The sequence below is a fragment of the Pinus tabuliformis genome, chromosome 1_2 (assembly GCF_031772625.1).
Source record: "Pinus tabuliformis cultivar Carrire ecotype Pingquan chromosome 1_2, CPIR1, whole genome shotgun sequence".
NCBI lineage: Eukaryota > Viridiplantae > Streptophyta > Pinopsida > Pinales > Pinaceae > Pinus > Pinus tabuliformis.
The window spans coordinates 1,078,292,521-1,078,364,609 of record NC_142298.1 but is presented as its reverse complement, the minus strand read 5'-3'; the positions used below and the strand labels follow the sequence as shown (position 1 = coordinate 1,078,364,609).

The window sequence follows — 72,089 nt, the reverse complement described above, 5'->3', positions numbered from 1 at the left end:
CCATATAGCAAGTTTCTAGTATCATTATTGTACATAATATTATTCGGGAAGAAATGTTGTAAAATTATGTTATGTTATCTAAACATTTAGATTTCACCAAATTACATAAAATTAAAATTGAAAAATATATATTAATTGAAATATTTTGACTTCATCAAATTACATAAAAATAAAAATAAAATAAATAAATTATTAATTATTAATTTAATTAAACAAGTTTTCTTATCTATCAAGTGCCTCTCAAGGTGAAAACCTCTTTTTTGAGTGAAAATGTGAGAAAAGGTTTGTATCTCAAAATTTTATCCCTATCGGTGATTGATAGATCAGAGTTAAGATGAATCTAGGTTGACTCGCAATAAAACCAATCATTACTTGAAAATGTCAACTTAACGCTCCAATTAAATCATTTTTCATCTTGAGAGTGGAAATTTCCACAATTATTCATATTGTCTGAATATTTCAGAGATCAACTGTGTAGATGTTTTCCCTATCCAATGTTTCAGGTGGACACTCCACCAATCATCATGGACTAGAAAGCAAAGAGATAGTAAGGTGAGTGTTAATCACACCTTTAAGTAGTAAGGTGAGTGTTAATCACACCTTTAAGTAGTGAGAAGAATAGATTATTGGTCATAAAGATTTAAAAGATTAAAATAAAGTTGTGAATGGTCAAATGATATTAAAAAATGAAATGAATGATAAAAAAAGAGGTAATAAACTATTAAATGCGACCAAAAGTTAATGTTGTAATATATATTCATTTTTATTAATTCATTTATCTCACAGTATATTTATATTTTAAAAAATCACATGGTTATCAAAATATTATAAAAAATTAATCATTAACCATTTTTGGTCACATTTAGTAGTTTATTACTTATTTTATTATTATTTATCTTATTTTTAATATCATTTGATCGTTCACAGATTTATTTTAATATTTTAAATGTTTATGACCATTAATCTATTCTTGAGGTTCTCACTATTTAAAGGTCTGATAAGCACTCACCTTACTATCTCTTTGTTTTCTAGTCCCTGATGATAGGTGGAGTGTCAACCCAAAATGTCAGATAAAGAAAACATCTATACGGTTATCTCCAAAATATTCAAACAACATTGATGGGCCAATAAATTAGACATAAATTAAAGCTCGTCTAGCCTTTCTTAGGCACTTGAAGGTTATATTAAACTTCTCCTTCTACACTTAATAATGTTTTTTAGCTTTAATGTGTTCATTGTGAAGGTTTAGAGATAATTGTGTGTTTGTGCCTAATATTATTTATTTTTAAAGAATATTGTGAGAATATTGAGAAAATTATGAATAGGGACTCGCTGCCTACTATAGGAGGATCAATATTGGATAATAAATCAACAAGATATTATAAAATTATTGCACAAATTCTGGAGCTCTAATGATTGAGAAAATCTTGGAATGTGTTCCCTGTCATTTAAAGCAGATTCCTAGTGTTGGGAACTAGATCCACTATTTAAAGGGTTTTGGAGTGGAAAGCTTCATCATTTCAAGGAGAATGCTTCTACATCATTTTGTATAAGTGCCAATTCGAATTTTCCTCTAGGGGTTGGTTTTTCTTAGTCTTCTTGTGGAGAGAACTTGTATTTTTGCATCTTCACTTTTATTTCTAGCATGGATGTACTTATATTGATTCAAATAATGAAGATTGGTGTCATTTTTAGCTTCTAAATCTTGGTCCCCGTCATAGAATCTACTTATCCTTGGGCTTGGTCATCCCAGGAGCCTCATAGCCCTTTCGTATAGTTTATTTTTCTTCTTTTCACTGCTTATTTGCATGCATCTCTTCTTCTTGTTTTTCCTATGTCTGCAATTAGTATTGATGATTTCTTATTATAGGATTGGGTTAAATGGTTGAGGTGTGTTCTTTTGTAGGATTACAATCATGATTTCATCCTTAGAATATCTTTGGAATGTCATATTAATCATTGAGCTACTTGGATTAGTTTGCTTATTCACAAATCTAAAATATTATGGAAGTCCCTTATAGCAAATAGTAGTAATTTTATGTTATTTTTTAGAACATGCTAATAAGATTCATTTGAATATATTCCACTTGCATTAGAACATAAAATCATTTAAGTTAATAAAAAAATTTACTCCGTTGCATTTTCATTTGATTAGGTTAGTCATTTGATAGGTTAACTAGCTCTCTAGTTCTCGAATTTCCATATTTTAGACTAGTAATTTTTTGTTATTTTTTAACGCGTGTTAGCAGGGGTGTTTCTGAGTGATTCCACTTGGAATGGAAACCTAAGGCATCTTATTCAATAAAAAAATTGTCCCATCCCAATTGGATTTGATTTATTTTGTCATTCGGGGAATTATATCTTCTTGTAGCAAACCTTTAACTTCCTCTAGCAAACATTGTAATTTCTTGTAGCACTCCTCTAGCACATGTAAACTTGACCATATTGGCTCAAAACACTTGGTTTTTTTCTCTTAGGGTTGAATCATAACCCCTAGGTTCTAAATCCGTGATTGACAAAGAATAAAACACCAATTAGGACATGCATTGTTAAAATAGGTTAGGCCTATTTATTTGAATTCATGCTCTTAGGATTTCAATTATAGATTGTTGTTCTTGCCTAATATTAATTTATTTTCAAAGTAAAATTTTAATTTATGAAATCAATTTAGGATTTTATTCCATTACATCATGACAGCGAAAGAAGGACACATTGTATGTTACACATAGTTCTGATACCTCTTCAGTTTGTACGAACCCCGGGTTGATAATTAAAGTTGGTAGCCCTGGGAGTTGCAGTAGTCTTGTTCCAATACTGAGGCTCGTCACTTTTTCGCACTATTTCCAGGGAGATGTCAAAGTATGCATCGTTTTCTTCCCTAGTTGATGCATTTTTGCAAATACAAAAAATATTTGCATTAGGCATATTTCATTTCAAAAACAGAAAATTGCATTGCATTAACATTCTTATTAAAACAAAATACTTCTCCAACACCAACCCGCCCATTTGATCACATGGTGTAGTAAGAGAAACATCACCTTCCACTTTTGCAGGCAGAAGAAGAGGAGGTGACAGAGAAGGTAGAATAAATGAATGGAGATGATGACAATGAAAAAGACCCTATTGGATTTCACATTCAAGATATTGATATCAATGTGCATATGAAGAACATCCCTCCCTCTTTCCTTCCAAACTTCTGTGGTATGAGGTCAGAGAATCCGGAAACCTTTCTCTTTGAATTTTAAATTGTTTGTAGATCTTATGGTTACTTATTAAACACTCAAAATAAAGATTGTTTCCAGCAACATTGAAGGATAGAGATCTTAAATGGTTCATGTGTTTAGGGACTATTTCAATAAGATCATGGAATTATATGCAAAAGATATTTCTACAAAAATATAAAGATCATGATTTTAAATAATAAATCTTTAGAATGAATCAAAAAGAATATGAGAGCCTTGAGGATCTAATAGATAGGTTCATGTATAATGTTAAGAGGGAAAAATTACATCATTTAGGATCTGACACACTAAAAACCCTCTTACTTAGAACAATTAGGGATGAGTGGATTGATCTCCTTGATCTCATGAGTAAAGGTGATGTATACCAATTATCATTTGAAGAAATTTGTGAAACATGCAAACACATATCAAGAGGAAGGGCAAGAGTAAGTAAATCAGCATCAAGATCGATAAGTCAAGCTAAACTTGGAAATTTGTTTGATGACTTTAAAACAAAAATTCTTAGGAATCTAAGCGAACAAGTAGAAATGATAAGAATGCAAGATGAGGAAAAAGAACATGTTGATATTTTTGTTGTCCATGCATAATCGCATGTTATTAAATATTTTCCATCATTACCATGGTTGAATGAATTTTACCAAGAGGACAATGGAGCAAGTCAATCATTAAAGTAGTTATGTTATGTAGCTCCAAGAAGACTACGGTGGCCTAGTCAACCTAATATGATCCAAGAACCTAAAATTTCAAGATTATGCACATCCATCTCAATGTAATTGAAACACACCCTTTCCTTGGAAACCTTGGCCATCTCAACCCCAAAACCAATCTTGGCAACAAGGTTGGCAAGAACTTTATGGGAGAAATCCACAATATCCTCAATATCCTCCATATTCAACTCTATGTTATCTCTACCATCCACCTCCACCACAACCACAACCCCAACCACATCCATCTCAAATATCCACTCCCACTCAACTACCTGTACCACCATTTCCAAACCCACACAAGGAAGTAGCTCAGCCCACTTACAATGTTGAGGTATAACACTTCCGAATATCTCCTCTTGATATAAATGGTATTCATCGTAGCTCAGGAAGAGTATTGCAAAAAAAAAATATTGATGCCATTGAAGGACAACATTCAGAAGAAAAAAAAATAAGATTAAAATGAGAAGACCAAAGAATTTTTGGTCTGCACTTGATGAAGAGTAGACATCGTAATCAAAGATTGAGAAAGTTACATCATGTTCACCATTAAATCCTCTATGTATTCAAGAGAATAATCAGCAAAAAGAAGAAGATCTTAATTTCATGGAAGAATAAGGAATCCAAGATGATCCAAATCAGCAAATGGACCAGGGGCATCACAACTATATAATTGAAATATGGTTCCAAAAAATTGTTAAGTTGCAGTAACACACTCTTCTTCAACAATTTTTTATCTCATCTTATTCAAAGCAGTTGGTATCTCACACTCAGGTACATGTCAAAGCATATGTTTCGAGCCTACATATGATTTTATTTGTCCTCCTGCTATACAAGTGGCTCCATTGGAAGTATTCCTACACTTGAAAATGATTTTTTTTTTTTCAAGTAGAGTAGGATAGAAACAAAAATAAAAAAAATGGAAAATAATAATAATAATAAGAGAAAAAATAAAATCTCAGGTGAAAACCTCCTCTGAGGTGCTTGAGATTGACTCATTGATTGAAAACCTCCATGAAGCAGTCAATGGGTTGGAGAAAAAAAAGGATACTAGGTGAAAACCTCCTTTGAGGCGCCTAGGCAGACTTACTAGTTGAGAACCTCATTGAGACAACTAGTAAGCCTAAAAGAAAAAAATGAAAAGAAAAAATTATATGCTTCATGTATCTCTCTCTCATGAATGCAGGTGCTCTCTAACCTTTGCAAGCAACAAGGATGTAGGTTTTAACCCCATACAGAAATTACCTACATACGAATTCTAAAACACAGAAAATAAAAAATGCGAGAGCATAACACATAAAACACATATACACAGAGATTTTCCCCTGGATCCCAAAACGGGACTACCAACTTGATTTTTCATTATTTCTTTCAATGTTACAATACATCTTTATACATGTCGAAGCATCCAATACCATGGACCGAAAACCATTACGTCCAAAACCATGGACCAAAAACCATAGCGTCAAAAAACATGTGCAAAAATCATGCACAAAACCATAGGTGGGTCCGCCCAACCTAACATAGGGTCCAAAACCAAAATTTTCCAGGGCGTTGCTCCAGACCCCATCGAGTGGGGTTACCTGCACCCCTCAAACCCCCTGTGACTCCCCCCGCTACGCAATCGGCACAACAAGGAGGGGACTCCACCCCCCTCCTAACCCCCCAGTTAACTACGTGGGCTAGTTGTGGAAAGAATATAACACAACCCAACATTCTCCCACTTGTTGTTTTCTTTCCACAGGGGGCCACAAGAGAGCTTAGCCATTTATCTAACCCTGCAATGCCCATTACTTCTCTACACCAAGAGAACTTCTCAGAGCTCACAAATTTTGTCAATGCATCTGCAATATGCTTCAAAGCGTCCACTTTTACCAGCAACACCTTTTTGTTTTCTACCATATCCCTCACAAAGTGATATTGAACATCGATGTGCTTTGTATTTGAATGATATACAGGGTTCTTTGCCAAGAAAATTGCACTTTGGCTGTCACAGTCTATACTTATAGCTTTCTATACTAACCTCATACTTGAACACAATCTCTGCAACCAAACTACTTCCTTGCTTGCATGAGTGGCTGCCATGTATTCTGCCTCTGTAGTTGATAGTGCCACTAGAGATTGTTTCTTACTCATCCAAATGACTGCACCTCCAAATAGGTTAAACATATACCCACTTGTAGATCTTCTCTGATCCAGATCTCCATCCTAGTCTACATCAACAAAGCCACAAATATCCAACATTCTATCCAATCCTGGTCTTCCTTGGTAGCACAAACCATAATCACTAGTGCCACGCAAATAACTGAAAACCTGCTTCATTGTTTTCCAGTGCTCCTTCCCTGGTTTTGACATAAACCTACTCAATACTCCCACTGCATGTGCAATGTCTGTTCTAGTACAGACCATTGCATACATCAGGCTACCAACTGCACTTGCATATGGAACATGGGACATGTCCTCTTCCTCTTCTTGTGTCTTGGGACATTGTTCAGCAGGTAACTTTACACCTACAAGAATAGGAACCTTCACCAGTTTACTATCCTGCATATTATATCTCTGCAATATTGTCTCGACATACTTCCTCTGGTTTAATCAGAGCTTCCTCTTTTCCCGATCTCTTTTCATTTCCATGCCCAAAATATAGTTTGCAGCACCAAGATCTTTCATGTCTAATTTGGAGGAAAATTGGGTCTTCAAATCCTGGATATTGTCATTTCCAACCAGCAATATATCATCCACATACAAGACCAGATAAATAACACGGTCACCAATTAATTTAAAATACACACAGTGATCTTCTTTGCTTCTGGTGAAACCAAGTCCCCATATAAATGTATCAAATTTCTGATACCACATCCTTGGTGACTGTTTTAACCCATACAGAGACTTCTTTAACTTGCATACCAGTTCTTACTTACCCTTCACCGCAAAGCCTTCAGGTTGCTTCATGTAGATCTCCTCTTCTGATCCCTGTGAAGAAATGTTGTCTTCACATCCATCTGTTCTACCTCAAAATCAAAAGCAGCAGCAACAAATAAAAGTAATATAATAGAAGTTACCTTGGCAACAGGAGAAAAAATATCACCAAAATCTATTCCCGACACCTGGGAATAACCTTTTGCTACCAACCGAGCTTTATATTTATCTACCTTTCCTTTTGCATTTGTCTACTTCTTGAACACCCGTTTGTTGTCAATGGTTTCCTTCCAGTTGGAAACTCCACCAGATCCCAAGCCTCATTTTTGTGCAAAGATGCCATTTCGTCAACCATGGCCTCTTTCCAGAGTTTTCCATCCTCTAAATCTACTGCTTCCTTCACAGTTCTGGGATCATCATCAGTAATAGATAAATAAAAATTTGAACAAAAAGCAGATGGACCATACCTTTCTGGTTGTCTTCTTTTTCGAACCGATCTTCTCACAGCCATAGTTTATGGCTCTTCATCTTCTGATTCCTCCTCTGCTATAGAGTCTGATTCTTCCTCCTTTAGCTCAAACTCTATCTTCTCAGGTTCCTTTGATTGGACTTCATGTTTAATAACATCTTTCACCTCTCTGAACACCACATCTCGGCTGTACACAACCTTCCTTATTACTGGGTTCCAAAGCTTATAACCCTTTAAACCATCCTTATACCCAATAAAGATGCACTTTTCAGATTTACTATCCAACTTGGTTCTTTTCTCCTTTGGAACATGTACAATTGCATCACATCCAAATACCCTTAGATGTGAAAGAGAGGGTTTCTTACTAGTCCATAGCTCTTGTGGAGTCTTATCCTCCAACGCTGATGAAGGTGACCTGTTGACCAGGTAACATGCAGTATACACCACCTCTGCCCAAAATTCATGTCCTAACCCGGCACCACTGAGCATGCTTCTTGCCCTTTCCATCAACGTCTTATTCATTCTTTCTGCAACTCTATTTTGCTGAGGTGTATATGGAGTAGTCTTCTGTCATGCTATACCACACTTCTTACAGAATTCTTCAAATTCCTTGCTGCAAAACTCTCCACCATTGTCTGTCCTCGGCACCTTTATCTTCTTCTCTGTCTAATTTTCCACGAGAGCCTTAAATTCTTTAAACATGTCAAAGACTTCAAATTTATTCTTAAGGAAATATATCGATGTATTCCTTGAGAAGTCATCTATAAATGATACATAGTACACAAACTTACCCAGTGATGGAACCTTCACAGGTCCAAACAAATCACTGTGCACAAGCTCTAATATATGTTTCGCCCTCTTACCACCATAGGGGAAACTCACCCGATTCTGCTTCCCGTATACACAATTTTCATAGAAATCAAAATCCAGAGAGCTATTACTCATACCTTCTACCATACTTTTATCGTGAAGTATTCAAAGGCCCTTCTCTCCAATATGTCCAAGCCTTTGATGCCACAACATGGTCTTCTCTCTAGAGACCACTAGATTTTCTACTCCACTTTTAGGAACCACGAAATTGTTGCACCCATCAATAACAGCACTACCTTGCAACTTGTACAGAGTTCCAATCCGAACTCCCCAAGTCAATACCAGTGCTACCCGAACCATCTTACAGGTATCCTTCTCAAACACTATTTTTACACTTGCATCATCCAACTTACTAATAGAAATCAGATTTCTGGCTAATGCAGGAATATGCAGAACACCCCGAAGTTTTCTAACCCTTCCACCTTGCAACTTCAACTTTACTTTTCCGCGAACAACGATTCTAGCCTTCCTGTCATCCCCCAAGAAGACATCACTACCATCATATTTCTCATACTCGTAGAACCACTCTCTATGGGGAGTGAAGTGAAAAGATGCACCTTAGTCAATCAACCATGCCTCATGATCTACATGTGTACTTGAAGAAGCCAAGTACACATGCCCACCTTTATCTGAGGTGGTTTTCGCCTCTATAGAAGGAGCATCATCAGATCCCTTTCCTTTATCAGGAGCTTTAGATTTACAGTCCCTTTTGTAGTGCCCTTCCTTTCCACATTTCCAGCACACCACCTTTATAGGTTTTCCTGGAGATTTAGATCTCCATCTAGATTTAGATCTCCCACTCGATGACTTATTTTTGTTTCTAATTTTGGGACCGTCCTCGTATAGACAAGGCATCACCATTCTGGCTGTCCATATTTTTCCATCTCATCTCCTCCGTCAGCAAGGATGAGACTATTTCATCAAACTGCAAGGCAGTTGCATTGCTACCTATTGCAATAACCAAACTATCCCATGAATTTGGTAGAGAACACAACAAATTGATGCACTTATCTTCATCTGAAATTTTAATATCAATATATGCTAACTAACTTACCACAGTTTTAAATGCATTGAGATGCTCTGTTAGCGAGTCTCCATCTTTCATCCTCAGGTTATACAGCTTTTTCTGCAGAGATAGGTTCTTCTTCAGAGACTTAGATTGGTAAAAATTCCCTAACTTGTCCCACAAAGCCTTCGCCGTAGATTCCCCTGATACATTCAGCAATACTGAATCTGAGACACACAATCGTATTGTGCTCTTTGCCTTCCGATCCAACTTCTTCCATTCTTCATCAGACACTCTCGTTGGTTTAGTACCCGGATCTATCGCGATGCATTGATCTTTATCCACCAACAGATCCTCCATCTTGAGTTTCCACAACTCAAAACTCTGACCATTAAATTTCTCGATCTCTATCTTTCCACTGCTCTCCATCTTCTTTCACCACTAAAATCGATCTCGTAGATCTCCCACTGAACAGGGTCTACCACAAGCCCGAATGAAACCCCTCAGCAACAAAGGCGTCCCCTTGAAGCCAAAATCGCTTTGATACCAAATGTAGGTTTTAACACCATATAGAAATTACCTGCATACGAATTCTAAAACACATAAAATAAACAATGCGAGAGCATAACACATATACACAGATATTTTCCCCTGGATCCCAAAACCGAGACTACCAGCTTGATTTTTCATTATTTCTTTCAATGTTACAATACATATTTATACATGCCGAAGCATCCAATACCATGGACCGAAAACCATTGCGTCCAAAACCATGGACCGAAAACCATCGCGTCCAAAAAACATGTGTGAAAATCATACAGCAAACCATAGGTGGGTCCGCCCAACCTAACATAGGGTCCAAAACCAAAATTTTCTGGGGCATTGCCCCGGACCCCATAGAGTGGGGTTACCTGCACCTGTCAAACCCCTTGTGACTCCCCCCCACTATGCAATCAACGCAACAAGGGGGGGCTCTGCCCCCCCTCCTAACCCCCCAGTTAACTACGTGGGCTAGTCGTGGAAAGAATATAACCAACCCAACAAAGGACACTTTAGCACCAAAAGGAAAAAAAATTGATCAAAAATCTAGTCAAAGGAAGTCAAACTTGGGCTTTCTCCTCCTTTTCTCAAATGCTTCAAAAGGACCAAAGTCATGTAAATCCATCACCCTCATCCATTTCCAACATCCAACTATCATTTCCAATTCTTTCTCATTCATTTTCCTCGCTGTCCTAAAATGCTACAGGAGGACTCTGTTTTGCTAAAGGAAGCCAAAATACACAAAGCAAAACATTGTTTTAATCATTTCTTGAAAAACATGGATCCATTTAATGAGATGTTTCATGGGGAGATGAATATGGATGATGCTAACATGCACAAACAATTTCAGAAAATTCCAATGCACACTTTTCGAGAAATCAACCTCCATCACCTACAACTATTTTTGAATTTTTCTCAAGATTAGTGCATCCACTGGAAAAGATTTTTTATGGGGAGGTGCATAAAGATGATGGAAACATGCTCAAAAACTTCAGGTCAATCTAGTCTACCATTTGAGAGATATACATAAAACAATTTTTCTACAGGAGGTTGTCTTGTAATGCTACAGGAAGGTCTAAATTGCTACAGGTTAGCCAAGAAGAAGCTACAAGAGGCAGATCTAATTGGAAAAAGGGGTCAAAAGGTCATGTATTCTTTAGGGAAGGTTGAGAGAGGTCCCCCAACACCACTTTCATCACTCATCCGCTCCATTTCACCTAAACTTGCTCAAAATGTTCACTCTGTCCCGCCTAAAAAAACACACAGAGAACATTGTTCTCCATTTTTTCATTCTTCATATTACCTCCTCATGACTCCAACCTTTTTTACATGGCTTTTCATCACTCCCTTAAACACCAACATGCCCAACTAAATACTATAAGAAAGGATCAAAAGGCTGCTACAGGAAGAAACTCCTCCTAAAGTAACTTGTGCAATCAAAATAAATCTATGATATTTTTTTCTCCCCACCATCAGGAAGCATGAGGGAGAAATGTCTACACCCATGAAGGGACTCATCACCCTCAGAAAATCACTCCATCAACATATGCATCCCATTCATGAGAGAAACACCTGCACACACATGAGAACATCATCAGTCAAGGTGCAATCAAGTTCAGAAGACATGCACACCAATCTTACCTCTGTTTAGAAATAATATATGATTAGCTACAACACTCACATCAATAGCATATCAAGAGTAGAGCAACAGTGGTAGCAAGATAACTTAGAGGGCCTCTAGAAAATTATCACATGCAACTTCAAGATCATTAGTAACAGTTGGAGGACCACCAATTGAAACTTCAACATTCATATCGGCAGCCTTAATATCACCTGCAAAAACACATCAAGGGTAAGGCTCAGGTATGAAATATTTTAAACCTTTCCTATGAGCTTATTTTAGCTTGAAAAACATTGCAATTGTATGAAGGAAAAGTTTTGTATAGCCAAGATTAGTAAAAGAGCAACCTCCACCTTATCTAGCAATTAACTTCAACCAAGACACCTGCACATGGGGGAGAGGATAAGACAAAAGTGAAGAGGACTTTAGAAAGTAGGATGTAATTATTTATTCATGATGGAAGACAAGGAGGGCAAAGGGGTAGGTGAGGACCAACTCAAAGCACTTTGAGTTTATTTTGCATGCAATGAAACAAATAGAGAAAATTTGAAAAAAATATATATATATATATTTATATATATAATAATGGAAAAAATCTACAAAAAAAATAAAAATAAAATAACTAAAAGGTGGACCCACCACCTCTTGGCATGCAAATATTAGTTTCCACAGGATTCAGGTTGTGTGCAGCTCATGTACTCACCACTCTCGATCATCCTAGTAGCTCAAATATCAAATTTTAGGCCCTCTGTAGATTGCTACCGGAAGATTGTAATTGCTACCAGAAGATCATGTAGCACTATAGGAGGGATCCGAAAAGCTACAAGAAGCTATAGGAAGCCTGCAAAATCTACAGGAAGGCTGAGAAACTATTACAGGAATTTAATAAGAGTGTTATAGGATTGAAAATTTCACCCTAAAGCCTTGGGTAGCAAGCAAATATTCAAAAGAAATGGCAAGGGTGCAAACGAAGATGCTAAAGGAGAAAAATAGAGTTTCTACAGGAAGTAACAGAGTTTCTACAGGAAAGAACATAAGTGTTACAAGAGTACCAGTTGTGTTGCAAGAGTACCAACAGTACTATAGGAGATCTCCTTGATAAAAAAATTATTATTGGGGTGTTGAACAATGATTAATTAATTTCCAAAAAGTACAAATAAACACAATAGAGCTACGGGAATTTTGGGCTACATAATAGTAAATTATCCAAGGGTAAAAGGTATCCAATTTAGTAGATTGGTAATCACATCATTCCTTTTTTTGCTTTAAGTTATTCACCATCATTTTTACCTAACAATGCAAACTTTGAAACGGGAACTGATATTGTTACCCGTTTCGTAGAGATAGCAAAAAAGTGACCTGACTTTGAAAAGGGGTGATGCATAACGAACATGTTTTTTTTAGAGCATAGTTTTTGGAAGGAATGTCATGGGAAGGATAGTTTTATGTACATTACGTTTTAGAATGGTAGTGATTTTCATGCTGATTTTAAAAAGTGAGTATTCTATATCACCCCCCTTTTTTTAAAAGACCTATTTTTTGGCTTTAAATTTTCTAATGTATAAAATGTAAATAATTATTTTGTAAATTTGATCATTTTTGAAGTGGTCGTTTTCTTCACATTTTCTTGTTTTTTATTTTAATTTTAACTTCTTTTTTTAGTGAGGTTTTTATTGTTTTGCATTTTTAAATTAGGAGGTCGATATTTAGAATTTTCGATATTCTACATATTTATACATCCTTAATTAATTTTTCAATCTACATGAAATAATTGTTTCTAAAAAACAATATTTTTTAACAATGGACATAAAAATAACCATTTTTAACATAAATATAATTAAAAAACTACACATTTTGATAGTTTTTTGCTAGAATTGACATGTCAAAATCACAATTTTTATAAGATAATTTTAACTAAAAATTGTTAAATAATAGCTTTTTTTATGAATTTCATGTCAAAAAAATAATAATAATCATTTTTTTTCAAAAAATAATGATTAACTTAAAAATCAATGCGAAAATCAGTGTCGATGGCTATATATATACACGTGGCCTACCTCCTGCCCCCATCGGGTACTTACACACACCGACCATTCCATTGATATCTGGGTCAAGTTATACATGTACTGGGGTCATTTTAATTACATTGATTAATTTTAAAATGAATATATATCACTTTTCTTATGAACCCAAACGATTATTGATTCAAGGTTATAAGCAACCTGAGTCGAACGGTTTATGTTGAATTAATCCTGGGCCGAACTATTTATGACATTTTGCACTTATTAATTTGGCATTGTATAATTCAAGTGGGTGACTTCATTGGCCCATTTTAAAGGTGAATAAAAAAACAAAAGTTGCATCTTAAATATGATTCTCCGACTTCAAGACTATACATATATGTGTGTTAAAATGTATTATGTTGAATTAATCCTGGGCCGAACTATTTACGACAATTTGCACTTATTAATTTGGGCATTGTATAATTCGAGCGCACCGGATCCTTTGAAGCTTATCGTTTCCAAGGAACGGGCCGGTGTACGCTCTATGTCGTTAGGAGCGGAGTTGCTCGGGGTTTTCCTTTATCGGTATGGAGAGTGTTGTTGAGTTGAAAATATCATGTTGCAGTGCCTAGAGGGAATCAGCAAGTTGATAAATTGTTTTGTACAGTCGTTTGATATAAAAGTCTTCAAAAATGTCCAAGGACTGAAAGATCCCGAGACAATAGCAAGTGAAACAGTTTTAAGTGTTAGTGAAGTAGAAGCTCTGTATGAGTTGTTTAAGAAGATTAGCAGTGTTGTGATTGATGATGGTCTGATCAATAAGGAAGAGTTTCAACTAGCCTTATTCAAGACTAACAAGAAGGAGAGCCTTTTTGCAGACAGGGTGTTTGACTTGTTCGATACAAAGCGTAATGGCCTGTTAGGATTTGAAGAGTTTGCATGTGCTCTCTCAGTGTTTCATCCAAATGCTCCCATAGACGATAAAATAGAATTTTCCTTCCAACTTTATGACCTAAAGCAGAAAGGCTTTATTGGGAGAAAAGAGGTGAAACAAATGGTCGTAGCTACCCTTGCAGAATCTGGCATGAACCTTTCAGATGATGTAGTTGAAAGTATCATTGATAAGACATTCGAGGAGGCGGATACAAAACATGATGGGAAGATCGACAAGGATGAGGGGAGGAGTCTCGTTCTGCGGCATCCTTCTCTGTTAAAAAACATGACTCTTCCATATCTAAAGGATATCACAACATTATTCCCAAGCTTTGTGATTCACTCCTAAGTGGAGGATACATGATTATACTCCAGTGATCATCTAGTAGTCGTAAATGCACAAAAATGTAGCATGCAGTGGTGTGCAAGGGTGTTCATTATCATTGCATATTTATGGCTAAAGGTGCAAGAAAGTTCTACAAATTCTCAATAATTGTTCTCATTTCATCCTTACAGAAGGAACTTTTAGAAAACACGTTGACTTTACATTTTAGCATTTTCTTGTGTAAAACAAATTGGATGCCCAGTAAGCACTATTTGGGGCGATTTTGAGAATTGCCGGGTGGTGGGGCGATTCTCAAAATCGCCCCAAATGGTCGTAGCTACCCTTGAAGAATTTAGCATGAACCTTTCAGATGATGTAGTTGAAAGTATCATTGATAAGACGTTTGAGGAGGCGGATACAAAACATGATGGGAAGATCGACAAGGATGAGTGGAGGAGTCTCGTTCCGCGGCATCCTTCTCTGTTAAAAAACATGACTCTTCCATATCTAAAGGATATCACAACATCGTTCCCAAGCTTTGTGTTTCACTCCCAGGTGGAGGATACATGATCCAGTACGGCCAATTACTCTCACCACAACCGCCAATTTCTCACTGCTATCCATGACTTCCTCGAAGACTATTGCTCATGTTGAAAGCTCTGATATTTGTGCAAACTCCACCAAATCACCGGAGATGTGTGTATCGGGCGTGTTGAGAGCGAGTACTTTTATTGTTTGTGTGTGAGAGTGAGAATTATCATAATACCCAGAGGAAAATTGGTGGGGCGATTCTGAGAATCGTCGAGTGGCAGGGCGATTCTCAGAATCTCCCATGTGCCCACGCTCGCATGTGAGAGTGAGAATTATCATAATACCCAGAGGAAAATTGGTGGGGCGATTCTAAGAATCGCCCCAGCATCAATGAAAATAACCCCAAACAATAATATGTTAATGGAAATGGTGATGATAGCTCGATTATGAAATTTGAGATGTTGTCTCATAGCTCCTCCCACGAAAATTTGTTTTCCAACTCCATGCATTCTTTTATCAGTGGTTTCTTATAGATCGATGCAAAATAACTTCTCTGAATAGCAATTGACTTGGAGGTCACTCTGTACATTACAATAATGAGACGTAAAATAATATGACACGATGGAAAAGATAATGTCATGCTGCGAGTTTGGATACATATTTGAATTTTATTTGTATATGATTTGGATTGCTAATTTTCACTGTTTTTTTTCACATAAAATCTTCTTTATCCTATATGCACAAAACACAACATGAAAATGAACAAGCAATCACAATATATGTAATACGAAAAACATATAGTCAAATCCCAATCGTAATGTATGTAATACAAAAAACATATAGTCAAATCCCAATCGTAATGTATGTAATACGAAAAACATACAATTCAATTCCTTTTTATTTTGTACACTACATTGATGGCTATCTTAGTAGAATTTTAATTTATACGACTTCATAATTCCACCCACTCCATGTACAGTAATTTGAATTTCATTCCAGATGCAAAAATAAACAGTTACTACTTCGATTCCCCATCAAGTATGACAGGCTTCATACTTTAATTGTAAAATTATGGATTACATATCACAGATCATTTATAGCCTCACTCATTGATCCCTTTGCATCGAAAACAATAGCAAACACTACACTACAAAATAATGCAGAAACAGAACACATAACAATATAAGTTATTCTTGTCTCACTTTAAGTCCAATGTTATAATCTAAACAACATAATTAGCGCAATCTCCTTGCTTCCCTTTCAGATTCTAGAAAAGTAAGGACATCACCCTCTCTGACAGGTCCTTTTACATTCCTCATGATCAGTCAATTCTGATCATCCAAAAATTTTACTCGGACCTGTGTAACTTGACCTCTTGATCCAATACGGCCAATTACTTTCACCACAACTGCCAATTTCACACTGGTATCCATGACTTCCTGCTTAGATATGTATCAAACTGAGTGATTAATGCTATATGACAATCAAAATAACTTGAAAGAGGTAGTTCACTAAACTACAATAACAATCTTCAGTAAAAAATGGAAGAAAAAAAAAGTTTGATTATATTTGCGTGTTGTAGAAAATAAAGGACTAACGAAGACATCCAAATACATTTCTTGTATTTACGACCTGGACATAGTTTAGAATCAATGTCAACGACTTTCTAAATGCATGCATATTTACTCTTACATTTTTGTAAGAACCGCACTTAAAAGTCTATCTCAACAACTCACTCTACAATGCTTTGTAACGTAATACTTTGTTTGATTATATTTGCGTGCTGTAGAAAATAGTCCCTCTACAATGCTTTGTAACGTAATACTTTGTTTGATTATATTTGCGTGCTGTAGAAAATAAAGGACTAATGAAGACAACCAAATACATTTCTTGTATTTACGACATAGACATAGTTTAGAATCCATGTCAACGACTTTCTAAATGCATGCATATTTACTCTTACATTTTTGTAAGAACCGCACTTAAAAGTCTATCTCAACAACTCACTTTACAATACGTAACGTATACTTTGTTTGACTAATGGTGTTTGATAAAGAGACTAGCGTAACATAATACATCTCTCAATAATTGTTTTCAGTTCATCCTTACAGAAGCAACTTGCAGAAAACACGTTGACTTTACATTTTAGCTTTTTCTTGTGTAAAACAGATTGGATGCCTATTTTGGGCGATTCTGAGAATCGCCGAGTGGGGGCGCGATTCTGAGAATCGCCCTGCCACCAGTTGTGGTGGCGGGCGATTCTCAGAATCGCCCCAAATGGTCATAGCTACTCTTGCAGAATCTCCCCAAATGGTCATAGCTACTCTTGCAGAATCTAGCATGAACCATTCAGATGATGTAGTTGAAAGTATCATTGATAAGACATTCAAGGATGGGGATACAAAACATGATGGGAAGATCGACAAGGATGAGTGGAGTCTCGTTCTGTGGCATCCTTCTCTGTTAAAAACCATGACTCTTCCATATCTAAAGGAAATCACAACATAGTTCCCAAGCTTTGTGTTTCACTCCCAGGTGGAGGATACATCATTATACTCCAATGGTCATCTAGTAGCCGTAAATGCACAAAAATGTAGCATGCAGTGGTGTGCAGGGGTGTTCATTATCATTGCATATTTATGGCTAAAGGTGCAAGAAAGTTCTGCAAATTCTCAATAATTGTTCTCAGTTCATCCTTGTAGAAGCAACTTGCAGAAAACACGTTGACTTTACATTTTAGCTTTTTCTTGTGTAAAACAGATTGGATGCCTAGTAAGCACTGTTTGGGGCGGTTATGAGAATCGCCGGGTGGTGGGGCGATTCTCAGAATCGCCCCGCCACCGCCTCGCCACCAAATTGGCGGCGGAGCAGCGGCGGGGCGATTCTGAGAATCGCCCCACCACCCGGCGATTCTCAGAATTGCCCCAAACAGTGCTTACTAGCCCAAATGGTCGTAGCTACTGGTGGTGAGGCGGTGGACGTGCGATTCTGAGAAGCGCCCCACCACCCAGCAATTCTCAGAATCGCCCCAAACAGTGCTTACTAATAGTGCTTACTGGCCCAAATGGTCGTAGTTACCCTTGCAGAATCTAGCATGAACCTTTTAGATGATGTAGTTAAAAGTATCATTGATAAGACATTCCAGGAGGCGAATACAAAACATGATGGGAAGATCAACAAGGATGATTGGAGGAGTCTCGTTCTGCGGCATCCTTCTCTGTTAAAAAACATGATTCTTCCATATCTAAAGATATCACAACATCGTTCCCAAACTTTGTGTTTCACTCCCAGGTGGAGGATACATGATCCAGTACGGCCATTTACTTTCACCACAACTGCCAATTTCACACGGCTATCCATGACTTCATCGAAGACGATTGCTCACGTTGAATGCTCCGATATCTGTGCAAACTCCACCGAATCGCCGGAGATGTGTGTATCGGGCGTGTTGAGAGCGAGTACTTTTACTGTTTGTGTGTGAGAGTAAGAATTATCATAATACCTAGAGGAAAATTGGTGGGGCAATTCTAAGAATCGTCGGGTGGCAGGGCGATTCTCATAATCGCCCATGTGCCCACGCTTGCATGTGAGAGTGAGAATTATCATAATACCTAGAGGAAAATTGGTGGGGAAATTCTGAGAATCGCCCTGCCACCCAGCGATTCTCAGAATCGCCCCCGCATCAATGAAAATCGCCCCAAATAATAATATGTTAATGGAAATGGTGATGATAGCTCAATTATGAAATTTGAGATGTTGTCTCATAGCTCCTCCCACGAAAAGTTATTTTCCAAATCCATGCACGCTTTTATCAGTTGTTTCTTATAGATCAATGCAAAATAACTTCTCTGCATAGCACTTGACTTGGAGGTCACTCTGTACATTACAATAATGAGAAGTAGAATAATATGACACGATGGAAAAGATAATGTCATGCTGCGAGTTTGGATACATATTTGAATTTTATTTGTATATGATTTGGATTGCTAATTTTCACTGTTTTTTCACAGAAAATCTTCTTTATCCTATATGCACAAAACACAACATGAAAATGAACAAGCAATCGCAACATATGTAATACGAAAAACATATAGTCAAATCCCAATCGTAATGTATGTAATACGAAAAACATACAATTCAATTCCTTTTTATTTTGTACACAGCATTGATGGCTATCTTAGTAGAATTTTAATTTATACGACTTCGTAATTCCACCCACTCCATGTACAGTAATTTGAATTTCATTCCAAATGCAAAAAAAAACATTTACTGTTTCGATTCTGTTGAAATCGTAATTTCAACGCAGCGGCAACATCGCCAGAATCCGTTCAGCATACACGCCTGGAACTTCTCGGACCAGCTTTCCGATGAAGGAATAATCCGGCAAGGAGCTCCGAGAAAATATGGAGCTGACACGTGGTTTACCACTGACGTAACGCAACGTAAGTTTCTCGGGAGGTATTGTTCAGTCACATGATGTCTTCCGATATTGTTGTCAGCCGTCCGATGGGGCTCTTCGTTCTCCGCCGTCGATCTCCGAAGATGCAGTCAACCCGCATCAAATCAATGTTTGCGTGGAGTGAAAACTCAAATCTGTTGACCGCCACTCCTACCTGCATACGAGCCTGCAACGATTTAAATGCTTGCGTGGAGTAAAAACAAGTTGGGTTGACCGCAGGTTTTATTAACGCATTTAATAAATTGTCATAGTGGTGGATAGAACTCTTAAGTTTCTTTTACGGCATGTAAATTTAATGTTTGTTCTTTGGGAGTCGTAGTTTTTTTTGCATTGTGTTTTAGCGTTAAATACATATATAACAAGGCAAAAATAAAGTGTGCTCTGGGGTTGTTATATGTGGACTATTGTAAAAGGAATAGAGGGGGCAGCGTAGGTTACATATATGGTAAATTGTAAAATGCACAGTGTGCATGGTGAAAAGAAGAACGCATATGAGAGTGCGTAAAAATAGTTTTTGCTGCAGCTGAAAAAAACCATGTTGACTTGCAAGAAAACTATTGTGATGCACAGACATGCATAAGTGAATGTGAATGTTTTTATGCGTAGACCTCTGTTGATTTTGTAAAGAAAAAAATGCACAGCAGTGCGAAGAAATTACATGGAACAGGTTGTAATGTTTTTGTGAGACATAGTAAAACAGAGGAGTAGCAAAAACCATGTGTGGTTTTGCACAGCAGTGCATAAAGAAAATGGTGGAGCGTTTTTTTTGTAAGTCTGTGTAAAAATTTGTTTTACAACAGTAATGTAAAAATGGGTTTTACAGCAGTAAACCCAGCTCAGTAAATTCTGAGGAGACAGAGTAGTTTTTTATTGGTTGAAATTTTTGTGGTGAATCCCTCTCAGCAAAGAGGATGAAGTTTGTATCAGGCTTTATATTGTAATCAATAGAAATATTTTTATGGCTATGTAATAGACTGTTGAGTCATTTTGTTTTTAAGAGGTTCCCTGTGCAAAGATCCTGGAACAAAGGAAACAGAGCATTCCTCTGTGGTGTTAAATTTGTTTGGTTTTGGTATTTCCCCATTGAAAAATACCCAACAGTGGTATCAGAGCTAGTCCAGGCTCTTTGAAGACTCAAAGAAGCTGAAGGAAGGTGTGGTTGCAGCAGTCAAACCTCTCCAGCAGTGTGAAGCCACAGCCAAAAGAGTTAAGGTAATTTTCAAAGCTTTCCTTTCTGTTACTGTGAAAGGAACAGTCAGTGATTTAAAAGAAAACACAGTCAAGTATTTAAAGCCTAGATAAGAATGGCAAGGTCAAAGAAGAAAGCCTCCAGGTCTGTTAAAAATGTGTCTCCCCCCTCTACTAAACTAGAAGGCAATCCATTAGAATACATTTTATTTGAAACCCCAAAGTTTGATGGAAACTTTGATGTATGGGAAATAATGATGAGGGCTTTCCTAATGTCTGAGGGGATTGAAGTCTGGGAGTCAGTGATTGATGACAGCAAGATGGATAAAGAATCCATGGAGTATGATGCACAAGCAGCAAAACTAATGTTGGATGGACTCCCTGATTCAGTAAAGAAGAATCTAGGAAAATATACATCAGCAAAGGATATTTGGGACAGACTGCATGACCTTCATGCAAAGGGAGCACTGACCATGACAATGAGTCAAGAAGAACCCATCATAGAAGCTGAGAATGAAAAGCTTGACCTCATCAAGCTTCAAGTAAAGGAAAGGGATGAAGAGCTTGCCAAGCTCAAGAAGGAGCTGGATCAATGCAAGAGGAAGCATCATGAAGAAGTCATGTCTATGACAAATCAGTTGAACAAAGCAAAAAAGCAGGAAGATGCCTTGACAAGTCAACTTGAACAAAGACACAAGAAAGTGAATAAGCTTGTGGAAGAGATTGGACAGTACAAGGTAGAGGTCTCCTCCCTTAAGTCCGAATTACAAGAAGTCAGGAAGCAGACACAAGGAGCTGAAAAGAAAATGAAGAGCAGTCAAGCAAAAGATGAAGAAATCTCCAAAATGAAGACAGATATTATCTCCTTCAAAGTAGTAGCAGCTGAAGCTACTCGTAGCAAGGAAGAAACTGAGGGACAACTAGCAAAGAAAAATAATGAATGTGAAAAGTTAGAAGAAGAGATTGTCCTCCTCAGGAAGAAGGTTGAAAGGATGAACAAGATCATGAAGAGCTCTCAAGCTTTGGATGACATGCTCAGCTATCACAGATCTCCATCTGATAAATCAGGACTTGGGTATGTAGGTGAATCCTCAAACAAGGATGAGGATGCTTTAAGCAAAGGAGATGTGAAGAAGCCAGAAAGAGATGGTGATGCTCCTAGTTCCAGCAAAGGCAAGGAGAAAAATGAAGGCTGCAATAGAAGAAATCCTCCTCCAAGTAAAAAACCAGCTCCAAGAAGAAATGTAGCTGATGTCAAGAAGGCAAGAGGCAATGGTGATCATCAAAGGATCTCAAGGCAGCAAGGCTTCAGAAGTACATCAAGGAAACCTCTGTCTCCCAGGTACCAAGGTTCATTTTATGGTTATTGTTATGCTTGCTCAAACTTTGGTCATATGGCAAAAGACTGTAGAGCATTTCATGGAGATAGATGTTGTGGTCCCCGACAATCTCCAAGAAATAACTTCACAAGAAGAAATCATGAATTCTTATTCATGAATAATGTTGAATGTTTCAAGTGTCATAACATTGGGCATATGGCACGAGATTGTAACTTGACATGGGCTCTTACACAAGCTAGACCCATGCAAAAGAAGAAAGTTACACAAGTATGGAGAAGGAAGGAAAGGAAATCTGAAAACCCCTTGAACTCCCCAGTGGATCTAAATTTGTTTTGAGAAGAGTCTGTTGAAAGAAGATAAAACATACATTAAAGGGGAGCTTGTAATTTTTTTTGTTTGCTGAACTGTATTAACAGTCATTTGTTGATGGAGGATGTATTGCAGCGCAACAGTTGCAAATGAAATCTTTGTTCATCCCTCTGAAAGGTAATATGCAGTAGTGATGAAATCAGCAATGTTTTTGCTTTGTTTTTATGCAATATGCACAGAAATGCATAAAGAAGAAAAGATGGCAGCGCTGAAATGTAAAGAGCAGCAGCGAGATAAGAGAAAAATGCAAAGCATGGAGACCCTCACAGCAGTGGGAAGATAGAACATAAGACAGCAGTTTGGAAAAAAAATTTGGAGCACATGGATTAGAATGAACAGCAGTTTTGAATTTTTGCATGGCAATGGAAGGTAGTTTCCTTCTATGTAATATGAGAGAACATACTCACAGCAGAGTGAGTATAATACACAGCAGATTGAAATGTTTTCTATTGGGAATGAAAAAGTAAAGCAATGAGAAGAAAATGAGAAGAAGGAAAAACGCAGCAGAGCGTAAATGCCCAGTGGCTGAGAATGCAATGAAATTCTTTCACACAGCAGTAAAAAAAATGTAATGTTTTTTTTATGCAATGCAGCATGCAAAGAAATGCATAAAGAAAAACAAGGACAGCAGATTTTTAATGCACACTGGATGTATAAGAATGTGTGTGGCAGCAGAAAGCCAAAGGAATTGCACAGTAGTGCATTGTGTAAAAAAAATGAAGACTAAGATTGTGTGAAGCAAGGGCGCATGAGAAAAGGCAGCAGCATGTGTTATTTTTTTTGTGGAGAATGAAGTGCCAAGAGTATGGGCACACAGCAGTATGATGAAACAAAAGGCAGCGACAGTGCAAATTGCAGAGGCAATGCAGCAGCAAGAAGTTATGAACAGCAGCATGATGGCAAGAAGGAGAAGCACACAGCAATGCAAATAAAAAAAATGCAGCAGCAAGAAGTTTTGAACAGCAGCACATGCAAAAGAAATTTTCCTTACAGCAGTAAAGGTAAATGTAATGAATTTGTTGTTCATTAAGTTGAAATGCAATATATGCAACAGCAGTGAGTGTAAGAAATGTTTACACACAACAGTGTAAATTTGTAAGTTGGGACAGTGTAATTGTTCCAGAAAAGACAGAGTATTATGTCTTTGAAGAATGCACAGCAATGCAGAGTTTGCAAAGAAATGTAAGTGAAGTGCAGCAACACAACAGCAGGTGTAGACACAGCAGTGTGAGGTAGACACAGTAAAGAAGATGGCACAACAGTGCAGCAGAGAACATACAGCAGCATAAAAGAACAATGTAATGAGTTTGCACACACAGTAGTGCAATGATTGTTTGTTTTTGAAATTGCATGTAAAGCAGTGTCTGTTTGGTAAATCCCTCTGTTAATGAGGAAGGTGCTTTTCAGCACAGTCATTTGGTGAAACCCTCTATTAAAGAGGAAGGTGCTTTTCAGCACAGTGTCATGGTGAATCCCTCAGTCAAGAGGAAGATGCTTTTCAGCATAGTGTGGTAAATCCCTCTATCAAGAGGATGATGCTTTTCAGCATAGTCACAGGTGAATCCCTCTGTCAAGAGGAAGGTGCTCTTCAGCACATTGTTATGGTGAATCCCTCTGTCATGAGGAAGGTGCTCTTAAGCACAGTTTCAGGTTAATCCCTCTATGTGAGGAAGATGTTATTGTAACAGCAGTTGGTGAATCCCTCCATGTGAGGAAGTGTTTGGGTAAGATTGAATGCCCAGCTGTTGAAATTAAAGGGGAGTGTTGAAATCGTAATTTCAACGCAGCGGCAACATCGCCAGAATCCGTTCAGCATACACGCCTGGAACTTCTCGGACCAGCTTTCCGATGAAGGAATAATTCGGCAAGGAGCTCCGAGAAAATATGGAGCTGACACATGGTTTACCACTGACGTAACGCAACGTAAGTTTCTCGGGAGGTATTGTTCAGTCACATGATGTCTTCCGATATTGTTGTCAGCCGTCCGATGGGGCTCTTCGTTCTCCGCCGTCGATCTCCGAAGATGCAGTCAGCCCGCATCAAATCAATGTTTGCGTGGAGTGAAAACTCAAATCTGTTGACCGCCACTCCTACCTGCATACGAGCCTGCAACGATTTAAATGCTTGCGTGGAGTAAAAACAAGTTGGGTTGACCGCAGGTTTTATTAACGCATTTAATAAATTGTCATAGTGGTGGATAGAACTCTTAAGTTTCTTTTACGGCATGTAAATTTAATGTTTGTTCTTTGGGAGTCGTAGTTTTTTTTTGCATTATGTTTTAGCGTTAAATACATATATAACAAGGCAAAAATAAAGTGTGCTCTGGGGTTGTTATATGTGGACTATTGTAAAAGGAATAGAGGGGGCAGCGTAGGTTACATATATGGTAAATTGTAAAATGCACAGTGTGCATGGTGAAAAGAAGAACGCATATGAGAGTGCGTAAAAATAGTTTTTGCTGCAGCGGAAAAAAACCATGTTGACTTGCAAGAAAACTATTGTGATGCACAGACGTGCATAAGTGAATGTGAATGTTTTTATGCGTAGACCTCTGTTGATTTTGTAAAGAAAAAAATGCACAGCAGTGCGAAGAAATTACATGGAACAGGTTGTAATGTTTTTGTGAGACATAGTAAAACAGAGGAGTAGCAAAAACCATGTGTGGTTTTGCACAGCAGTGCATAAAGAAAATGGTGGAGCGTTTTTTTTGTAAGTCTGTGTAAAAATTTGTTTTACAACAGTAATGTAAAAATGGGTTTTACAGCAGTAAACCCAGCTCAGTAAATGCTGAGGAGACAGAGTAGTTTTTTATTGGTTGAAATTTTTGTGGTGAATCCCTCTCAGCAAAGAGGATGAAGTTTGTATCAGGCTTTATATTGTAATCAATAGAAATATTTTTATGGCTGTGTAATAGACTGTTGAGTCATTTTGTTTTTAAGAGGTTCCCTGTGCAAAGATCCTGGAACAAAGGAAACAGAGCATTCCTCTGTGGTGTTAAATTTGTTTGGTTTTGGTATTTCCCCATTGAAAAATACCCAACAGATTCCCCATCAAGTATGACAGGTTTCATACTTTAATTGTAAAATTATGGATTACATATCACAGATCATTTATAGCCTCACTCATTGATCCCTTTGCATCAAAAACAACAGCAAACACTACACTACAAAATAATGCAGAAACAGAACACATAACAATATAAGTTATTCCCTTCTCACTTTAAGTACAATGTTATAATCTAAACAACATAATTAGCGCAATCTCCTTGCTTCCCTTTCATATTCTAGCAAAGTAAGGACATCACCCTCTCTGACACGTCCTTTTACATTCCTCATGATCAGTCGATTCTGATCATCCAAAAATTTTACTCGGACCTGTGTAACTTGACCTCTTGATCCAGTACGGCCAATTACTTTCACCACAACTGCCAATTTCACACCGGTATCCATGAGTTGAAAAAATCATGGTATAACAATTGTATGGTCCATTGGACCATTTAAATGGAGCTTTAGGTCAAAATGCAATTTTGACCGTTCTAATTGGATGGAGGCTTAATCGATCGTATAACAATAAATGGAGTGAACTTTAGTTCAAAAACTCCTGATGATAAATATATAAAAAAACAAAACTACGAAAAGCAACAGCACTGATCCCCATCTCAATATAGGTTTAACTAGGGCTTAAGAATGTTTAACCAAGCCTTAACTATTTAACTAAGCCTATTAATTGAGATAGACCACAGCATTTCAGGAGTGAGCTCAGTTCACTTTATTGGATAACTTAACCGTTGCCTAACCCGTGATGATATCCCCGTAATACCCCCCACGCTAGATATTACGGGGAACCACCTCTCTCGCTTACCGAACAGTATTCTGAATGCCAATCGCTATCCGTTGAGAGTAGGCTGATATGGGAATACTAATTTTAAACGGTAAGCTTGCTGTCCAACCACAGCCACATCCAAGTAATCATTACAGTGAGGTAGCCCCCTCAAAATGGTATTGCATAATCGTAGAAGCCTACATAGTTAATGATTTCATGTTTATGTGATTACTGTTTTGTGCTAATTACTTCAGTTGATTAGATATGCATCAAACTAAGCGATTAATGCTATATGACAATCAAAATAACTTGAAAGAGGTAGTTCACTAAACTACAATAACAATCTTCAGTAAAAAATGGAAGAAAAAAAAGTTTGATTACATTTGCGTGTTGTAGAAAATGAAGGACTAACGAAGACAACCAAATACATTTCTTGTATTTACGACATAGACATAGTTTAGAATCCATGTCAACGACTTTCTAAATGCATGCATATTTACTCTTACATTTTTGTAAGAACCTCACTTAAAAGTCTATCTCAACAACTCCCTCTACAATGCTGTGTAGCGTAATACTTTGTTTGATTATGTTTGTGTGCTGTATAAAATAGTCCCTCTACAATGCTTTGTAACGTAATACTTTGTTTGATTATATTTGCGTGCTGTAGAAAATAAAGGACTAATGAAGACAACCAAATACATTTCTTGTATTTACAACATAGACACACTTTAGTATCCATGTCAACGACTTTCTAAATACATGCATATTTACTCTTGCATTTTTGTAAGAACCGCACTTAAAAGTCTATCTCAACAACTCACTCTACAATGCTTTGTAAACAATACTTTGTTTGACAAAAGAGACCGCGTAACATAATACATCTCTGAATAACAGACTATTCTTACTCGTTTTCCATTAGACCATTCAAGTGTGTTTTCTAGTCAATTCATCTTTATCTAAGATATTTACATGAAAATTGATTGAGATTATGGTTTTCACCTTGATTAAGAAGACTTTTAAAATGACCATGTTAAACATAAAGGAATGGAAATAGGAGTAGTTTTTAAAAGAAAAATCCAAGTGTTCTTTCTAGTGAATTCATGGAAAGACAATCAATGAGTCTAAAATATTTGAAATGCTTTAACAATAAAGTTATAGTTATGGTACAATAATATATTTTTAGTTAATTTTATTAGGAATTCACAAGACATTAAATATATTAGTTTAACATTGAAAGCTTTTTATCGCGGGTTAAGAAATACTTCTTTATTATATTAATTTATCCATAAAGGTCATTTACTTTTTAAAAAATAAGTTTTTTTACTTTCACTTTAGGTTTGGTTTTTTATCCAATGGGTTTGTATAAATCTCGAGGTAATAGACTCCTTAAATATGACTCTAGGATTTCTCAAAGTATTCTTCCAATATTAATGAGTTTCTATGTCTACAATGTAATCACCACAATGAAATAATAAGCATTTACTACCAACTAGATGTTCATAGCCCCATAAAAGGTTTTTATATCCCTCGTTACTTCCCCCATTCGGGTGCTTTTCATTTATTTTATTTTTCCCTTTTCTTTTATTTAGATATGAGGATGGGTAACATCTAATTGATAATAGTGGGGGAAGCAACACATTGAATAACCATATTAATAGGGGTGTCTCCTTATATTGGGTGTAAATTCTTGACCTAATTGACTTTTTAGAATTGTTGCCAAGGGAGATGTTTTTATGCTGTTGTTAAGATATTCACAGTGAATTTGATAAATGTAATCCTTTCTCAGTGGTAATTGATGTTAATGGAGGTCCAAACTTAGTTTGCTCATTTTGGTTGTGTTTCCCGTTGTGGTATTAGCGTCCATGTGCTCCTCATGAGTCACCTGCAACAAAATAAGACGAACACAAAATACCATGTAACTATATTTAAAACGCCATCAAATTTATTATAGTGGTTCATAGGATGACAATGACAGTGACCTTCCTTTAAATGTTTGGAAAGAAATTAAAATAGATTATTATTATGGCCTTAGATACTCTAATCAAAGTAAATCAAGTGGTCGTAGGTAGCTCATCGTATTCTCCCTACATGTGGGGTATGATTTCACTGAGGATGCATTATTAGGATTGTGATTGACACTAGAGTTATCTTCTAGGAACTTGCTTGTTTTTTTCCAATTATTTCATTCTTGAGAGAAAATCCTCTGGCATCTAGGTTTGGGATTTATTGATAGAAAATGAAGTTATGCTACCTTCATTTCTCGGGAACACATTTATGAGGGAGTAACAAGGTTCTTGAGGTGTAATTGAGTTGCTTTAGAACAATTGAAACTTGCTTCTGGGATTCCTTGCGAACTTTTTGTGAACATATTTTATGGGGAGGGTGATCAGTTTAGCTAGGTTCATTAGAGGAGATTCACTGTAATCTAACTCCAGCTCCTCTTTTTGGTGAAATCCTGGCCTCCTATGAATTTGTCATGCTCAAATTAAAATAAGGATAATCAGGAAAATGTGTTTGATGTGATATGATAAATTTTTCCATCTATGTTTAGGTGAAATAACCATGGGATGTAATGGTTGAAAACATGTTGAATTTATACTTAGGAAAGAAAAATGAGATTCTACCAAAAAAATTAATGTGTTTTTTTCCTCATAAACAATTTTGTTTGGCACATAAAAATTTGGTTTTACTAGCATTTTTTTAAAATTTTGAAAATTGACCCTAAAAAAAAATCATCGTTCCAGTATATCAATTTTTCATTTTGAAGCTATTTTTTGCATGAAAATTTCGTAGTAAATTTCATAGTCACTGCCATTTTTTAAAAATTTTCAAAATTGACCCCTAAAAAATAAAATCATTGTTCCAGTATACACACTTTTCGTTTTTAGCACTGTTTTTGATGTTTTTTCGGGGTTTTTTGGCCAGAGTTCCTGTTTTCAGTTTATAGTTCCCGTTTCAAAGTTTACATTGTTACCTCTATAAGAAGAAAGAGCTCTATGTTAAAATTCTATAATTTAATGAGAAAACGATGGATAGTATGATGTGTCATGGCCAAGAATACAAAAATTCACTCCTGCAATTGAAGTGCTTACCATTTTCTGAAATTGCAACCAGATGGGGTTCTTTGAAAATTTAAGGGGGTATGATTATGAGATTTCACATGAGTTTGCAGTTAATTTAAAATATCCAAGTGGCAAAAAATATGAACCAAAAGCAAGATGTTTCCCTCAAAAACAGGACTCATTACAGTTGAAGAATCCCATGAGAGAAAGAAGCAACCTCAACCTACATTAGGGCTTCCTTGGGAAACTGAAATAGAAAAAAAAATGCAAATAAAAGAGTAGAAAGAAGAGCAGTAGAAAGAGCATAAAATAGACCAACAAAAAAACCATGAAACATGTCATCATACATGAAGAACAATTGGGCAAGGAGGATGGATAGATTTCTCAGAGGATGAGCAACAGTGTCAGTAGGGGGTTATGATGGGCCAATAAACTAGACATAAATTAAGGCCCATATAGCCTTTATTATGCACTTGAAGGCTATATTAAACCTCTCCTTCTACACTTAATAATTTTTTTTTATCTTTAATGTGTTCATTAGGAAGGTTTAGAGACAATTGCATATTTGTGCCTAATATTATTTAATTTTAAATAATATTGGGCAGATTATGAAGATTTGGAGGAGGAAATAATCTAAGGACTTTCTCCCTACTACAGAAGGATCAATATTGGATAATAAATCAGCAATATATTATGAAATTATTGCACAATTTATGGAGCTCCAATGATTGAAAAAATCTAGGAATGTGTTCCCATTCATTTAATGCATATTCCAAGCATTGGGAACCAGATCCACTATTTGAGGGATTTTGGAGGGGAAATATTCCTCCTTTCAAGGATAATTCTTCCTCTTCATTTTGTATAAGTACCAATTCGAATTTTCCTCTAGGGATTGGTTTTTCTTAGTCTTCTTGTGGAGAGAACTTGTATTTTTGCAATTCCACTTTCATTTCTAGCAGGGATGTACTTACATTGATTCAAATAATGAAGATTGATGCCATTTTTAGTTTATAAAGCTTGGTCTCCTTCATATGAATCTGATTATCCTTGGTCTTGTCCATACCGAGAGCCTTAGAACCCTTTTGTATAATTTAGTTTTCTTATTTTCACTTCTTATTCACATACATCTCTTGTTCTTGTTTTTCCTATATTTGCATTTAGTATCCATAATTTCTTGTTGTAGAATTGGGTTAAATGTTGAAGTGACTTATTTTGCAGGATCACAAGCATTATTTCATCCTTCGAACATCTTTGGAAGGTCATATTAATCATTGAGATACTTGGATTAGTTTGCTTATTCACAAATCTAAAATATTCTAGAAGTCCCTTGTAGCAAATAGTAGTAATTTTTTGCTATTTTTTAGCACATGCTAAAGTTTCATTTGAGTTTATTCCACTTGCATTATAACATAAAAACATTCAATTTAAAAACAAAATTTACCCCATTTCGTTTGCACTTGATTAGGTTAGTCATTTGATAGGTTAGCTATCTCACTGGTTCTCGAATTTCTAAATTTTAGACAAGTAATTTTCTGTTATCTTTTAGCACATGTTAACAGGGGTATTTTTGAGTGATTCCACTTTGAATAGAGACCAAATACATCCTATTCATTAGCAAAAATTGTTTCATGCCATTTGGATTTGATTTACTTGGTCATTTGGTGAATTATATCTTATTGTCGCAAACTTGTAACTTCCTGTAGCAAACACTATAACTTCTTGTAGCACTCCTCTAGCATGTGTAAACTTGACCATATTTGCTCAAAACACTTGGTTTTTGTCTCTTAGGGTTTATTCATAACCCCTAGGCTCTAAATCCATGATTTTGAAAGAATATAACACTAATTAGGACATGTCATTTTAAAAATAGATTAGGTCTATTTATTTGAATTCATGCTCTTAGGATTTCAATTACAAATTGTTGGTTTTGCCTAGAATTAATTTCTTTTCAAAGTAAAATTTCCATTTATGAAATTAGTTTAAGATTTGATTTCATTACATTCACTCCATTACATCATGACAGCGAAATAAGGACACATTATATGTTGCACATATAGTATTGATACATCTTAAGTTTGTAAGAACCTCGGGTTGATAACTAAAGTTGGTAGCGTTAGTCAAGAATTGTCATTGATGAAATATATATTGTTGATCTCTCCTAGTAAGTGTCACCATGAAACCTTACTCAAGTCACCATTTCCAAATGACCTTACTCTCTATGAAGTCATTATGTCCTACCTCCAATTCTTCTCTAATTGATGACCAGTCATATTAAAAAATGTTTTTCACTACCTTAGAAGAAGTCTCTCAATATGATACCTATACCATCTTTTAGAGCATAATTTTTCCTTTCCAATGAGCTCTTACTTGGCCCGAAACTCCAAATAGTTTGGGAGATATAGATTTTTTACATTAAGGATGTTATTCTAGATAGTGCGCTAACCTCTACTAGCCTCTCATGTCGGCTTACCTATGAGACATGTCTCTTAGCTTGTTCATTGTAAAAACACTATAAATATAGGATGATCGACCTCATTTTGATCCAGTACTTCAACACACAATCACAAAACAATTGAAGAAGGTTCACATCTCGTGAACACTAATTAAGAAAGGGTTAAATATCTCAGAAAAGGTTATACTTCTAGACCTTGGGCTTCAAAGAAAAAAATTGTGTTGTATGTACCTTTGTTTGACTGTGCCTCTATGTGATACAACTCGGACTCACTATAGGATTGCACCTTGGATTCACTGCAATATTTTTATCTCCTTGGCCTCTTTGGAGGACTGCAACTCGAACTCACTATAGCACTGCACCTCGGATTCACTGCAGGATTGTTCTTTCCTCAATCTCTTTGCAGGACTGCAACTCGAACTCACTACAACATTGTACCTCGGATTCACTGCAGGATTGGTCTTTCCTCGGCCTCTTTGCAGGATTGCAACTCGGATTTGAAGATTACTCTCGGTGATAGCTTCAGTACTCTAAACATGGTGCAGTGGACTTGGATAGTGCTCCATGGTCTCATCCTTCTTGATTTGAGACATTTCTTCTTCCATGGCTTCTACCCAATGAGGATACTTGCTTACCTGAGAGAAATTATGTGGTTTTATCATTGATAAATGAGAAACATCATCTTTCCTTTGTGTACTTGTCATTCTTCTCCAAGTTTGTATTCCTTCATCTATGTTTCTAATAATTTGTTCTTCAGGATGATGCTTTTGGAGGAATTTCATCTTTGAAGGAGTTTGAGATGGTTCTTTTGGACTTTCTTGATCTTTTTCTTCTTTTGTTGGTTCTTCTTCCACTTCTTCAAGGATAGGATCTTCTTCAAGGACTTCAGATTATTTTTCTAGAATGACTTCATCAATTTTTACATCAATGCTTTGAACTATCTTTCGTAGTCAGTTATTCTAGCATTTGTAAGCTTTGCTCCTTGTGGAATATCCAAGGAATATTCCTTCATCAACCGAGAATCGAATTTTCCTGGTGAGTCATCATTGATCTTCATAAAACATTTTCTTCCAAAGATTCTAAAGTATTTTACTAAAGCAGGTCTCCCTTTCCATAGTTCATATGGTGTTTTGTTATTATTTGGTCTTAGTTGAGTTCGGTTCAAGGTGTAGACTGTTGTCCCAACTACTTCCCTCCAAAATTTGGGTTGTAAATCTGCTGCTAATAACATTGTTCTTGCCATTTATTGTACGGTTTGGTTTCTTCTTTCTACAACTCCATTTTGTTTAGGAGTTCTAGCAACATAGAGTTCTCTCTTTATTCGATGAACTTTGCAAAATTCATCAAATTCTTTTTAAGTGAATTATCCTCCTCTATATGTTCTAAGACATTTAATCTTTGTATCTTTTTCATTTTTACAAAGGCGTTAAGATTCTTGAAACATTCAAATGCTTCAAATTTGAATTTTATAAAGTATAACCACATCATTCTAGTATAGTCATCAAAAAATAAAGTAAAGTACCTTTCGCCTCGTAGAGATGGAGTTATGGTTATTCCACGTAAATCTACATGTATGATATCCAAAGATTTTGATGTAGAGAACTCTTTAGTCTTGAAATTGATTCTTGTTTGTTTTCCATGTTGACATGATCCACAGACAACTTGATCCGGCTTGATGATTTTTGGAATTTCCCTTACTACATTTGTTTTGTTGATATTGATCAAGTTATCAAAGCTTATATGTCCCAATAGTTTGTGCCATAGCCAACTTTCATCTGCTTGGCTTACATAACATTTATCTTCTTGAATTTTTTTCAAAATGTATACATTATCTGGTGTTCTTATTCCATTAGCTATAAGTTCACCTGAGGAGGAGCTCTTTATCTCACAACCTTTCATACTAAATACAACCTTTTGTCCTTGATCACAAAGTTGGCTTACACTCAAAATATTGTGTTTGAGTCCTTCCACCAACAATGCATTTTCGGCTTTTCCTTTTCCATTGATGAGAGAAATAGTTCATTTTCCAGTTATCTTGGTAGATCCACTTCCAACAGGCACATTTACATATTTCTTGATTTAAGGGGTAAATTTCTTTCGACCACCTAACATGTGTCTTAAACATACATTGTCTATGATACATTAATTTTCATCACTATGAGAACATAGAGATAGGCCACATTTGTCAATAACGGGTTCATCCTTTTGTAGATTTTCCTTTTTAAATGGACAATTTTGTTCATCATGACCATAATCATTATATGATGAGAAAATTGGATCATACTTATCCAAAGGATCAAAAGAGTTGTAAGTCTTGATTTTTCCTTGTTCTTTGAGGCCAAGCAGCTTGCTTTGTTGATTCTTATTTCTTAAAGCATTGTCCTTACGATCCTTGCAATGCTTGGCTTGATGACCAAAGTTTTTACAATAAAAACAATAACCCATAAAGATTGTTTAGTACTTGTTAGAATAGCCTTGACTTGAGGTAGTATTCTTCCTTGGTGTTGTCCTTCCTTCATTCCTTGGATTGGACCTTCGCTCTTGGTGGGATGACTTCTCTTCTTTTGGATGACTAGAAAGAATACTAGTATAGCTTCATTGGATTTCCCCATTCACGTTCTTCTTTGTATTTGATAATTCTCCTTTGAAACCAATCCTAGATCTGTCATATTGAGGTCTTTGAGTATTAAGGATGTTATCAAGTGTTTGAGAGATTTTCCAACTCCTTCTAACTTGATCCAATTATTTTCTTAGGGAAGCAATTTCAGCCTCACGTTTTTCGCAAGTTTCTTCTTCCTCTTCTAGTTTATTGTTCAGTAAGTATTCCCTCCTTTTTGCTTCCTCCTTTTCTACTTTGAGAGAAACGATCTTCTTTTGTAATTTATCATTTTATTCAATGGAACTTATTAGTAACTCATCCACACTTCCTTTGCCTTCTTGTTCAAATTCATCATCATTTGTAAATGCCATGAATAATACTTCTCTGCTTCCAGCATAGTCATTTTCCTCATTTAACTCATCATCATTTATTTTGTGAAAAGTGATATTTTTAGTTGATTTCTTCTTGGTGATTATGAATTCATCTTCATCAGAATCCCCTTGTTTGGAGAATAAGTTCGTCTTGTTAGATCCTTTCTTTTTGAACGTCCCTTTTTTATATTCCTCCTCATCATCACTATCATATTTAAGTGAATATTTTGCAGCATAATGACCTATCCTTCCACCTTTAAAACAAATGATAGGATACTTACCTTTTATCTTGGATCGTTTTCTTAGCTTTCGTACAAATTGTGAAAGTTCAGATTCAATATCGGAGTCATCACCATTGGTATTCCAATTATTCCCCTTCTTTTTTTATTTTGAATCTTTGAATGTTGCTTCCTTGGAGTTTGGGATCCCCTTTCTCATTTCATAGGAAATCATAATTCCAAGAAGTTAATTCATTGTTAAATTATCCAAATCCTTCATTTCTTCTATGGAAGTTACTTTAGCGTCGAATCTTTCTAGAAGAGATCTAAAGACTCTTTGAACAATTGTGCTTTCTTCAATATTTTATTCTAAACCTTTAAGTGAGTTGACAACTTTAGCCACTCGGAGAAAGAATGATGCAATATATTCTTCGTCGTCAATATTAAGACTCTCAAATTGACTTCTATGAGTTTAAAGCTTTGCATTCTTAACTTTGGAGTCCCCGCCATAAAGAAATGAGCTTGTCCTGCATTTGTTTTGCAGAATCACAGCCTGTGACTTTTGTGAATTCAGAGTCAGTGATTCCACTAGTTATGGAATTCAATGCTTTGGCATTTTCAATGTAAGCTTTCCTTCCATATTGATCAGTCAGAAGAGTGGGAGGATATTACCATACTTCAGGTCCAAGAGACATTAAATAGTACGACATCATCTTCTTCCAAAACCCAAAGTTTGTACTGTCAAACAGAGGAATATTTCTTGTCATTGCCTGATTCTTCATTATGACCTGTGAATCCTTCTTCCAGTGATTGGGTTAATAATGAAGAAGCTTTCTCTAATACCAATTGTTGGAAATACTATGGGGGGGGTGAATCAGTATTTCTTTTCAATTGTTATTTTTACAAGTTAGATTTTTCACAATTTAATCAGATAAATGTAGAATAATAATTCTATTAAGTACAAATAATTGAATACAATAATTGTTTCCAAGCACCTACTTGGTCTTTGGTGAGGCTCCAAAGTCTAGGACTTTGACCCTATCTTATCCAAGGCTCCAACCCTGTGTTTAGGAGCACCAACTTCAAGAACACCAATCTTCTTGTTTAATAGAGAATGTGTAAAGCACTTACTTGAATTTTCTTGGCATATTCTTCACTGTCTTAACAACTTAGAAAACAAAAGCACTTTGGATTTATTGTGTACTCGTCCTTGATTTACTTCACTGTCCATTGTCCATCAATATACTTTTTCTTTCTCAAAAGTCACAATTATTTTTGTCATTGTTTTCACAATGATTGAATCATTGTCATATAAATTTGTGTAAACAATCAATTCCAAACTTAAGTGCACTTTTCAACGTTTAAAGGTATTGATGTCAGATGGGTGATGAGACCATGGAGCATTGTCTGAGTCCATTGCACTGTGTTCAAAGTACTGAAGCTATCACTGAGAGTAATCTTCAAATCCGAGTTGCATTCCTACAAAGAGCCCAAGGAAAGAATAGTATTGCAATGAATCCGAGGTGCAGTCCTATAGTGATTCTGAGTTGCAGTCTTGCAAAGAGGCTGAGGAAAGAACCGTCCTACAGTGAATCTGAGGTGCAATCCTGTAGTGAGTTTGAGTTGCAGTCCTACAAAAAGGCCAAGGAAAGAACAGTCCTACAATGAATCTGAGGTGTAGTCTTGTAGTGAGTCTGAGTTGCATCATAGAGAGGCATAGTCAAATGAAGGTATAGAAGGCACAGTTATGTTATTTGAAGCTTGAGGTCCAGAAGTATAACTTTTTTTGAGATCTTTAACCCTTTCTTAATCAACGTTCACAAGATGTGAACCTTCTTCAATTGTGTTGTGATCGTGTGCCAAAGTACTGGATCAAGATGAGGTCAAGCATCCTATATTTATAGTGTTTTTACAATGAACACGCGAAGAGTCATGTCTCATAGGCAGGCTGACATGAGAGGCCAGTATAGGTAGTCTCACTCTCCAGAATAATATCCTTAAAAAATCTATATCTCCCAAACTATTTGGAGTTTCGAGCTGGTAAGAGCTCATTAGAAAGGAAAAAGTACGCTCTAAAAGATGGTATAGGTATCATATTGAGAGGCGGATTCTAAGGTAGTGAAAATCATTTTTTAATGTGGTTGGTCATCAATTAGTGTAGAATTGGAGGTAGGACAGAATGGCTTCATGGAGAGTAAGGCCATTTGGAAATGGTGACTTTCACTAGGAGAGTAAGGCTTCATGGTGACATTTACTAGGAGAGCTCAACAATATATATTTCATGAATGACAATTATTGACCAACAATCTCCCCCTTTATCATTGATGGAAATATTCTTCCATTCTCTCCCCCTTTGACATCAATGGAAAATGGAGTGCCCAAGTACTCCCCCTATCAAACTGCTCCCCCTGTCATGTTGCTCCTTAGTAAAAATGTATGATTAATGTGATGCAAGAGAAATAACCCCCATCTTTTGGCGAAGATGTTCAAATTCTTCTCGTGGAAGAGGCTTTGTGAAGATATCTGCAATTTGTTCTTTTGTGTTGATGTAATCCAACTTGATGTTTTCTTCAACAACCTATTTACGGATAAAGTGATATTTCATTGGAATATGTTTGGTCTTTGAGTGCATCATTCGATTCTTTGAGAGACTGACGGCACTAGTGTTGTCACAATAGATGGTGATTGGTTGTTTAGTTTCTATGTTGACATCCTTCAAAGCTTCCTTAATCCATAATATTTGTGTGCAACAATCTGCAGCAGCTATATATTCGGCTTCCTGTGTAGAAAAAGATATAGATGATTGTTTTTTACTGAGCCAAGATACTAGACAATCTCCCATGAAGAATGCATTTCTGTTGGTACTTTTTCGATCGTCCACACTTCCAGCCTGATCAGCATCAGTGTAAGTTGTCACTGTAAGAGTTGTGATTTTGGGATAGCAAAGACCAAAGTCAAGAGTTCCTTTCAAGTATCTAAGAATTATTTTCACATCCAACAAATGGGACTTCTTAGGAGCTAATTAAAATATTCCCACCATTCCTACTGCTTGCATAATATCGGTTCTTGTAGCAATTAAGTATAAGAGAGCTCCAATTATTGACCTGTAAAGAATTGCATCTATCGAGGGGGATTCATCATCTTTTCTCAATTTGCAATATGTTGTCATCGGTGTGCTCATGGGTGCACATTCTTCCATCCCATATCTTTTAAGCATGTCTTTAAGATATTTTGCTTGAGATATGAACATGTACGTTGTGGTTTGAGATAAGTGTAGTCCAAGGAAGTAAGATAACTCACCAATCATCAACATTTCGAGATCTCTTTTGACATATTTTAAGCAAATTCATCGCTCATATCATCATCATTTCTAGCTAAAATCATATCATCAACATATACAAGAGTGACTAGTAATTTATACTTGTCCATCTTCATGTATAGATTACTTCCTGCCACCCCCTTTTTGAAGCCTTGTTGTTGTAGATAGTGATCCAATCTTGCGTACTAAGCTCTAAGAGCTTGTTTCAACCCACATAATTCATTTTTCAACTTACATACAAAGTATTTTCCTTTTTCTAGATCAAACCCTTCTAGTTGCTCCATGTAGACTTCTTTCTTGAGTTCCCCATTCAAAAATGTTGATTTTACGTCCATTTGATAGACTTTGAATCCTTTTAAGCAAGCAAATGCCAAAAACATCCTTATAGACTCCATACGAGCTACCTGTGCAAATGTTTCTTCAAAATGAGTTCCTTCAATTTGTGAATAACCTTTACAAACAAGCCTTGCCTTGTTTCTGATCATTTGTCCATCTCCATTCATTTTGTTTTGAACACCCGCTTGGTTCCACTTATATTTTTATTTTTTGGACGAGGTACCAGCTTCCAAGAAATATTGATTCACCCCCCTCTTAGTATTTTCAACAATTGGTATCAGAGCCATTTTTGTCATTATCATCCTAATAGCTGGAAGAAGGATTCACAGGTCACAATGAAGAATCAAGAAATGACAAGAAAGATTCCTATGTTTGACGATACAAACTTTGGTTTTTGGAAGAAGAGGATGTCCTACTATTTAATGTCTCATGGACCTGAAGTATCACAATCCGTTTTTGATGAGTACAAAGCTCCTCCCACTCTTGGGAAGCATTCTCCATTAAAGGAGGAAACTTTCCCCTCCAAAATCCCTCAAATAGTGGATTTGTTTCCAACACTAGGAATCTTCATTAAATGACAGAGAACACATTCCTAGATTTTCTCAACTATTGGAGCTCGAGAATTTGTGCAATAATTTCATAATATCCTATTGATTTATTATCCAATATTTATCTTCCTATATTAGGGAGCAAGTCCCTAGATTATCTCCTCATCCAAATCTTCATAATCTTCCCAATATTCTCACAATATTCTACAAAAATAAATAATATTAGGCACAAATATACAATTATCTCTAAACCTTCTAATGAACATATTAAAGTTAAAAAGGAATTATTAAGTGTAGAATGAGAGGCTTAATATAATCTTCTAAGTACATTATTGTTAGAAATGAAAGTGGAGCTGTAAAAAATACAAGTTTTTTCCACAAGAAGACTAAGGAAAACCAACCCTTATAGGGGAATTCAAATTCGTACTTATAAAAAATAATGAAGAAACATTATCCTTGAAAGGAGGAAGTTTTCCCCACCAAAATCCTTCAAATAGTGGAATTGGTTTCCAATGCTATGAATCTGCATTAAATGACAGGGAACACATTTCTAAATTTTATCAATCATTGGAACTCTAGAATTTGTGCAATAATTTCATAATATCTTGTTGATTTATTATCCAATATTGATCCTCCTATAGTACGGAGCAAGTCCCTAAATTATCTCCTCCTCCAAATCTTCATAATTTGTCCAATATCCTTACAATATTCTTTAAAAATAAATAATATTAAGAATGCATATCCTTTTGTATAATTTATTTTTATTTTTTCACTTCTTATTCACGTGCATCTATTGTTCTTGTTTTTCCTATTTCTACATTTAGTATTGATGTTTTCTTGTTATAGGATTTGGTTAAATAGTTGGAGTGAATTCTTTTGTAGAATCACAAACATGATCTCATCTTTGGAATAGCTTTAGAAGGTCATAATAATCATTGAGCTACTTGGATTAGTTTGTTTATTCACAAATCTAACATTTCTAGAAGTTCCTTGTAGCAAATAATAGTAATTTTCTGCGATTTTTTAAAATATGCTAATGAGTTTAATTTAAGTTTAATCTACTTAGATTGGGTCATAAAAACATTCAAATTAATAACAAAATTTACTGCAATTGCATTTTCACTTGATTAGGTTAGGCATTTGATAGATTAACTAATTCACCAGTTTTTGAATTTCTAGATTTTAGATTAGTAATTTTCTGTTATTTTTTAGTATGTGTTAAGAGGGGTACTTTGAGTGATTCCACTTGGAATGGAGCCCTAAGACATCATATTCAATAACCAAAATTGTCCCATCTTGTTTGGATTTGATCTACTTGATCATTCGGTGAATTATATCTTCTTATGGAAAACCTTTAACTTCGTGTAGCAAACATTGTAACTTCTTGTAGCACTCATCTAGCATGTATAAACTTGACCAAATTTTCTCAAAATGTTCGGTTTTTGTCTCTTAGGGTTGAATCATAACCCTTAAGCTCTAATTCCATGATTGAAGAAGAATAAAACACAAATTAGGACATGCCTATTTAAAAAGTAGATTAGGCCAATTTATTTGAATTCGTGCTCATAGGATTTCAATTATAAATTGTTGTTCTTGCCTAGAATTAACTTCTTTTCAAAGTAACATTTCCATTTATGCGATTTGTTTAGGATTTGATTTCATTACATTCACTCCATTACATCATGACAGCAAAAGAATGACACATTGTATGTTGCACATATAGTGTTGATACCTCTTAAGTTTGTTGGAACCTCAGGTTGATAATTAAAATTGGTAGTTTTGAGAGTTGCAACATTTTTGTTGCAATATTGAGGCTCATCACTTTATTTCTTTGTACCTTTTGGAATTTAATTAATCATTGTTCAACACACTAATAACAAAAATTTTATCAAGGAGCTCTCATGTAAAACTGTTGGTATTCTTGTACCACTTATGCTCTTTCTTATAGCAACTCTATAACTTCTTGTAGCACTACTCTAACACATGTAAACTTGACCAGATTTGCTCAAAAATATTGGTTTTAGGCTCTAAATTCGTGATTGAAGAAGAATAAAACACCAATTAAGACATGTTTTTTTTAAAGTAGATTAGGCATATTTATTTGAATTCATGCTTTTAGGATTTCAATTACAAATTGTTGTTCTTGCCGAGGATTAATTTCTTTTCAAAATAACAATTTCATTTATGCAATTCATTTAATATTTGATTTCATTATATTCACTTCATTATGTCATGACAACAAAAGAATGACACATTGTATGTTGCACATATAGTGCCGAAACCTCTTAAGTTTGTACAAACTCAAGTTGATAATTAAAATTGGTAGCCTTAGGAGTTGCAGCGTTCTTGTTGCAATATTGAAGCTCATCAAACAATTTTCATATTGATAAACTTTACCTTATTATAATTTGACAAATCATCATCATTTTTGAAGTCTTCATTATTTATTTTACACATTTATGTCCAAACATTATGTCTTCTACTTGTATCGTCCTTAATTAGATTTGAAATAATGAATTTAAATCATTTTATTGCTTTCAAATTTTCATAATGACAAGTCATTCTAAAAATTTAGTTTGGACAATGATTTTATTTATAGGTTTGAAATGATGTTAAGGTTTCATTTATGTATGTAATTAATATTATTTAAAACATATCCCTTAAAATATTTAAATGTTTGTAATGTAAATAAAAAATGTCTTTGTATAATTTGTATTTTATAAAATATTCTTGAAATTATTACAGGTTTTTCCATTGTGCCAAGAGATGCTCCCCAACCCAATATAAAGGGATGTTGTCATGTCTTGTCTTATCTTGTTATGTAAACATGTCAACTTAGTCAAATAACACAAATATATATATAATGGTAAAAATGTGTAAGGTAATGTAATGCAAACAATTTTACTGTGTCAAAATAAAATAAAAATAATAACAAAAGTAACATTGAAATAAAAATAACTTCATGGTACCCAATAGGGGAGACTATCAAGGAGAATGTTCAACATGGGGCATGTAACGCCAGCCCATCTGGTAGCGCATGAAGTGTACTTAAGAAGGTATTCCATGCACGAAGAGGAGGAACCTTCACAAAGGCGTTTTAGTCACTTTGTATGTTTGGAGCTAGGCATTCAGTAACGGGCATGTGATTGGTATGGGCGAAGCTCTCCTAGAGGTAAATCTAGTTCATGTTCTGCAAGGAGATTGTGGAGTGCACCCTCACTCTGTCCTTCTGGTCACATTAAGTTTGTGGGGTGAGAACACTAAGGGAGGTTGGTTTGTTCAAATTGTATGGGACCTTGGCCCCTATGAGTTGAATTAGCCAATTAGAGTCCCTTGGGAAGATACTAGAGCGGGCAAGCCAATTTCGGTTGAGCGAAACTCTCACTATCTTTTTTGGCAGGGTTTGCACCGAAATTCATAGGTTGGTGTTGTGAACATTGATTGGGGTTGTGTCCTGGTGAGAGTAGTGAGAGGCTAGTGAGGGACGGCTTCGGCCTTGGTTGTTGCGGCAGTGAGTAAGTGGCATGGGTGGTACATTTGGGGCCTCGTCTCTCTTTGGAGGCCTAAAACACTCAGCTAGGTGCAGCGATCTAGAAGGGCATCAGTCGGTGAGGGAAGAAATTAGAGCAGCGGGACCAACAATGCAGACCATCTCTTCTATCTCTTCAGGCTCAGGTATTGGCTACTGTGTCTAATTATTTGGGTTTTAATTACTTACTCAATTGGGTTTCTGGTGGGCATGGTGAGAAGAGGAATGCATGTGTCATCAGTTTTGGCACAATATCGGTCTGCTTATAAGTTGTTGCTGGAGTGCCTCGAAATTCGTTGGATTGGACAGTGAGTTAAGTTCAAGTGCAAGGTAGCGTGGTGGTGGGGATGTTGTCGTCGTGTTAAGCGGTCGATGAACCTTAAAGTGAACTTTAGAGGTCTTGAGGTGGTTACAACAGGGGTAATTAGTGTGGGTGGTCGATGATTCATCATAGGAATTGCAAGTGTATCAAAGTGGGAGGTGCAATGCAAGCAGACGGAGAGAAACGGTATGTAGATACAGCAAAAAAGGGTGAGGAGAGGGATCAAACATCATGGACAAAGGGTGGCCTACCAAGGAGAGCATCTGAATGATGGTGAGTAAGTAGACCAGTGCCAGTCACCTGGTCAAGTGATACTTCCTCCTCCTTTTGATTCCTTAGAGGCCCAACTACACCAACTTACAGTTCTCATGGAATAACTGGCGAGAGACCGACGTACTGACTAAAATGAGGTCATCTCTTTTATGAATAACCTCCAACGTAATCAGTGGCAAATGTTGGAGAGAATGGCATCACTACGTCAGGATCAGAAGAAGCTACAGGAAAACGTGGCTCACCCAAAGGGATGCGTGGAACACACGAAGGCCCGTGCAAGGGATTCTGCCATCGGAATGGAAATGGTCTAGCAGATCTAAATGTTGGTAGTATGTAAGTAGGATCATGATTGTGGGTTGTATTAGATTTTGGGACGTTTTTGGCCCTCTTGCATTGTTAGTGTATGGACATCTTGTTTTTTGTTATTTTTGTCTCACCTAGCCAACAAGTCTGGTATGAATGAGGTTAGTGGAGGATATAAGTGATACTCTCATGGATGTAAAATTTTCCTGATTTAATAGAACTTTTCGATTTACAAAAAAAAATAACTTCATGGTATTAATCCATGATATTTCCCCATGGTATGAGAACCCATGGTATTCATGTGGAATATAGCATATTTAAGGGGGGGAAATAAACCAACCTAGATCCATCTTAACTCTGAATCTACCAAGCCACAAGTAAGATCTAATTTATTGAGATGCAAACTTCTTTTAGAGTGAAAAGAGATTTGGTCTCTCTTGGTGCTTAGTAGATCCAGAGTTAAGTAGAGGTTTTTCATGTATTTATAATTCTATAATATGAAAATATCTATATTGTGTAGATTAATTGATTTGTGTGCAACTTAATCTCAATAATAACAACCTACATATAGACAAATCATTAAAATAGTTAATTAAAAAATAAAAGTAAAAAATTCAATGTGAGGATATGATTGGAAAATTTATTAACACAATTAAAACAAATATCATCCATATAACTGAGTGTAACTGGGTATCATTATTTATATACAAATCCAAACTCTAATTCTAATATATGCCAAGAAGTATTCAATGTTCTAATATTTATAGGGAAAATACTAGTTAAACATATAACATGTTTCTTTCCTATAGATTTATTTATATGAAATCTATAAATAAAATTCATTAATAACCCTTGGTAAATCCAAAATTAAAATAAATTTTAATTGATTATATAATACAAAATTCATAATTTCGAAATTTAATATTCAAATAATATTATATTATATAATATATAATATTATATTAAAACTCTTTATCTTAATATATATGAAATATTAGTTTTATAATATTAAAACATGAAATATTAATTTTATAACATTGAAACATATTTTAATGTATTAATACATATTATAATATATTAAATTTAATATTATATTAAACTTCACAATATAATGATTTAAAGTTATTAAATTTGATATACCCATGGGATTTTGGATGGCGGTCAAGTGTCCTATTAAAGGATTCTCTTAATTACTGTTATTGTTAAACATGAGCATGATGTAACGTAACTAATATCAAACTTAATAAATTTATTAATTAATTAGAATTAAAATTGATATATTATAATAATAATATTAAAACTATATTTAATAATTATATTAAATTTGTTGTTTTATTTAATATATAATAATAATTTGTAAAGTATGTGGGTGTAATTAATCGAAGAAAGATAGTAAAAAAGAAAAAAATACACTGCAGATGTCAATGATTTATTTAGGCCTAGAAATGATTTGATTCTTATTATTTCCAATGGGGTGATTTTACGGCCAATACGGTAAAACCACGAGACGCTCCGGCACCAATTCACGCCTATCGTATTTTCCCATCAGCGTCGTCATAATTAGCATTCACAAAATTTGGGTGGTCAACAAGGTGGTGATACTCAGTGGTAATGATGTGCCTTCACAAAATTTGGGTGGTCAACAAGGTGGCGATTCTCTATGATAGTGATGTGCCTTACCCATGGTGGAGCAGTACATAAGCGTGGCAGGATTTCGTAATGCATAAATATTTACAAATGTGTATAACTCGAAGCGCCTTAAATGTCTGCATCAAGGAGTGTCAATCCCTATGTCTAGTAAAATGTCCGGCTATACATTCCTTTCTGCTAGTGTGGAGATGAGTTGCCCCACTCATGGCAAATTGGATGCCTCTGCTCTCTCGTTTGGCAACCAAGATAAGCTCATTTATGAGCAAATTATGGTTCTCGGTCTCGGAAGGCAAACCTGTGGTTTCTTACTATACCCCTGGTTAGCAATGGAATGCATACCAATGTCTCTCCTTATTCCACATGCTCATACACTCACATTTTGGATGCCTTATATTTGCATGGCAAAGGACTCGGGGTGGCAAAGGGTTTTGGTCACAATAAAGCTCTCTGTAAGTTGGCAACATTCTCATGGTGCATGTAGTTAAGAACGTATTTGCTACCAGGCCCTCTCTAATATGGTCAAGGACTATTTCGACGGAAGTATTTGTTACAAGCTCTTTACCTATATAATCAAAGACTGAGAATCCGCAATCGCTCCATCACTATTGGGAGCTCGTTGGGTATTAAGGTAATTTCTCAACCTACCTTTTTCATAGTGTTAACGCAACACTTCGTTACTATCTTTCTAAGGTCAACCTATCTCCTTAAACTCAGTCTTGGGTCTTTAGTGATAGGGTTTAATTCTAATCCTCTTCCATTTCAGTTGATGGTGGGTTATATACTAGTTGTTGGTCACCATTTGTGTTTCCTCTCTTCTCAAACTATGGTGTTTAATTCTTCTAAGGGTCAATGTTCTTTGTTCTTTTTCTCCATAATTTTGGGTCTGGACCTTCATTTGAACTTGTTGCAATCCTTCCCTCCGCGGCTCCAAACAACTTGGACCCTGAAGGGATTTTGTTTCCTTGTCCGGTTTTGGTGTGCAGAGTTTGGTACCCGAGTACCTTCTCCATATGGTTTTAATTGGGCCATTGGGAGTTGCTGCAATTTAAACTTTCAAGTCATTATTGTGCCATCACATCTCCACAACCATTTGCTTCCCTTGCAGTATCATCTCGTCTATAAGTCCATTCAAGTGGGTCATTCAACCACCAGTTGTAGCTCTATTTGTATTGCAGGTTTATTGTTCTCGCAGCTCCAAGATTACGCACTCCTCGCTGCAGAGAAGGCACTTCAGGGTCCTCTTCAATGTGTCATCTGAGATTATTTGGCTAGGAATCAGTCACCAACTTCTTTGAAGTTGTGCCCCTGGAGGTACTAAAAGAAATTCTTCAACTTGAGGCTAAGAAATTCAGAGATCGTGTTTACTTCTCAAACTCGGATATGGTAGGCAGTAGCCTTAAGTTGATACTAGACCCAAGGAAGTCTCGCAGGGGAACGATCCACTTCCCTCATTCCATCACTCTACATCGTCAAATGGAAACTCTTCTCAACATGGTCATCAGAGACAAACAAGCAGACAATAAGAAGCTCTTTGCAGGTCAAGAAGAACACTATGCAGTTTATGACTCATACATTGAGTTGAATGAGCACTAGGAAGAGCATGTGGTAATCAATGATCCAACTCAAACCCCCCCTCAAGCCAACTCTACAACCACATCACCCGTGATAACCTTGAACTAAAAAGTCCACTTAAGAGATCAGGTTACTGGCCTATTAGAGGAAAATTTGGTTTACTCTTGGAATTTGGTCAGCTTTTTGTTCTTGATATATATATATATATGGTACATAGTTTCTTTTTCTTGTTATAATTTCCAATAGCAGATTTGTGTTTCTTTTTCTTGTTATAATTTCCAATAGCAGATTTGTTTATGTTTCTAGACTAGATAGGTACAAATAGTTACTCTTGGGATTTGGTCAGCTTTTTGTTCTTTTGATATATATATGGTACATATTCTTTTTCTTGTTATAGTTTCCAATAGCAGATTTGTTTGTTTAAGTTTCTAGACTAGATAGATACAAATACCTATATGGTACATAGTTTCTTTTTCTTGTTATAGTTATAGATACAAATACCTATATGGTACATAGTTTCTTTTTCTTGTTATAGTTTCCAGTAGTAAATTTGTTCTTTTTCTTGTTATAGTTTCCAGTAGTAAATTTGTTTAAGTTTCTAAAAAACCAGTTTTACGATCTTCTATCCTTTTGTTTTTCATAGGTTTTGAAAAGCACTCAACAAATGGTTGAAATGTAATCTTTTAAAAAATTAAATGATCGATTTACAAACAAACAAAAAATATTCGTATTAACCTATATTATTAGTATTCGTATTAACCAATATTATTTTTTGATATTATGGTCCAAAAGATCATACATTTCCGTTTGTTTAGGAATAATATCCCAAAGTGACCCAGAAAAAGTAATTACAATCAACAAACACTTATATTTCAATATCTCATTAACTGGATCTTCGGATACTGACTTGATCTTCAGATCGAATCCCATGCCAAGCCTTACTAAACTATACACATCGATCAAAACCTGGCTCTCAGACACTGCACAATCTTTACAATTAGAGAGTGATGACTTAGATCGACAGCAATGTTCCAGTGAGATCAATATTGCGGCACTGGATTCTCGGTTCTCATGATCAGATGGGTGTACTGGCTTTTGCATTAAGAGAGATGCAGGAATTTTATATGGCCCCATATAACTATTCTGTTTCGGATTTGAACTCTTAGAATTCGACCTAAACTGGTCCACTGATGATGCAGCTGGTCTGCCATGCCCATCTTGTTTACTGTCATAAGCCGCTGCCTTCCAAACGCTTCCATGGCTTCATTTTCCAATCTCCTCTCCAAAATAATAACGACGCAGACACCCTGCTTGGAGATCACTGAAATCACACACGAATTGGTGGGAATTCTCCACCATCAGCTCTCCCACCTTAATTGCCTTGACATCTGCGCCATATGGAAGGAACAGTGATCGCTGAGAAATCATTTGAAGCATAATAAAAGGCCAACCTAACACGTTTAAGTACTCTGAACAAGAAACAAAATTTAAGTCAGAAGCATTGTTAGTGTGAAGAAAAGGAAAGAATTGATAACTCATAATCTGAGTATGCAATATGTCATAATAAGCATGTTGATCCAGACGCAAGCAAATTTCTCGTTCTAAGAAATGGTGGGGGTTGAAGTACCATAGCTACTGAAACACTAGAAGTAGTCGACCAACAGAGTTGAGGATTTATGAACAGACAGCAACTTCTGTAGTATAAAACTGATTGGCCTACCCTCCCTTGAAGAAAGTTAGCAGATAGAGAAAATTGAGTCCTCATTTCTTCGTTTGGCATTCTCGTTTCCTCTGATTGACCTACCCTCCGTTGAAGGAAGTTTGCATATAGAGAACTGATTCCTCGTTTCTTCGTTTGACCACCGCGTTTCCTTTCGGTCTGTTACAGAAAATGTTAGCAAATACTTGTGAATCAGGCCACTGAAATAATCAACATAGTTAATATACTAATTCTTTCCCTCAACTCTGGGAAACAAATATAGTACCAAACATAAAGCCAACCATCAAACCCACAAGGCTCTTGAAAAAGTCTAGTACTGAAAAAGGGCAATCTTCTGTGAATTGAATTCCATAGAATATACTAGGAACCCTTTGTACATCTCCAAGTGATGTCAATATACATTAACACAGACGAGACATATTCTTATTATTGATTATAAGTACGCAAGATATAAATATATATATAAAGGTGAAAATAGCATCCCAGGTAAAAAATACTCTAAAAGAATCGACTGTGAGAACTTCACCTCGTAGTATGATTCTTCTTGGAGAGTTCAAGAACGAAATCATTCAAAGTCTTCCTTATTTCCGTTTAAAAAGCTCGAAACTTTCCACAGAACCTGGCATTGACATGAATAGGCAACTGAAGTCTTCAAAATTAATCCCTCTAAGCATGCCAAAAACTAAAAAGTACCTCCGAGTAGGATTCCTCTCAAAGAGCTTAAGTACCAATTCATTCAAAGTTTTCCTTATTCTGTTCGAGGAGCTTTGAAACTTTCCATGGAGCCTAGCATTGACAAGAATGTGCACCTGAAGTCTTCAAAATGTATCCAAGCAAGCATCCCCAAAACTGAAAATGCACAACCTAGAGATAGTAGCAAATACATATGACACTTGCCCGTTACCAATGTGCAATATATCTAGCTATTATAATCAGTCTGATAAAAATAGCTTTATACTGCAGAGAATTCCTTATTTCTGGTTGAGAAGCTTGAACCTTTCCATAGATCCTAGCAGTGACAAGAACGTGCACCTGAAGTCTTCAAAATGTATCCATCTAAGCATCCCCAAAACTGAAAATGCACAATCTAGAGATTGTAGGAAATACATAATGAAACTTGCCCGTTACCAATGTGCAACATATCTTCAGCTATTATAATCAGTCTGATAAAAATAGCTTTATACTGCATAGAACGATGTTCCGTTGAGTCATTTATATAATTTCAAGTTAGCATGTGATTATTTTCAAGTTCTACATACAGTGGACCTTTCTGGCCCATGAATAACAACACTGCCAATGAATTTGGTTAGATGATAATCATGCAGATGGGGCATTGCAACCTTTTGAATTAAGTATATAGAAAGTTCTAAACACTGTTATTTCAATTCCAAGCATTCAAGGAATTTTGCTAAACAGATAGTCCTCATTTTCTGGACGTTCAGTGGATTGGCTAAGTGACAACTTCAGGAAATTTGGGTAATTCCAAAAAGTACAGACAATGACCATATTCACTTCTAATGAAGTTCTAGGTCGCCATGAAGGAGTCAAACTTCTTGTACCATTGCCTGGGAGACTATCTCAAGCCATACAATAATTTTATGAGCTTGCAAACTAATCTTATGGTACGACCTTGTACAAAACCTTTTGGTTGTTCCATTGAGATTTCCATTGGGATCTCTATTAAGAAAAGTTGTTTTAACATCAACCTATTGTAATTCAAGGTCAAGTAATGCAATTAGTGCTAACATGGTACGAATAGAAACAAGTTTTGTGACTGGTGAAAAAATATCATGAAAGTCAATACCTTCTAACTGAGAGTGCCCTTTTGCTACCAGCCTCGCTTTATATCTTTCAACACTTCCATCAACATTTCTCTTCAATTTGAAGACCCATTTACATCCAACAACACTTCTCCCTTTAGGAAGTTCTAGAAGATCCCAAGTTTTGTTCTTGAATAAGGAATCATTTTCCTCATCCATAACCTTCTTCCATTTTCACTATCTACATCATCCATTGCTCCCTGATAACAAGAAGCTTCCCCATCTTCAATAATCAAGGCAACAGATGAAGTAGAATCTTCATACCTCTTGGGTGTTCTTCTTTCCCTTCCAAACCTCCTAAGAGTGACTAGTTGTTGAACTTCTACAGTTTCCTTTACATCTTCTTCGCCTTTTCTTTCAAAGGTTTCTTCTTCCTTCCAATTTTATGGAAAAAGTTGAGTCCCCAACTAAATTTGAAATTCAGTGATACCTATTCTTTTTCAACCTTTACAACATCCGATTTTAGAAGAGAAGATTCATCAAATGTTACATCTCTACAAATAACAACCTTGTACGTAGAAGGATCCCACAAACCTGTATCCTTTCATAGCATCGTCACACCCAACAAAGACATAACATTTTTCTTTTGGGTCTAACTTAGAACATTGATTCTTTGGAATAAGAGCATAGGTATTAGAACCAAAAATTCTTAAATATGAATAATCACAAGACTAACCCGACCAAATTTCTTCTAGAATTTTACAATTAATAGCAACTGAAGGTGATTTGTTCACCAAATAACAAGCAATGGATATTGCTTCTACCCACAGCTCCTTCTGCATATTAGCATTGTTGATCCATAAGAGTCTTATTCATACTTTCAGCGACACCATTTTGTTGAGTATAGACAACAGTTTCGTGTCTAAAAATCCCTTCATCCTTGCAATATTGTTCAAATTCTAAATCAGTAAATTCACTACCATTGTCTGTTCTTAAATATTTAAATGCATTGCCTGTTTTCTTTTCCATCATAGCTTTAAACTGTTTAAAAGCATTAAATACATCAGTGTTTCTTTTTAACATATAGACCCAAATTTTCCTAGAGTAGTCATAAATTGTTACGAAATAAGATGCACCTCCATAAGATATTGTAGGAGATGGTACCTAAAGATCAAAATGAATATAATCCAAAAATTCTTTACTATTATGACTACTAGCTTTAATTTTTTGTCTACATTGTTTTCCACATACACAATGTTTGCAAAACTCCAAACTCAACAATTTCAAATTAGGAAGTAGTTTGAAATTCGTTAATCCCCGAAGGCCCTTCTCGCTCATGTAGCTTAGTTGTTGATGCCATAGGCAAGTATCTTCCTCCTCAGATACAGCTATTGCCTCATTAACCTGAGTACCTCCTTTAAGTCTGTAAAGGTTTCCGGACTTTTCTACCTTCACAACAACTAGAGCACCCTTTGAAACTCTCAGCTCTCCACCTTAACCTATAAACTTGTAACCTTCTAAGTCTAATAATCCCAAAGAAATCAAATTCTTTTTCAACTCAAGTACATGTCTAACATCGTTCTAATCGTACCATCACACAGCGTAATTCTGACATTTTCCACCCCAATAGTTTGACTAAATACATTATTACCTATAAACACAAATTGCCATTCATAATTTGATATGGAGTGAATCAGTTTCTATGCGGACTCATGTGATGAGAAGCACCAGAATCTAATAACCAAACTTCAAAATGTTGAACAACATTGCAATTAGACAAAGCTTCATCTATCATACCTAATTTAGCAAACAAAACTTCATCAATCATACCTGACTCAACTTGATTTGCTTCCTTCTTTGGGTTTTCACTATGCTTTTCTTTTCCAACAATCATTCTTGAGATGCTTTGTTTTGTTGCAGAACCATCATTTACCTTTACACTTTTTTCCTTTTGACTTTGATCTGGAAGAACTTTTTGATTTTTTTCCTCTCCCTGGACTGGCCTCTAGATACCATAGCTTCTAGTGTGGAAGTTTCAATGCTAGACTTCCTCTATACTTCTTCATATGACAAAGCTCCCACAACAGAATCAAATATTAAATATTCAATTGAGCTCAAACTATTGGAAGTCACAAAGTGATCCCAAGGCTCAAGCAAGGAGCATAACAATGTAATGGCTTTATCTTCTTTTTCAAATTTGACCTCCATATCAGTCAACTGGCAAATAAGTGTATTAAATATATTTAGATGTTCTACAATTTTAGTGCCCTCCTTCATCCGAAGACTATGCAACTACCTCTTCAAATAAATTTTGTTGGTTAAAGGCTTGGTCATATACAAAGTTTTCAATTTATTCCACAAACCTATTGCTGAAGTTTCTTTAACAATATTGAAGAGAACATTATCTGAGAGACACAACCTTATGGTACTGAGAGCTTAGGCATCTAAGTCCTCCCATTCCAAATTTGTCATGCTAGCCGGTTTTCTTTTTACCCCATCTAATGCTTTGTGCAAGCCTTGTTAGACCAACAAATCTCGTACCTTCAATCTCCACAATGCAAAATTGTATTTGCCGATGAACTTCTCCACCTCAAACTTGGCATTAGTCATTTTGGCCATTTTTCTTCCTACATGGGCTCTTTCAAATTTCTTTTTAACTTTAAAATAGAATGGGTTTTTTCTAGGTTCCTTCGCCTAGGATTTTCCTTCCTTTCAAAATTTTTGCTTTCAACTAGAGTTTTCCCTTTTTAAATTTTCTATCTCCCTATTTGAATTTTAATTTTCTAAAATTTCTGCCAAATGGATTTTCCACCAGGGTTTCTAATTTCTCACAAAAAGTTGTCTCTTTTTCCAAACAAATTTCCAGAATACCCAAATAAATTTTGTATTTTTTTCTTCAAACAAAATCCTGCTTTCCCCTTTTTATTTCAAAAAACCATAACCAAAAATATTTCCACTAATTCTTTAGAAACCCTACTCCATTTCAACAGAAAAAATTCCAGAGTTTAACTTCCATGAATTATAAACGGTTCTAAAACAAGTTTTCATTTCTCCCACAAATTTTTTTTAAAGAAACCCAAAGAAAAATTTCAACTCATTCTTCACAGAAAAACAATTCTTTAGTGATTATTTTTAGAAATAAATATCTGCAAAAGATTACCCTGGCCCGGTGGCTGGATTTCTGCCTGAACCCGGCTAGTTTTGTTTCTTTCATTTGGTTTTCTACTGGTCACAAGACCATGCTTCCTCAGTTGGCCTGGACACAACTTCTGCCCACAAACAGAACTTTATTGCTGAAGCTGGCAGTGTTGGAGGCCACCCTCTTGGACTTGCTACGATCTCATCGTTGGCACTGTTATTGCCCAACAGGCACAAGAGGCTATGCAACCACAATCTAAGTGGTTTGTTTACGGTTGGTAGGAACAAATCTTTGTTTCGCTCATCTCTTTTTTGCTGCTCATCAGCTTCTTGACAGGGTTTTAACACTAATTCTCACGCACTTCTGACAGGCATTAACATTTTTGAGCCCGCCTGATTCCCTTGGCGGCAGAAATAATTTACCAAAAAAAGATATGTTTACTTCTGCGGATCTTCCTCTCACAACCACATGGCTCAGATACCACTTGTTGGTATTTGCAGAAACAAGAAACTAAATTCATACACAAATAGACACAGATTTTAGATGGACCCTGATAGCGTGTCAAAACCCTGATAGTGTGTCAAAGAAACCTCCACGGGCAAGGGATTGGAATTCTTATTATTCGTGGTCAAAAAATGACTCTCCAACAATACATCAAGCCTCTCAGGCAACATCATTTTAATATGAAGACTTCGTTACATAACTTCCTATGGTTATGCAACTGTCTGAACGGTAAAGCCATCTTTACTGAGATAATTACATTTTTTAACAATTTTTTTAATTTGTTGTCATTGTTAACAACTCATAGAACCTGCAATCATTTTTAACCAGGAAAGAGTTCAAAGATTCTAAATCTGATAGAATTTGTAATAAGCTTTACATAACACTACATTATTCGAGCAGTGACTTGTGAGGAATAGCCAAATGCCAAAAAATCATCTAACTAGCAGCAACCATATCAGTCTATAGACTGAATACAACATGAGCAAAGAGTTTTGTGTGAGGGTAGTTCAGGTAAGCTTGATTCAGTCAGAATCAATTTACGGATGGTCGTTTTCAAGCTCCTAACTTTGTTGCATTAACTCTGAAAAGATTTCCATGACCACCAACACACCAGCACAGTGTTTGAGTATAATTTCAAGTTCAATCTATAGTTAAACATCACTGGCATAATGTTGTATCACATTTGATTCCCTTTAATCAAAGGAAAACAACGTTTGGACCAATATTTAAATTTCATAGAGACTACCTCAAACTGCAGATCGGGTTCCTCTCTGTTTCCATCTTAAGAAAGAGTTTGATTCTCGAAAGACCCAAAATCTTATCCAGGTAAGTGTCAGCATACCTCAACAATCACTAGAGCAAACAAGCTTTGAGATAATTACATATCAACTAAATTGATTCTGCTCCACAAGCTTGTGTCTAGTGCCAATCCCGCTACCTTAGATCAATTGGAGATCAAAGTTCAAGTGGTAAGTCAATGGTAAATCAACACAGAAGGCCATTTGTTTCGTACAGATGGATTCAGGGAAATCTTACGCACACAAGTGCCAGGCTGCCAGCATACGTTGACAATCATTAAAGCAAACAAATTTTGCCAGAATTACAAATCAGCTAAATTGATTCTGCTCATCAGCTTGTGTCTGCTGCCAGTCCGGCTACCCTAGATCAATTGGACATCAATGTTCACGTAGGTACTTAGTGGGAAATCAACAACGGTTAGGAGCCATTTGTTGCATAGAGATGGATTCATGGATGGTAACGGAACATAAATTGACCACTCTTGAATAAAATTATGGATTTTGAAACTGCCAGTCATAATTAAATGCACGGTACGCACAAAATCTAAACCAAACCCACTAACTCACGAACTTAATTAATATATTCCTTCATTAATCCATACAGAATTGGATTTTCAAATATCAAGCCAAACTGAATTCTCATCAGCTCCAGAAATACCAGCCTTTACCATCTTTGTTTTCTCATATATCACTTACCAGCTATGTGACATGTGTGATAATCCTTGAAGATTGTGTGGACTCTAACCACCAGTCTTCCGTCTCAATTATGAAACGCAAAACTATGCAAATTGCTGAATTGCAGAGCATCCTCACATAAGTGATGCATGCTGGACATGGCCACAAAGCTCCTTCTGTAGTTCTGCCTCTAATCATGCCCTCAATCTCCTAATAATTACACAGGTGTGCTGCACAATTCTAGTTCTATTCCAATTCTTACCCATACACCCATTTCATACTCTGCAATCACTTCAAAGTTCAACTTCAATTTCTGCCAAAAGTATTGCCTGCTGTAACAGCAAAATGATACAAGTTACTTGCCATCAAAAGCACACCCACAAATATTTATGGGTTGTCAACATTAATCATGACACAAATACTTGAACTGGTGGATAACGAAATACCCACTGGGAATTCATACAAAGAACATGTAAACAAGCTCCTATGATCCATTGATGCAAATAACTGCAGTCAACTTCTTGCAGGAGATATGTCCAGGGTAGTACTATAAATAAACAAAGCCCTGACATTCATGCATTTATTTACGAAATTTTTCTAATGGTTTGATTAGCATAAACTATGTCCTGACATTCAAGCATTTATTAATGAAAATTGTCAAATAGTTTGATCGGTACATGTGAATGTCATGGTAAATATGTTATGAACATTCTATGTCTATTCCATGTATCATCCATCTTTCCGGCCTTTGGAATGTGAAATCATTTAATGAAATTGTTTGCCCAATCTAAACCAAAATTAATAAAATGGAATTCCAAATATTCCCAAGAAAATTACCAAAAAAACTGAGTTAGGTTAGCTAACAAGCACCATAAAGCAAATTAACAACAGCAAGAATGACAAGAAATTAGCTTCCTTCTCGTACCAGCTTATGTTCAAAGCATTTTTACTGAATATTTGTAAACCCTACAAGACGAGCTTCAATCCTTCCAATGGCTAAGATGTGTAGTTTCCATTGGATATGCTAAAAAGGGGTTTCCCCTCTCTGGAACAATTCTCCAATAAAAGTAATAATTGAATTTGTACAGTAATGCCTGCTTACCAAGTGCAAGCTGCGTAGCTGCTTGTGGTTGTTCATGTAAATCTTTCCTTGTGCCCACAGTTTAAGTACCCACATGTATACATGCCACTGTCATGCATCTGTAAGCCCCTTATGTAGATGCCAACTTTTTGTTTCGTTTGAATGCAGCTACACAATGTCAAAAATACTATACATCACTTCTGCAAGCAAAGCGGTTCTCTTCACTAGAACAATTCTCCAAAAAAGAAATAATTGATTTTTTACAGTAATGGCTGCTTTCCAAGTGCAAGCTGCAAGGTTGTTTGTGGTTCATGTAAATCTTTCCTTATGCCAACAGTTTAAGCAAGTGGCACATGTATACATGCCACTGCCATGCATTTGTAAGCCCTTTATGTAGCTATCATCTTTTGTTTCGTTTGTAATATGTATGCGGTAATGCAAAGTCAAAAAAGACCAGACATAACTTCTGCAAGCAACTAGAAACTAAATCGCCATACATGATGTATCTATTGAAAGAATAAACACATCCAGTACATAAAACTACAGAAGACATCTGAAATTCAAGGCCAGGTCCTGTGTTGATTTAACCATGCAATGTACCATTCAAATACGTTTAGATGAGAATAATCTAACATTAAAAGAAAGTTCTACCACTTCATTAATCTCAATCTTGACTTAAAAAGTGCATACAACTCGATATTAGTCTCAAAAGACTAATTTTGCTACCTCTCTCACTGATCTAGATCAATATATCATAGTTTACCATAAGGCTGTATGCAAAGTGGATCAACATATATTAAATACAAATATACCCCCTCAATGCAGCAAAGTAGAAAGAAACCTTTTAGTGTTACACTAACAAAAATTAGTAAAGACTGATACACAAATAAAGGGGAGTGTTGAGTTGCTATTAGTACACAACACGTGCATTGAGCCAAGAAAAACTGATCATCTATGGGACAATCCAGCTTGGTATAACTTTAGATATGGACCTTGAAGTAAAATCCCTTACCCATCAAAAAGGCAGTGTAGCAGGAAGAAAAATCAGTCATTCCCACCATAATATTGTCACAAAGTTATGAGAACTAGTAATTTCAAGCTCCTGTCAGTCAATATTTGGTACCAAGAACCTTATGGCAATAAATTTATATGGGGAGATCAGAGGCACACACAAACCCAATATCTACTTAGAAAAATGGCAAAATCAATTTAAAGAGCTACCAACAAAAAATAGTAAATGCAAGATGTTATGCTCTTAACCCGCAAAATAATACCCAAATACAGAATATGCGAAGAAAAGATACCCAGAACACAGAATAGCAATGATTTTATTATTCAGAGAGCAATGTTCACATGCCTCTTCGAGGGGGCAACCTCCAATAGAGCAGAGCTCGATTACAAAATAAGACACGATGCTCCTCGCAGGGAGTCTCTATCCTTTATATATGACTCATACATGCAATACCACGAATCAATACCGTGGGTTTTATTAATACCATCTATCTAATACTACGGCTACGGCCCATTTGCAACTAACTGTGGTCCCGTCATTAATTTCGGGTTAACCACTTACAAATAATATGGGCTTTATTGACTCTTTGACTATGACGTGATCCCAAGACATAAATAAGGAGGTTAGGGTGGGACCCTAACATGCCCTCCCCCTTAAGACTAGCCTTGTCCTCAAGGCTGAAGCTGCGGAAACTGCTGAAGAATAGTAGCTGGTTCCCAAGTTGCATCTTCCGGAGAGGTGTCTTTCCATTTGACGAGGACTTCCTTAATCATGCGGCCGCGCAAGTGCTTGTCTCTTGTGGCTAGGACCTGTTCGGGTTGAAGCCAGATTGACCCTTCTTCGTCCAGTTCAGGTAGACTGGTTTGAACTCTGCAATTGTTCCCAATTACTTTCTTGAGGCATGATACATGGAAAACTGGATGGATTTTTGTAGTAGGTGGCAAAGCCAACTTGTAAGCCACTTCTCCAATGCGCTGAAGTACTTGGTAGGGTCCATAGAATTTTGGAGATAGCTTCTGACAACCCTTGTCTTTGAGTGATGTTTGCTTATATGGTTGCAGCTTCAAAAAGACTTGGTCCCCTTCTTGAAATTGGCGCTCTAAGCGATGCTGGTGGACCTGTTGCTTCATGCGGTTCTGAGCTTGATGAAGATTCTCTCTAAGATGGGCAAGCATGGTTGCGCGGTGTTGTAGGAGTTGATCCACTGCTTGTACTTTGGAGCACCCCTTGAGATAAGAAAAAGGGGAAGGCGGAAGTTGACCATATACTGCTTCATAAGGAGTCATTTTAGTAGTGGCATGATAGTTGGTGTTATACCACCATTCAGCCAGAGGTAACCACTGTACCCAAAGGTGTTGCTTTTCTGAAGTGAAACACCTAAGGTAGGTTTCTAGACATTTTTTGACGGCTTCGGTTTGACCATCCGTTTGCAGATGATAGGAAGTGTTGAGTTTTAGTTGAGTGCCCTGTATCCTGAAGAGTTCTTGCCAAAATTACTGGTGAAGATCGGGTCGCGATCAGACACAATAGAAGTGGGCATGCCATGCAGTTTAAATATCTGATCCATGAAAGATTGAGCAACCAAAGTTGGTGTAAACAGGTGGGGTAGGGCACAAAAATGAGCATACTTCGACAGGCGGTCCACCACCACCATGATGACTGACTTGTTCCCTGATTTTGGAAGACCTGTAATGAAATCCATAGAAACCTCCGTCCAAATTGATGTCGGAATGGGCAATGGTTGTAATGTGCCTGGTGTGTTGACGGTTTCCCCTTCGTGGCATTGGCAGACATCACATTTTGCTACAAAAGTAAGGATGTCCTTTTTCATGCCGGTCCAAAAAAATGATCTTCTGGTGCGAGCATAAGTTTTCTGAAAGCCCGAATGTCTTGCAATGGGAGATGAGTGCAATTCGGCCAATATGCGACTTTTGAGGGTTGATGTTGGTGATATTACGACTCTGTCCCTGTAGCGAAGAATATCATCCTGCCAGGAGTAGCCCTTGATGGAATTTGGATCTACCTGCAATTGAGAAATGAGTTGGGATAGCCCGGGGTGTGAAAACCATTCTCTGCGAGCTTCTTCAATCCATTCTGGAATGGGGAGGGAAATTGCCAGCAGAGTACTTTCGTCCTCAAATTGGCAAGATAATGCATCTGCTACCCTATTGTCTTTTCCTTTCTTGTAAATGATCTCATAATCATATCCCAGCATTTTGGCGAGCTATTTATTTTGTTATGGGGAAGATAGGCGTTGCTCCATAAAATATTTAAGACTGTGATGATCTGTGCAGATTTGGAAACGTCGCCCCAATAAGTAAGGTCGCCAAGTGTCGACTGCATGTAAGATGGCCATCATTTCTTTTTCATAGGTAGATTGGCCCAGATTCCTCCCACTTAGTTGTTGGCTTGTGAAGGCCAAGGGTCGCCCTTCCTGTATTAAGACTGCCCTAATACCTGTCCCCGAAGCATCACATTCAATGAAAAAAGATTTGCTGAAGTCAGGTAGTGCTAAGACTGGAGTGGAACACATGGCATTTTTGAGAGCTGTAAATGCCTGTTGGGCTTCCTCATTCCAGAAGAAGGAATTTTTCTTTAGGAGTTGGGTGAGGGGCTTCGCTATGCGGCCATAGTTGCGGACAAATTTACGATAATAGCCAGTGAGTCCCAAAAATCCTCTCAAGCTCTTCAAGGTCTTAGGTTGAGGCCATTCTTGCATTGCCTGGATCTTTTTGGGGTCCACCTTGACACCTTCCCGCCCCACAATGTGGCCCAAATACTCAACTTCTTCCATGCCAAACGAACACTTGGACATCTTGACAAATAATTTATGTTGGCGGAGCAGTTGCAAGAGTAGATCTACATGCTGAAGATGTGCAGCCCAAGTGCCACTATAGATGAGGATGTCATCGAAGAAGACCAGGACAAATTTCCTGAGATATGGTTTAAGAATGTGATTCATAAGGCTCTGAAAAGTAGAAGGGGCATTACAAAGACCAAATGGCATGACCAGGAACTCATAATGGCCTTCATGAGTTCGGAAAGCAGTCTTGGGAATGTTGACTTCATGCGAATTTGGTGGTAGCCTGAGCGAAGATCCAGCTTAGTGAAGAATTGAGCCCCATTGAGTTCGTCCAGCAAATCGTCAACCACCGGGATGGGAAATTTATCTTTGACTGTTAACTTATTGAGGGCCCTGAAGTCGGGACACATCCGCCACTCTCCGTCTTTCTTGAGCACCATGACTACTGGGGATGAATAAGGACTAATGTTGGGACGAATGACACCTGCTTCCAAAAGTTCCTTGATTATCTTTTCTATTTCATTCTTTTGGGTGAATGGATATCTGTATGGCCGCACATTTGGGGGTTGGACCCCTGGAACCAATGTGATGCTATGATCATGTTCTCCTCGCGAGGGTGGAAGCTCCTTAGGCTTGTTAAAGACCTGCCGATGTTTATTTAAAATTTGTTGCATCTCAGGATGAATTTGCACGGACTGGGTTTCAACGACCTGGATGGCATTAAATTGAGCTACCACTCCATGATTGCCCTTTTTTAACAATTTTTCCATCCTATGCGAGCTGATGATCGAGGGGGCTCCCGCCTGGAGTCCATGGAGGGTATGTGTGCAGTTGTTTTGCTTAAAACTCATATATAACTCCTGGAAATCCATTGTGATTGGCCCAAGAGTGCGGAGCCATTCAGCGCAGAGGACAATGTCGCATCCCCCCATGTGGATGGCAAACATGTGTGTTTTCAACTGATAATCCCCCATTTGAAGTTTGACATTTTCACAGCGGCCTTCACATTTCATGGTGCCCCCATCCGCGATTTGGACTTGGAAGTTAGAAACTGCGTGTACAAAACAATGCACTGCGTCTGCGACTTTTTGATGGATGAAATTATGGGTACTTCCACTATCAATCAAGACTACTACTGGGCGATGTTTAAGAAAACCCCTGATTTTGAGAGTTTGAGGGGAAGAAATTCCTGCCAACGCATTTAGCGAAATAACTGGTTCGCCAGATACAATCTCCTTTTGGTTGTCTTCTTTTATTGCCTCAGGTTGCTCAAGTGGTGGATCTTCCTCAGTTGAGTTGTAGTCAGTGGCATCTATTTGAAAAAACTTGGGCTCCTTGCATTTATGACCAGGGGAATATTTTTCATCACAGTAGTAACATAGTCCTTGCTTCCTTCTTTCGGCCATTTCCGCGGGTGACACCTTTTGGATCTTAAGTGTCTGAGTCGTGTTGTGAGCTTGTGGGGGACGACCTTTAGCGGGGAAATTGGGGCGGCTGTATTGCGCTGCTAATGCACGTTCCACCTTACGAGCTACCTGGCAAGCCTCCGTCCAAGTGGGAGGGTGGTGGAGTAGAACTTGAGCTTTGATGGCTTCTTTAAGACCGCTGATCAAACATTCCGTGTAGAACTCATCTGTGAGACCCTTAGTGCGGAAGGCTAAGGCTTCAAAAGCGGTAATATATTCATCCACTGTACCCGTCTGTCGGAGCTTAGTGAGACGCCCCAAAAAAGAGTCTTCCTGTTCAAAGCGATCTCGAAGAGCTTTGGTAAATTGGGCCCAATTCTGAAAAGGTCCATTGCAACGCTGATGCCATTCCCCCCATTGCCATCGTTCATTGTCCAAGTACATGGTCCCCACCATAAGCTTAGTCCCATCATCTAGGATATGATTCAATTTGAAATACTGCTCCATTTGTGCTAGCCATGCAGATGTGTGAGAACCGTCAAATTTATGCATATCCAACTTGGGAGGTCGCTGACTGGGTGGTGGATGGGTGTGCCAGACGTGAGGAGAGTGGCTAGACTCACCCTCATGGCTGCTGCGGATCTGATGGAGCTGCGGGACTGATGTCTGCTGCTGCGGCACTTCTTTGCACACGCGGATCTGGAATAGATGATGTGTGATCCCCCGATAGAAAAGGGAACTATGGTCTTGAGGAGTGTCAGGTGCTACAGATCGCAATATACATAAGGGTCTGACAGTAGTACTCGGCCCAATGTTTCAGGGCTCTAACTAAGGAGGATCGACCGTACCCTTAGCCGTACAACCCGACTACCCTATCGTACGGGAGAGTAATCTCTCCGAGTGCTGTTCTCGGTGTACTGTAGCCACAGGACGGCCGAAGGTTTATCTATGGTGAGGTTTCAAGGGAGCCTAGGGGGCTTCCTATATACCCAAAGGGTATGTGGAAGACAGTCCGTGCGCGGTTCTGTCTAATGCGCTACTACTACTCGAAGGGGTGCCCACAAGGGTTACAAGGGAGTCCAACAGACGTGACCACCTCTTGTATTTCCTGCGTGCATGCCTCCCCAAATCCGCAGGTTTATGCGCTCAACGACAGATCCCGTGGTTTAAAGACGCCGGAACACGTCTCTAGCCTAAAAAAAAAATTTGCTAAAAATTGGAGATCCCACCGAGCCCTGGAAAGTGCTCTGATACCACTTGTTATGCTCTTAACCTGCAAAATAATACCCAAATACAGAATATGCGAAGAAAAGATACCCAGAACACAGAATAGCAATGATTTTATTATTCAGAGAGCAATGTTCACATGCCTCTTCGACGGGGCAACCTCAAATAGAGCAGAGCTCGATTACAAAATAAGACACGATGCTCCTCGCAGGGAGTCTCTATCCTTTATATATGACTCATACATGCAATACCACGAATCAATACCGTGGGTTTTATTAATACCATCTATCTAATACTACGGCTACGGCCCATTTGCAACTAACTGTGGTCCCGTCATTAATTCCGGGTTAACCACTTACAAATAATATGGGCTTTATTGACTCTTTGACTATGGCGTGATCCCAAGACATAAATAAGGAGGTTAGGGTGGGACCCTAACACAAGAATACACAAATATACGGGAACACATTGTTGAACTGCCATTAATCCACCACACCCAAGAAAGACCCATCATCCATGGCACAAAAAGGGTTAACAAAACATACAATTATGAATTTTGAAGAGTCTTCTTACCCAAAAAAAGACCAATGTAGTGTGAAAAAAAAACAATCACAACTTATGTCATAAGGTTCAACAAACTTCAACCTTGAGGTTCAAAATTCGGTGGACTTCAAGAGAAATTTGAGGTTCAGCAAACCTCATCATGCATCATGGCCTTTGACCAAGTCATAGCTCAAGCTCATGACCTCATGTTGCATGTCACACTCAATCTATCTTTGTAATTTCCAAGTTTATGATAGCATTTTTTATTTTTATTGACGTCGATTTCTTACAATTTTATGCTATATTTCATTTTGAAGGTGATATATTTATACATATAGAAAATGCATATAGACGAACCTAATGGCGAACCACATTCAATCCTCATCAAAAAAAATTGAACTTGAACCGAACCAAATCATTGCCGAACCTAAACTCGAACCAAACCATGTGACTTAGGTCACAACCACCATAATATTGATACAAACTTATGAAACCAGAATATAATATCATGAATCTTATGGCAATAAAGTTATATAGGGAGGCCATAAAGCCATGTACCATCACAATATCTACAAAAAAAAATTTAGAGAAACAATAGATTTTTAGTAGGGCAGCCTAATATTCAAGCCTATGGCCCTCGTATTTATATGCAATTCATGGTAATGTGAAATTCTTAAAGTAAAAATGGCATTCACCATCACAATATCTACAAAATTTTTTCAGAGAAACAATAGTTTTTTTAGTAGGGCAGCCTAATATTCAAGCCTATGGCCCTAGTATTTATATGCAATTCATGGTAATGTGAAATTCTTAAAGTAAAAGTGACATTCTCCTTTCCGACCTCATTGGATTTCATACAGAGAAAGTAGAATTTTAGATCTCCCTCAAAATCCAGCAGACTTATCAGTTTTTCAAGATTTCAGGAATGGGGAGATTGCAATGTTTCCATTGGATTTTGTCATGTACTAGGGTATGGAACTCGTATTTAATCAAGAGCATCAAGCCCTCTATGTACCTTGATGTTGGTTGTCGAACTCCTCTGTCATAACCCTACTAAAAATGTACCCATCACTTAAACAAAATCTTGACTTGACTTGCTACGGTTTTTCTATCTTATGTTAATTGCTTAGAGGGTGATATTAATGACAGAGATCCCAAGATAGGCATTGATTTTGATGACATGTAGGTATTTGTTGTAGCATGATATTTTTGGATTATTGAATTATTTTCAGTTTAGAGATGGATTGCACTCGATACTATTTTGGTTATGTGCACCCTTACATGGTATTAAAAATGAGAACTTGTAAGTTTTGGACATATGGTTGATGAACATTATAACTTCTAGAGGATTGATGTTATATGGTTTAATCCAAGTCTTTATGTTTTTTATATCTAATTCATCATTCTACATGCTTTTATTAACATATTTGCATCAACATATATAAAAATATATATTATATAAAAATTCACTCCCGATCGAGGAGATTTTGAAAACGCCGCTCCCGCTTCTGCTCTCTCTCCCAAGCAGCCGTCGCTCTCTTTATGTTTTTTATAACTAATTCATCATTCTACATGCTTTTATTAACATATTTGCATCAACATATATAAAAATATATATTATATAAAAATTCACTCCCGACCGGGGAGATTTTGAAAACGTCGCTCCTGCTTCTGCTCTCTCTCCTAGGCAGCCTTGCCATAAAGCCATGTACCATCACAAGCTCTACAAACTCGTAACAGAACGAGAAAATCAACGCTTGTGACATGGACATAAAAAGCAGAAAGATGCAATAGATGGCCAGTATAAATAGACGAATGGAATAGATAGCTTGTACAAACAGAGAGATGAAATACTTCGCGAGTACTATGAGGCAGATTTTTCTTAATGTGGCTTATCTTTGCATGTACAGCAGGTGCAACTGGATTTGGCAACAAATATTAAATCCTATATACTTTCTCATAAAGTGATGGTATTTTGCTACAAAATCTAAACCTACAAAACAAATATGAATTAGTATATTTCATGGAGAGATACAACACAGAATAAAAAGAAGTTGTTAGTCAAGAAATCAACAACTCACATTTAGGATATTTAGTGGCCCGACCTACACCATACAAGCAACCACTAAAACTAAGAGAAGTGAATAGGAAAATTCCATGGCCTGAAAATGTCACAAGAACAGAAAAATATATAAAGAAACTGCATATTGTGTCAATTAATAGTGCAGAAGATTAGGTCCACTAAGTATAGAAGACAAATTATGTATGGAAAAAGTAACACAGAAATAATAATTTTCAAAATAAAAAATAAAAAATTTAGAGTAATATACATGAAATAAGAGACCTTTGCATGAAATGGATAGGCAAACCAAAGACACTTATAGAAGACAAATTATGTATGGAAAAAGTAACACAGAAATAATAATTGTCAAAATAAAAAATAAAAAATTTAGAGTAATATACATGAAATAAGAGACCTTTGCATGAAATGGATAGGCAAACCAAGGACACTTAGCTATATGCTGAACATATTTAAGATCAAAAAATAAGTCTCATTGAAATTTATATAGATAATGTATAAATGTGTTTCAAAATACACATAATGTGACTAGTCATCATGTACACAAATAGCTTGTGAGCTATAGGGTATAATGGCTGAATGTGTACAAAAATGCAAATAGAGCCCATGTGGTATAACATATGGACTCCTAACACAGAAGCTACTGCACTGGCATGTCTGCGCTAATTAGTGAGATGATCTTGCTGGTCTCACCCGTACTGCTGCTCGTGTATTTTTGTACACATTCAGACATTATGACGTAGTCTTTAACGCGACTTTTTGAAAGCCTTTCCGGCGATTTTTTCCGGTGAAAATCCGGCAGTAATTTATTGAAATCGAAGTTTGATAACTATTTTCTGCACAATGAAAGCGTCCCAGGGGTTTTTCAGGGTGCTGAATCCGAATATGCAGTTAAAAAACCATTTTAACTGCAACAAATCATGATTTCATCTCAATTTCTTCCGCCGGATTCCGTCACCGGAATCTCAAAAAGTCGCATTATAGACAACTCCAGACATTATACCCTATGGCTCAAAATGCATTTGTGTACATGATGACTAGTCCTATTAGGTGTATTTTGAGACACGTATACATTATATATAGATTTCAATGACAATTATTTTTTGATTTTAAATATGTTCAGCTGGTAGCTAAGAGTCGTAAGAGTCCTCGACTTGCCTATCCTTTTCATGCAAATGTCTCTTCTTTGATGTATATTACTCGCAATTTTTATATTTTATTCTGACCATTATTATTTCTCTCGTCCTTTTTCCATATATATTTTGTCTTCTAGACTTAGCGGGACGAATATTCTGCACTTCTGCACTATTAATAGACACAATATGCAGTTTATTTATATATTGTTCTTGTATTTATCTAAAGCATTAATTGACTTCAAATATAAGCGGCTAAATTCATTACTTTTGTGAGAACATCTACATGAATAATCTTTGCATACTTGTGAATTAAGCCGCACTGTAAGTGGAGCATTAGTGTAGTTGTTGTTTCATACCCAATTTATAGTACGTGCAAAAGCGACATCTATACATGTATCCTCGGCCACATGCTCCACAACACTCAACGGTCCTGATCCATATAATCATTTTCTTGCAGTGCCGTGAGACTCGTCCAAGACCTAGAAATGGATTAATGACTTCAAACATACACCCTCATTAATGCAGCTGTACAACACATTAGCTTTGTTGAAATGATAACAACATTATAAAGGTGATTCAGCATATATTTCAATGGTAACATCATTAACTGTGTGCCATCATGTGAAATTCAATGGAGACATTATTAAATTCGTGCGTAATATAAATCTACAAAACATGCATGGAGGCAAGCATAAAACAATACAAGGTAATAAACAGCCAGCATGTGGATTGATGGGTTGCAGGACAAGCATGTGTAGTATAGAGGGATGTGAAAAAACAATACTTAGAATTATACCTATAGATTAGGCCAATAAAAATATTTATACTCACAGATAATTTGCCCAGTTTATGCTCCCGTGCTATGTCTGCATCTCTATGAGGCGACTTCCCCTTGTCTGTGGTCTGCCGAACAGACTCTGCAGACCCTGAGATATATGAATGCCAATATTTATCAAAAATTGCAAACGCTGTGTAGGTTTAAGTAACTTATCAACTTTGCTGAAAAGAGAGCATTATAAAGATAATTAATTATTAATTGTCAATCATCATATTGATGGTGGCCTAATTAAATTCATGCATAATACAAATTTAGGAAAAATGCCTGGAAGCGAGAATGAAGGGTAATAAACCAACCATACATAAATGGCTGAAATAGGATAGGTGCGCATAGAACAACCAGACGTGAAAATGTAAAAACTTAAACTTATATTTAAATATACTTCGTAGTAGAAAAAACTAAATCTCTGACAAGGAGAATGTAGTGCGAGCCTTTCAGAGTTGCAGTTTGCCGCTAGATAGATGTAACGTACAAAACCTAAATACATAAATAAAAGTAACAACTCAATTTAAGCGAAATTTTTAGAGGGTATTATGTGCTCATTTTTGTATGATTTGACACCATTTGTTTCCAATTAGTCCATCACTCATTTTGCGTGAAAGACTTCTGATTTGGAATGAATATATATATATATATATATATATTAACTTACTTCAACCAAGGCTTGTGTTTGTAACTTGTAGGCCTTGCCCAACATTTGCATTGTAGACTGATTTTTCTGTTTTCCAGACACTATGAATGCTTCAGATTGCTCAGGTGAATTGCACGCAATTTAAGGGGCTGCCGATGGCCATGGTAACTCATCACCTTGAACATCAATAGTGTGTGGCATCTTAATAGGGTTGTATTATGAACCCATATGATTGATCAGGTGAATAGGACGGAATGCTGAGGCTTGCCAATGGCTGTAATAGTGTCTTGTATCTCAAACTGATGCGAATCTGAGGTCATGTGTTCTTCCCCTCTTTGTTGTTCAAAGAAAAAGAAACCTAATCACCTTGTCATCCTTCACAACTAATCCCTGGGAAAGGGTAGCTGTTCGCTTGAACCTAGAAATCGTCAACAACAGCAATCATATGTGAAGCACCAAGCAGCAAAGTGTAAAAGTCGATATTTTGCAACTTAGGGAGCTGGAATGTCGATAAAACTCGAACCAGGTCAACATCAGAACTGCTGGAGTGCACTGCCTAGTCTATGCCGGTTAAAAAAACAGGGAAATTATAGTCGGCCGTGTAGATTTTTAACCCAATGCCTCCATGGTAAAAAAGGCATAATATTACATAGAGCGACAGCATCCAAAACTGTGCTGCTTGGCGCTCCATATATGATTGCTTGAACCCAGAAATCATCAACAGCAGCAATCATATCTGAAGCGCCAAGCAGCAGAGTGTAGGAGTCGTTATTTTGCAACCTCGGGATTTGGAATGTCGATAAAACTCGAACCAGGTCAACATCAGAACTATTAGCCTGCACTGCTTGGTCTATGTCCACGAAAAAAAGAGGAGGAAAAACTTAGCAGGCCTTGTGGGTTTTTAACCCAGTGCCTCCATTGTAAGAGAAGACATAATATTACATAGAGCGGTAGCATTCAAAACGTGTGGGTTTTTAACCCAGTGCCTCCATTGTAAGAAAAGGCATAATATTACATAGAGCGGCAGCGTTCAAAACGTGTGGGTTTTTAACCCAGTGTCTCCATTGTAAAAAAGGCATAATATTACATGATAGATCGACAGCATCCAAAACTGTGCTGCTTGGCGCTCCATATATGATTGCTTGAACCTAGAAATAGTCAACAGCAGCAATCATATCTGCAGCGCCAAGCAGCACAGTTTTGGAGTCGTTATTTTGCAACCTTGGGATTTGGAATGTCGATAAAACTAGAACCATGCCAACATCAGAACTGTTAGCCTGTACTGCCTGGTCTATGTCCACGAAAAAAAGAGGAGGAAAATTATAGCCGGCCTTGTGGGTTTTTAACCCAGTGCCTCCATTGTAAGAAAAGACATAATATTACATAGAGCGGCAGCAGTCAAAACGTGTGGGTTTTTAACCCAGTGCCTCCATTGTAAGAAAAGGCATTATATTACATAGACCGGCAGCATCCAAAACATCTTGCAATGCATTGCCCGCTACCACCGCCTCCACCCAACGCGTCCACCGTCATCACCATTGCCTTTGCCCTTTCCAGCAAATTTTGGCACACAAAACTATTGTTTAAACTTGATTCCACCACAAGAAACAAAAGCATCAAATTATCCTCACACTGAAAACCAAACAATATATAAAACCCCATGATCCATTCTTAAACAAAACCCTAGTTGTGCCTGCGCCTACCCTCCATCCCATTTCCTTAACTCTAAATCCCAATGTCATACTTGCCATTGCCCTGCAAGGCTCAGCATTGTGTCCAATTTACTTTAACAAATGCAGGGCTCACAATACTGCCCAGGGCTCAGCATTGTGTCCAATTTACTTTAACAAATGCAGGGCTCACAATACTGCCCAGGGCTCAGCATTGTGTCCAATATATACTTTAACAAATGCAGGGCTCACAATGCTACACAAGGCTCAGCGTTGTGTCAAATATACTTTAACAAATGCAGGAGCTCACAATACTACCCTGTTGAGATGTCAACAAGGATTCACAATATAACCATACCTTAATACAACTCTACAGAATACCTCATTACAACCGTATGACACATATATATATATATATATATATATTAAATAATTAATATAAATAATTAAAATCAGATAGGAATGAAAGCTGGTTTCTTATTTATTCCAGGTGGTGTGGTTTTCTGGAATAATAATAAGAATGATGAGTCAATGTGCATTAGTTACCTGATTTCACATTTATCATAAATTTTCCTACATGTGAAAAATAAGTATCTAATCTATATTTATTTTATTTTATGTATTGTATATTAATTTTATTTCTTTTTGACCAAATGAAAATATTTATATAATAAGACAAATGTCAATAAATATTCACAATAAAACCTTACCTAATACCTCAATACAATTTTAAAATGACTTGTCTCATTTATTAGTTTGCTTTTGACCAAAAATTTATTTCACTTATCTACAGTTTAACATCATTTATTAGTTTGCTTTTGACCAAAAATTCATTTCACTTATCTACAGTGTAACATCAAGAATTTAATTTTTTTTATTCACTGTTATTATTTAAATTTATTTATTTGTAAGATAATTGGTTGCCGTTTTATTATGAGCTCTTTAGTAAATTCTATTTCTATTAATTACTTTTTATTTATTTTTTCCTTTTTATTTAACATTCTCATTTTGTTTTTTCTTTTTCTATTATTTCCATTTCCTTGACTTTTTTATTTTTTCTAATTTTTCAATTTAAGATGACTTACTATTATATTAAAAACATATCTAATGATTTTAATTATAAAAATAATAAGTTAATCATATTTCTTTATTTTTGGGATCGCTTTCAACAATACAATATTTTATTAGTGGTTTTATTTTTGTGGTGAAATCTTTATCTTTATTGATTTTTATTTTAATTGGGTTTTATTTAAGCTAACCAGTATGTACTAACTACTATGTAGCCCTTATTTTATTTGTATTTGCCCAAATCAAAATATTTATATATTGATTTGGGCAAATCAAACCTACTCTGCCACCTGTACGTGTGCGTTCCTTTGGCCTCCTCACGGCAGCTCCGAATGCTTGGGTATTTTTGATTTATCTCTTCAGATCTGCGCAGCTCCTTGCGATATCTCAGCTCTGCGGCGGTGTTAGATCTCTTCAGATCTGCAGTATTTTTGATTTATCTTATAAAGAGCACACCATTTAAACTTGGGTATTTATCTCCTCACGGCAGCTCCGAATGCTTGGGTATTTTTGATTTATCTCTTCAGATCTGCGCAGCTCCTTGCGATATCTCAGCTCTGCGGCGGTGTTAGATCTCCTCAGATCTGCGGTATTTTTTGATTTATCTTATAAAGAGCACACCATTTAAACTTGGGTATTTATCTCTTCAGATCTGCGGTTTGAGCTGCGGATCGTATCTCTTCAGATCTGCGGTTTGGCTTTCGATCTGGTGCAGATCTGCGGTTTGGCTTTCGATCTGGTGCAGATCTGCGTAAAATATGGCCCCGAGCTTCGCAAAAATAACTGGTGGCTCATCCGCCTCTGGAGGGCAATCTCCTGCCCATATCGTGAGTGAAGCCCCAACTCCCACTATCCAAGTGGTCCAGGACTCACTCGATGAAGCTTTGAAGTTCTCCGAAAGTGCCCTAATTTGCCGGTTCAATGGTTTTTGGCCGCGGCTGATAGCACTCCACAATTGGATCTCGGAGGTATGGAAGCCTATCATTTCTGATGAAATTAATATCTACCCCTGTGCTAGAGGTTTCTTTATAGTAGATTTTGAAAATCCTGAAAGCAGACAATGTATTCTAGATTCCGGCCCTTGGTTTTGGGAAAAATCAGGCC

The 72,089-nt window shown here is 36.6% G+C and overlaps 1 protein-coding gene and 3 pseudogenes across 1 annotated transcript; 1 reads left to right on the top strand and 3 right to left on the bottom strand.

Annotated features, from left to right (window-relative positions):
• The first annotated feature begins 13,866 nt into the window (after positions 1 to 13,866).
• Positions 13,867 to 14,686, top strand: LOC149209872 (calcineurin B-like protein 3 pseudogene; annotated as a pseudogene).
• Positions 14,687 to 16,398: 1,712 nt separating this feature from the next.
• LOC149209871 (small ribosomal subunit protein eS28 pseudogene) lies at positions 16,399 to 16,596 on the bottom strand (annotated as a pseudogene).
• Positions 16,597 to 25,770: 9,174 nt separating this feature from the next.
• LOC149209870 (small ribosomal subunit protein eS28 pseudogene) lies at positions 25,771 to 25,968 on the bottom strand (annotated as a pseudogene).
• Positions 25,969 to 47,939: 21,971 nt separating this feature from the next.
• Positions 47,940 to 70,256, bottom strand: LOC149209869 (uncharacterized). Its single transcript, XM_089396524.1, has 5 exons — positions 68,269 to 70,256; positions 67,610 to 67,704; positions 56,593 to 56,739; positions 48,523 to 48,774; positions 47,940 to 48,364 (listed from the first exon to the last, which is right to left on the bottom strand). Exons 3-5 carry the CDS (start codon positions 56,665 to 56,667, stop codon positions 48,356 to 48,358), a joined length of 336 nt encoding a protein of 111 aa, XP_089252650.1. The 5' UTR covers positions 56,668 to 56,739; positions 67,610 to 67,704; positions 68,269 to 70,256; the 3' UTR covers positions 47,940 to 48,355.
• Between the last annotated feature and the right edge of the window lie 1,833 nt (positions 70,257 to 72,089).

What these genes read in the sequence shown, in the direction of transcription:
- LOC149209869 (XM_089396524.1), bottom strand. Translation starts at nt 56,667, where the DNA reads ATGTGGGTACTTAAACTGTGGGCACAAGGAAAGATTTACATGAACAAC. An exon ending in AGCTACGCAGCTTGCACTTG is followed by an intron (nt 48,775 to 56,592) that starts GTAAGCAGGCAT and finishes TTTCTGTAACAG; the next exon opens with ACCGAAAGGAAACGCGGTGG.